This window comes from Aegilops tauschii, chromosome 4 (genome assembly GCF_002575655.3).
Source record: "Aegilops tauschii subsp. strangulata cultivar AL8/78 chromosome 4, Aet v6.0, whole genome shotgun sequence".
In the NCBI taxonomy this organism is placed as follows: Eukaryota; Viridiplantae; Streptophyta; class Magnoliopsida; order Poales; family Poaceae; genus Aegilops; species Aegilops tauschii.
Window position 1 is genome coordinate 264,557,862 of NC_053038.3, and position 72,089 is coordinate 264,629,950.

Consider the following 72,089-nt stretch of genomic DNA (forward strand, 5'->3'; position numbering starts at 1 on the left):
AAACGACTGGAATCTGAGAGATGGCATTCAATTCGCCCATCTCATTGAGAGAAAATAACCGAATGGTTTCATCACGAGCGGCATAAATAATCACATCCTCAGAAGAGTGTGTCAATTGAATTTCCCTGGCAGCACAATCAAGTTGAGCTTTGTGCTTAGAAAGCCAGTCCATCCCGAGAATAAGATCAATATCCGAGTCACCAAGAACCACTTGACAAGACAGAAATTTATAGTTTCCCATCTTGATGGAAACATCCGGAACCATGGAACTTGCATTCATGCATTTGCCCGGAGAGACAACTGCTAACGGTCTAGGCAATCCTTGGAAATGCAATTCATGCTTATATGCAAATGGTCTTGATATGAAAGAAAGCGATGCACCAGTATCAAAAAGAACTTTTGCAGGAATATCATTAACAGGAAGATTACCCATTATCACATCAGTAGATTCCTCTGCTTGAGCTGCATTCATCATGTTCACCTTAGCAAACTTTGGATTATGCTTGACCACTGCATTGCTGGAAGATCTAACAGGAGGAGGAGGCGGAAGGCGCCTTTGGTTGAAGCACTTGTTAGCATAGTGACCTTTCTGCTGACATTTGTTGCAAGTCACCTCTGAGAGTGGACGGTGATAAGGAGCATTGGACTTTGGAGCTTGATTCTGAGACTTGTTCTGATAGCCAGAGTTGGAAGAGTTGGAAGAACCATGGCCACCTTTGTTCTTCTGCTGGTAAGGCTGACGAAACGGAGGAGGAGGCAACCAGAACTTCTGTTGCTTAGCTGCCACAAGTGAGGAAGAAGAAGACTGAACTGCGTCTCTGACTCTTTTCTTAGAAGCCTCACACTTGAGCTGAGCAGCCTCTTGCTTCAGTGCCATATTATAGAATTGATCAAACTGAGTAGGCTCAACAAGAACGAGAGCTAACTGCAGATCCTCTCTAAGGCCACCTCTCAAGTGATAGATCATGCTCTTTTCATCAGGAACGTCTTGTTTAGCGAAGCGAGCAAGTTTCTGAAACTGGATGTTGAATTGATACACAGACATGTTGCCTTGCTTGAGATTGCGGAACTCCTCACGCTTGCTCTCAACAACACTGTGGAATGTGGTGCGCTTTGAAGTCCCGACAGAAGTCAGTCCAAGTGATCACACGACCTCCTCTGGAATCTTTGTATTGCTGAAACCAATCAGCAGCTTGGTCCTTGAGCTGAAAGGAAGCGAACTTGACATAGTCCTCAGGCCTGACATTGCTACATTCAAAATGCTTGTTGATGTCCACGAGCCAATCATCGGCATCCGTGGCCTCGGCACAGTAGCTGAAAGACTTGGGCCGATTTGCGAGAAACTGGTTGAGGGTAGCGAAGTGAGGCTGATTGTTGCCTTGACCTTGATTGCCTTGACCTTGGGTGCGTTCTTGCAAGAGTTGCAGAATCATCTGAGCATTGGCGTTGGTGGCTGCCATGATAGCTTGCCATGCCTCCGGAGGCGGAGGGTTCACCTGACTCCCTTCATTGCGATCCGGATTCTGACGCGTTGGCGGAGCCATCCTGAAGAGGGTGACATCCGTTAGCATCTTGATAGATAAATAGATAAGTAGAATCAACGGATAGAAATTGCAACATATAGTCTTCACAATAAACATTCGAACGAAGATGAACGAATGAATTCCATAGTAAATCATCACACTTCCATGAGTTGAGAAGCCACTTGAAAAAGATATGGAATCAACATTTGACTTCGAAGCAACTCGAATACCACAATACAAAACAAAACAAAGTATTGGCTTGCAGAATAAGCCGGAACAAACATATGATAGAGATTTCGTCCGAAGTTTTCGTGGTGGGGCCCACACGGGCTCAATCGTACAGCACCATCATGTACAAGGCTGTGCACATGACATACGAAGCGTCCCCGAGTCGGCATAGCCAAGGACTCTTTAAGACACTACGAGACCACTGTAAAACCAACCGTGTACAGGCGGACCACTAGACATCGAACCCCAATCTCATTCATGCGTCTGTCGGAAAGATATCCTAAGGCTACTTGAATTCCCACTTATAAACTCCCGAAACTTTCTGGTTATGCAATCTGGTGTTGGGGATACAGGGGACACAAAATATATCACCCAAACTAGCAATCCCTAGATCCAGCTGTATCCATCCGTCAACACATAACCAAGAAACCTTCGGAAATCGTTTACCTCAACCTTCGAAAAGCATCCGTTAAACAAGTTATGGCAATACTCCCGAACTCCCGCCCCAGTACTGGGTGGCGTCGAGGTGATCTCACCAACAACTGCATAAGAGAGATTTCGATGTCGGCGAAACTCAGGTATTCCAGAACTGCAACGATAAAATTGTGACGACAACACCTCGGAGCTCAACTCCCCGGGACACTGCCACAACCCCTAAATGACAGGAGGCACCAAGAACAATGTTCTCGTCACAAAACCATCGGAACGATTCCAAGATACCCGCGTGATCCTAAAAAATTTTTTAGTGAAATTTGAGGAGAGAAGAGTCAAAACTTCTACGTCAGGAGACCTCACCAGAGCGACGAAGGGACTGAGAAGTAAAAAGAATCCTACTCCCCGATATATATAATCCTAAGACTCAAAACATTTTTGTTCTAGACTCAACAATGCCAGCGATTCGATCAAGCAGGGGGCTCCTAAGTCGGGGAAGGCTCTGATTACCAACTTGTAACGCCCACGATGCGGCTATATCTCCCACGTGTCGAGGCACGACTTAGAGGCATAACCGCATAGTGGTTTTGTCGCAAGAAGGGTCATCTTCACACAATCCCATGTAATGAACAAGAATGGGATAAAGAGTTGGCTTACAATCGCCACTTCACACAATACATAAATATAATTCATACATCATCCAAAATACACACATAGACCGACTACGGCCAAGATCCAAATGAAAATAAGATAACCCCAAATGCTAGATCCCCGATCGTCCCAACTGGGCTCCACTACTGCTCATCAGGAAAAGACACATAGTAACGACCACGTTCCTCATCGAACTCCCACTTGAGATCGATCCCATCATCTGCACTGGCATCGTCGGCACCTGCAACTGTTTTGGTAGAATCTGTGAGTCACGAGGACTCAGCAATCTCACACCCGCGAGATCAAGACTATTTAAGCTTATAGGAAAGGATGGTGTAATGAGGTGGAGCTGCAGCGGCAATAAGCATATATGGTGGCTAACATACGCAAAAGAGAGCGAGAAGAGAAGCAACGGAACGGTCGTCATCTAGTAATGACCAAGAAGTGATCCTGAACTCCTACTTACGTCATTCATAACTCAAACCGTGTTCACTTCCCGGACTCCGCCGAGAAGAGACCATCACGGCTACACACACGGTTGATGTATTTTAAATTGGGTCAAGTGGCAAGTTCTCTACAACCGGACATTAACAAATTCCCATCTGCCTCATAACCGCAGGCACGGCTTTCGAAAGATAATACCCTGCAGGGGTGTCCCAACTTAGCCCATCATAAGCTCTCACGGTCAACGAAGGATAAACCTTCTCCCGGAAAGACCCGATCAGTCTCGGAATCCCGGTTTACAAGACATTTCGACAATGGTAAAACAAGACCAGCAAAGCCACCCGAATGTGCCGACAAATCCCGATAGGAGCTGCACATATCTCGTTCTCAGGGCACACCGGATTGTCCAAGCTTCCGATAGGCCAGACCAGAGTTGCCCCTGGTGGCCACCGGCGACTGACAGGTTGGACCAATACTCAGAGGAGCACTGGCCCGGGGGTTTAAATAAAGATGACCCTCGGGCTCTAGAAAACCCGGGGGAAAAAGGCTTAGGTCGCAAATGGTAAAACCAAGGTTGGGCCTTGCTGGAGGAGTTTTATTCAAGGCGAACTGTCAAGGGGGTCCCATAAATCACCCGACCGCGTAAGGAACGCAAACTCAAGGAACATAATACCGGTATGACAGAAACTAGGGCGGCAAGAGTGGAACAAAACACCAGGCATAAGGCCGAGCCTTCCACCCTTTACCAAAATATATAGATGCATTAATTAAATAAGAGATATTGTGATATCCCAACATATCCATGTTCCAACATGGAACAAACTTCAACTTCACCTGCAACTAGCAACGCTATAAGAAGGGCTGAGCAAAAGCGGTAACTTAGCCAAACAACGGTTTGCTAGGACAGGATGGTTAGAGGCTGACATGGCAATATGGGAGGCATGATATAGCAAGTGATAGGTAGCGCAGCATGGCAATAGAGCGAACAACTAGCAAAGCAAAGATAGAAGTGATTTCGAGGGGTGGTCATCTTGCCTGCAAGGTTCTCAGAGTTGTCGAAGGCTTGATCCTCGTAAGCGTACTCAACAGGTTCCTCGTTCACGAACTCTTCTCCCGGCTCTACCCAAGACAAGAACACAAACAAACGGAACCACAATCAACCACGAGAAATGCACAAGCAACATGATGCGAAACATGTATGATATGCAAGATATGATATGCGATGCATATGCGTGCTCCGGAAGAAAAATGATGAACAAGGCAGTAACTTGGCAAACCAAGCATGTCACTGGAAAGATGAGATGATTTCGGTCGAAATCGATATAAAGATCACCGGAAACGGATGCACGGTTTGCAAATGGCAAGCAAAACAAGAATGACACGAATCTGCGATTAACAGCATGATAGCACTTAAAATGCAACAAGTAACAACGCTACAGCACTCCAACATAGCGACAAAGCATATGAAAGTGATCTACAGGAGATGCCTGACAAACCATGAACACTGAGCTACGGCTATATCACAAGATATCAAGCTCAAACAAGCATGGCAAAAGTGCAAAAGATAACAGGTTCACAGACTTAGTGAAATTATTGGGCATGGCAGAAAACAGCATCAGGTAGCAATGTTCAGAGCACAAAATCAACATGCTACAAGAACTTAACATGGCAAAACAAGGCATGGCAGTATTCTACTAAATGCATATGACAAAATTCCCTTACTGACCATAAGCCAAAAAGGACCAGAAGATATGATGGAAACCATGTAAACGTAGCAAGTTTCGTTATCAGGTTTCAGACTTGGCAGAAAAACAGAGCATGGCAGAAACAATAATATGAAGGCATCTTGGTGAGCTTGATGCACTCACCACAAGGCAATGCATTTGACCCGATCCAGATCGAGGAAGAGCTCGAGCGAGAAGCTCCCATGCGGCGGCGCGGGCGGCTCGCCGGAGAGGACGGTGCGGTGGCCGGAGGGAGAGGCGAGGAGGAGCCCGGGCGCCGGAGGAGAGGCCGGAGGCGAGCACGGCGGCGGAGACGACGGCGGGTGGCGACGGCGACGGCGGCGGGGCACAGCGGCGGGGCACGACAGCGGCGGCGCTGGCGAGGCAGGCGGCGGCGCGCGCGGCAGCGGGGCACGGCGACGCGGGCAGGCGCGCGGGAGGCAGGCGACGGCGGGCGCGCGGGCCGGGGAGGGCCCCGAACGGGCCGGCGGGCCGCGGCGGCGCGGGGCGACTGGGCGCTGACGTGGCGTCCTGTGAGTGGGCGAGAGCGGCGGCGGGTTTGCGTCCGGCCGGTACGGACATGTCCGGCGGCACGGAGGGAAGTGGGTTAGGGTTTGCCTGCGAATGTTTTCGCGAGGGTCACATATAAATAGGTAGGGGGAGCTAGGAGGCTCCAAATGAGGTGCGGTTTTCGCCCACACGATCGTGATCGAACGACCTAGAGCATGGAAGAGAGTTTGGTGGGTTTTGGGCTGGTTTTGAGGGGGGTTTTTCTGCAACACACAAATGGACTTTGGGTTGCTCGGTTAACCGTTGGAGTACCAAACGACCTCCAAATGGAACGAAACTTGACCGGTAGTCTCCCGGTAGTATACCAAGGCCACTTGACAAGCCTCGGTCCATTCCGAGAACGTTTGACGCCCGCTCACGAAAGAAAACAAGAGGGGTGCACCGAAGGAGATAGGAGCGCCGGATTGCAAAACGGACAACGGGGAAAATGCTCGGATGCATGAGACGAACACGTATGCAAATGCAATGCACATGATGACATGATATGAAATGCATGACATGAACAAAATACAAAACGAAAAACAAAACCCGACCACGGAGAGAATATCATAACACATAGCCGAAAATGGCAAGAGTTGGAGTTACAAATATGGAAAGTTACATGCGGGGTGTTACAAATCGCCAGTGCTTGAAAGGAAAACTGAAGGGAAAACATAGGAATTGGAAATTTTCCTATGCTACTACTATTCATGCATTTGGTTCAAAGGAATTGAGCAAAGGAAAACTATAGGATTTGTTCCTTTAGTGTCTCCTTGAAAGAAAAACCGTAGGAATTTTAATATCCACTTTTCCTTCTTTTCAAATTCCTATTCATGAAGCACAGGACTAAGAGATAGTAGCATAATAGCATTATAACCGTACATTTTCTTGTGGTTTGACTTAATCTCACCATGCTTCTTTGCATCCTGTGATCTTCCAATTCTTGTGAACTAAACACCCAGATTTGTACAAATCCCGTGTTTTTAAATTCTCTGTTTTCCACGTGCATTCCCATCCTATTACTGTGTATTTCCTATCCCTGCGTTGTTAGAATCCTCCAATTCAAACGAGCCCTTACAGAATTACTTCTCTTACAGATAGTTGTCAAAGAAAACCTTGTGTGGTTTGTCCCGCTCCTGATGCGCCGTCGTCCACCCCAGCTCAGCTGCTCCAACAACAGAAGGGTCCAACACAGCAGGGATCCGGCCTCCAGACTATCTTTCGCCGCCTCAATTCTTCTTCCCCATCGCCGGCAGCCACGACAACTGCATTACCAACATCAACTGAGCAGATGAACTCGAGGACTACACGGGTCCGCAAGAGAGGTCGCACTCTTTCGTGTTTGCTTACGTTATGCATCGCTTAATATTACATGCTACTTTATCGTCCTGTTCACTGATTAGACTCCGAGTTAGCTCCAAACTAATGGTCAAACTTGAGTTTTTAAATGGTTGTGGGGTACATATCGGGGCCGCAATCAATAGTATCTATCTACTATCTGGTTAATCTCTGGTGTCTACTATGAGTTTCATGTTGGGTGGGAAACAAACAGTAAAGAAGCCATTATCTGTATTTTTTAACTGAAGCCATTATCTGCCTGCTATCATTGGTTTTGGGTCTATCCACAGATTGCTACCATCACTCTGGATTTCTACATGCACTGCTTACATATAATCTCACTATGTTTTATTTCTATGCATGTCAGTTATTGTACACAATGGAACTGAACATGTAGAGCAAAAGAGATGAGCCTTGCGTGGCAATAAAATTTCATGCAGACGTTGCTCCATGGTAGGCGCAAAGGCAGCCCCCCTCCACCCATTTCAGATTGTAATCAAGAGGAAGATAACTGTTCTGAGGGGGGGTTCAGAAGGTCAAGACCACTCCTATTTACCTCCTGAGGTCTTCGCTCTAACTTGGCATGTTGATGTTGGTTATATCATGCATATGGTGCTTTGCATTGCTTAATTTATACATCAAGTATGTCATCTGCTTAGTTTAGACATGCTTTGTGTGAATGCCATATGTTTAGTTTCTTCATCGTATATGTGAATTAGGCAACGCCATCTTGTTTAGCCAGGCATCATATATGTGAATTTTGCAATGCCATCCTGCTTAGCCAGTCATCTTATATGTGAATTATATCAGTCCATCCTTTTTTATTACGTATTACATTTGTCAACAATGTTAGTACATTTAACTACTCTTCGTGTGCATCAGCCATTTGACACGGTGATGGAAAATTCTGGAGTGAAAACAAGGTCTTCAGAGCAGACTATGCTACCAGACGAAGCGCATATCTCGCTGGTTATGGATAGCTCCTCAAAGGAGGATCCAGAGACAGATGACCAGTCCTATTCCCCCCCCCCCGAGGTGTATGCTCTAACTTGGCAGGGTTATGTTGCTCATATCGTGCGTATGGTGTCTTGCATTGCTATGTCATTTGATTAGTTTAGACATGCTTTGTGTGAATGCCACCTGTTTAGTGTCTAATTACCATATATGTGAATTATGCAATTCCATCTTGTTGCAAAACATTATATATGTGAATTATGCAATGCTATCTTGTTGCAAGGCATTATATATGTGAATTATGCAATGCCATGTTGTTTAACCAATCATCATGTATGTGAATTATATCATGCTATCCTTTTTTGTATTACATGTTCATTTGTCGACAACATTTGTATATTCAACTACTCTTGCTGTGCATCAGCCATTTGAAGCGGTGATGGAAGTATCTGGAGTGAAAACAAGGTATTCAGATCAGACAATGCTACCTGCTGAAGTAGACATCTTGCTAGTTACAGAGAGCTCCTCAGAGGAGGATTCAGAGACTGATGACCAGTCCTATTTCCCCCCTGAGGTCTATGCTCAAACTTGGCAGGGTTGTATTACTCATGTCATGCATGTTGTCTTGCATTGCTTAGTTTTTACATCATATATGTGATTGCCATCCGCTTACTTGCTTACTATATAAATCATATATTTGAATTATATCATGCAATCATGTTTACATACACAACATCTGTCTGAATTATGGCATGGCAACCCATTTAATAAAGACATCATGTAGTTATATCATCTCATCATGTTTAGTGTTTACAGTCATCATATTTTGAATTACGTCATTCTATCCATGAATTAGATCATGCTATCATGTTTCCATAGGCGGCATGTATGTGAATTATGGCATGCCAACCTATTTAATAAACACATTATATAGTTATATCATGTCATCCTCTTTACATAGTCATCATATTTTGAACTATGTCTTTCCATCTTTTTTAGTTAGCCATCATATATGCGAAATTGTGTCATGCTATCCTGTTTAGTTAGCCATCATCTCTACTCTTAAAAAAAACGAGTTGGTGATGATGGTGTGCCTGCCATCTTGTAATATAGACTGTCCGATCTATATCTGATGGATAGAAAGCAAACTATGACAATTTTACAAAAGATACCCGCACCTCTCTCATTTACAGATAAGGCCTTGCCTCGTTCATCCTTATCTCCCACAACTTCATTGCTGAGCAATTTAAAAAAGGAAGTCTCTAGAACAATCTAGCATGGTGGCCACTACCGCCTACCGGCGCCGTCCATCCCCATGCCTCCGCGCAGTCCGACCATCAGTCACCACCACGCCCCACTCCTCCTCACCTTATCTCTCATCTTTCATTTTTTCGATGAAATTCTTGAGTTACCATTTTTCCGATAAAATTCTCGAGATATCATTAGTTTTTACACATGGGATTACTCCTGCATGGGTCAATCACAACAGGTGTTTTGTAAAAAAATGCATCTTGATGTTCCGTGCAATGCACGGGCATCTTGCTAGTATATGTGAAATTGTGTCATGCTATCCTGTTTGGTTAGACAACATAAATTTGAATTATTTCATGCCCTCTTTTGATCCCCACTATCCATTTCACCTGTTGCTACCTCTTGAGCATTGCGTTGGTTTTCCCTTGAAGAGGAAAGGGTGATGCAGTAAAGTAGCGTAAGTATTTCCCTCAATTTTTGAGAACCAAGATATCGATCCAGTAGGAGACTACGCTCGAGTCCCACGCACCTACACAAACAAATAAGAACCTCGCAACCAACGCGATAAAGGGGTTGTCAATCCCTTCACGGTCACTTACGAGAGTGAGATCTGATAGATATGATAAGATAATATTTTTGGTATTTTTATGATAAAGAGTAAATAAAGATGCAAAATAAAATAAATGGCGCCAGAAATAGCTTGTTGTCAGGAGATTAATATGATAGAAAATAGACCTAGGGGCCATAGGTTTCACTAGTGGCTTCTCTCAAGATAGCATAAATATTACGGTGGGTAAACGAATTAATGTCGAGCAATTGATAGAATTGAGCATAGTTATGAGAATATCTAGGTATGATCATGTATACAGGCATCACGTCCGTGACAAGTAGACCGAAATGATTCTGCATCTAGTACTATTACTCCACACATCGATCGCTATCCAGCATGCATCTAGAGTATTAAGTTCATAAGAATAGAGTAACGCTTTAAGCAAGATGACATGATGTAGAGGGATAAACTCATGCAATATGATATAAACCCCATCTTTTTATCCTCGATGGCAACAATACAATACGTGCCTTGCTGCCCCTGCTGTCACTGGGAAAGGACACCGCAAGATTGAACCCAAAGCTAAGCACTTCTCCCATTGCAAGAAAGATCAATCTAGTAGGCCAAACCAAACTGATAATTCAAAGAGACTTGCAAAGATAACCAATCATACATAAAAGAATTCAGAGAAGATTCAAATATTGTTCATAGATAATCTTGATCATAAACCCACAATTCATCGGATCTCGACAAACACACCGCAAAAGAAGAGTTGCATCAAATAGATCTCCAAGAGAATCGAGGAGAACTTTGTATTGAGATCCAAAGAGAGAGAAGAAGCCATCTAGCTAATAACTATGGACCCGAAGGTCTGAGGTAAACTACTCACACATCATCGGAGAGGCTATGGTGTTGATGTAGAAGCCCTCCGTGATCAATGCCCCCTCCGGCAGGACGCCGGAAAAGGCCCCAAGATGGGATCTCACGGGTACAGAAGGTTGCGGCGGTGGAATTAGGTTTTCGTGGGCGCCTCTGATGGTTTGGGGGTACGTAGGTATATATAGGAGGAAGAAGTAGGTCGGTGGAGCCACGAGGGGCCCACGAGGGTGGAGGGCGCGCCCTGGGGGGTAGGCGCGCCCCCTACCTCGTGGCTTCCTCGTTTGTTGCTTGACGTCCACTCCAAGTCCTCTGGATCACGTTTGTTCCAAAAATCACGTTCCCGAAGGTTTCATTCCGTTTGGACTCCGTTTGATATTCCGTTTCTGCGAAACACTGAAATAGGCAAAAAAACAGCAATTTGGGCTGAGCCTCCGGTTAATAGGTTAGTCCCAAAAATAATATAAAAGTGTATAATAAAGCCCATTAAACATCCAAAACAGAATACATAATAGCATGGAACAATCGAAAATTATAGATACGTTGGAGACGTATCAAGCATCCCCAAGCTTAATTCATGCTCGTCCTCGAGTAGGTAAATGATAAAAACAGAATTTTTGATGTGGAATGCTACCTAGCATATTCCTTAATGTAATTCTCTTATTTGTGGTATGAATATTCAGATCCAAAAGATTCAAGATAAAAGTTTAATATTGACATAAAAGTAATAATACTTCAAGCATACTAACTAAGCAATCATGTCTTCTCAAAATAACATGGCCAAAGAAAGTTATCCCTACAAAATCATATAGTCTGGCTATGCTCTATCTTCATCACACAAAGTATTTAATCATGCACAGCCCCGATGACAAGCCAAGCAATTGTTTCATACTTTTGATGTTCTCAAACTTTTTCAATCTTCACGCAATACATGAGCGTGAGCCATGGACATAGCACTATATGTGGAATAGAATGGTGGTTGTGGAGAAGACAAAAAAAGAAGATAGTCTCACATCAACTAGGCATATCAACGGGCTATGGAGATGCCCATCAATAGATATCAATGTGAGTGAGTAGGGATTTCCATGCAACGGATGCACTAGAGCTATAAGTGTATGAAAGCTTAACAAAAGAAACTAAGTGGGTGTGCATCCAACTCGCTTGCTCACAGAGACCTAGGGCATTTTGAGGAAGCCCATCATTGGAATATACAAGCCAAGTTCTATAATGTAAAATTCCCACTAGTATATGAAAATGACAACATAGGAGACTCTCTATCATGAAGATCATGGTGCTACTTTTAAAGCACAAGTGTGGTAAAAGGATAGTAATATTGTCCCTTCTCTCTTTTTCTCTCTCTCTTTTTTTGGGCCTTTTCCCTTTTTTATGGCCTCTTTTTTTTCGTTCGGAGTCTCATCCCGACTTATGGGGGAATCATAGTCTCCATCATCCTTTCCTCACTTGGGACAATGCTCTAATAATGATAATCATCACACTTTTATTTACTTACAACTCAAGAACTACAGCTCAATACTTAGAACAAAAATATGACTCTATGTGAATGCCTCCGGCGGAGTACCGGGATATGCAATGAATCAAGAGTGACATGTATAAAAATTATGAACGGTGGCTTTGCCACAAATACGATGTCAACTACATGATCATGCAAAGCAATATGACAATGATGAAGCGTGTCATAGCAAACGGAACGGTGAAAAGTTGCATGGCAATATATCTTGGAATGGCTATGGAAATGCCATAATAGGTAGGTATGGTGGCTGTTTTGAGGAAGGTATATGGTGGGTGTATGATACCGGCGAAAAGTGTGCGGTATTAGAGAGGCTAGCAAGGGTGGAAGGGTGAGAGTGCGTATAATCCATGGACTCAACATTAGTCATAAAGAACTCATATACTTGTTGCAAAATCTATTAGTTATCGAAACAAAGTATTACGCGCATGCTCCTAGGGGGATAGATTGGTAGGAAAAGACCATCGCTCGTCCCCGACCGCCACTCATAAGGAAGACAATCAATAAATAAATCATGCTCCGACTTCATCACATAACGGTTCACCATACGTGCATGCTACGGGAATCACAAACTTTAACACAAGTATTTCTCAAATTCACAACTACTCAACTAGCATGACTCTAATATCACCATCTTCATATCTCAAAACAATTATCAAGCATCAAACTTCTCTTAATATTCATGCACTTATAAGAAAGTTTTTACTAATCTTGGATGCCTATCATATTAGACTACCTTCTCAATTTAAGCAAATTACCATGCTGTTTTTTAGGACTCTCAAAATAATATAAGTGAAGCATGAGAGAACAATAGTTTCTATAAAATAAGACCACTGCCGTGCTCTAAAAGATATAAGTGAAGCACTAGAGCAAAAACTATATAGCTCAAAAGATATAAGTGAAGCACATAGAGTATTCTAATAAATCATGTGTGTCTCTCTCAAAAGGTGTGTACAGTGAGGATGATTGTGGTAAACTAAAAGCAAAGACTCAAATCATACAAGACGCTCCAAGCAAAACACATACCATGTGGTGAATAAAAATATAGCTCCAAGTAAAGTTACCGATGGACGAAGACGAAAGAGGGGATGCCTTCCGGGGCATCCCCAAGCTCTGGCTTGTTGGTGTCCTTAGATTTACCTTGGCGTGCCTTGGGCATCCCCAAGCTTAGGCTCTTGCCACTCCTTGTTCCATAATCCATCAGATCTTTACCCAAAACTTGAAAACTTCACAACACAAAACTTAACAGAAAATCTCGCGAGCTCCGTTAGCGAAAGAAAACAAAACACCACTTCAACGTACTGTATTGAACTCATTATTTATTTATATTGGTGTTAAACCTACTGTATTCCAACTTCTCTATGGTTTATAAACTCTTTTACTAGCCATAGATTCATCAAAATAAGCAAACAACACATGAAAAACAGAATCCGTCAAAAACAGAACAGTCTGTAGTAATCTGTAACTATCGCAAACTTCTGGAACTCAGCAAAATCTACCAAAATAGGAAGACCTAGATAATTTGTTTATTGATATGCTGAAATTGGAATAAGCATTTTATCATGTTCTGGTGATTTTAAACAATTGTTTTCGTGAACAGAAAGTTTCTGGAATTTTCAGCAAGATCAAGTAACTATCATCCAAGAAGATCCTATAGGTTTCACTTGGCACAAACACTAATTAAAACATAAAAAAACATCTAACCAGAGGCTAGATCAAATATTTATTGAATAACAGCAAGGAAAAATATTGGGTTGTCTCCCAACAAGCGCTTTTCTTTAAAGCCTTTTAGTTAGGCATTGATTTTTCGATGATGCTCACATGAAAGACAAGAATTGAAGCGCAAAGAGAGCATCATGTAACACGTGACAAACACATCTAAGTCTAACATACTTCCTATGCATAGGCATCTTATAGGCAAACAAATTATCATAGCAAGCAAAAACTAGCATATGCAAGGAAGTGGAAAGAAACAATAGCAATCACAACATAACGAGAGGTAATTTTGTAACATGAAAATTTCTACCACCATATTTTCCTCTCTCATAATAATTACATGTAGGATCAAAAGAAAATTCAACAATATAGCTATCACATAACATATTATCTTCGTGATCCACATGCATGCAAAGTTGACACTCTTCCGAAATAGTGGGAATAACATTAACTAAAGTCATGACCTCTCCAAACCCACTTTTATCAAAAATTTCATAAGATTGAATATTCTCCAAATATGTGGGATCTAAAGTTGACACTCTTCCAAACCCACTTTCAATATTATTGCAAACACTACTATCAATCTCATATTCATCATGGGGCTTAAATAAATTTTTAAGATCATAAGAAGAATCACCCCAATCATGATCATTGCAACTAGTAGTAGACATAGCAAACTTAGCATCCCCAAGCTTAGGGTTTTGCATATCATTAACACAATTGACATTAATAGAATTTATAATAACATCATTGCAATCATGCTTTTTATTCAAAGATCTATTGTGAATCACTTCATAAAGCACTTCATCACAATTTTCAGATTCATGGATTTCAAGCAAAACCTTATAAAGATAATCTAGTGCACCCAAATCACAAGGAATTGGTTCATCATAATTGGATCTCTTATAAAGATTGGCAAGCGGATGAGGATCCATAGATCTTAGGCTCTCTGTTTAGCAATAAATACACAACTATTCCAACCAAACGAGCCAAGTAAGACATCAAAGTAAATGAAAAAGACGAACAGAAGAAGGGCGAATAAAACGGAAAGGGTGAAGTGGGGGAGAGGAAAACGAGAGGCAAATGGCAAATAATGTAATGCGGGGGATAAGAGTTTGTGATGGGTACTTGGTATGTCTTGACTTGTGCGTAGACTCCCCGGCAACGGCGCCAGAAATCCTTCTTGCTACCTCTTGAGCACTGCGTTGGTTTTCCCTTGAAGAGGAAAGGGTGATGTAGTAAAAGTAGCGTAAGTATTTCCCTCATTTTTTCAGAACCAAGGTATCAATCGAGTAGGAGACTACGCTCGAGTCCCACGCACCTACACAAACAAATAAGAACCTCGCAACCAACGCGATAAAGGGGTTGTCAATCCCTTCACGGTCACTTACGAGAGTGAGATCTGATAGATATGATAAGATAATATTTTTGGTATTTTTATGATAAAGAGTAAATAAAGATGCAAAATAAAATAAACGGCGCCAGAAATAGCTTGTTGTCAGGAGATTAATATGATAGAAAATAGACCCGGGGCCATACGTTTCACTAGTGGCTTCTCTCAAGATAGCATAAATATTACGGTGGGTAAAAGAATTACTGTCGAGCAATTGATAGAATTGAGCATAGTTATGAGAATATCTAGGTATGATCATGTATATAGGCATCACGTCCGTGACAAGTAGACCGAAACGATTCTGCATCTACTACTATTACTCCACACATCGACCGCTATCCAGCATGCATCTAGAGTATTAAGTTCATAAGAATAGAGTAACGCGTTAAGCAAGATGACATGATGTAGAGGGATAAACTCATGCGATATGATATAAACCCCATCTTTTTATCCTCGATGGCAACAATACAATACGTGCCTTGCTGCCCCTGCTGTCACTTGGAAAGGACACCGCAAGATTGAACCCAAAGCTAAGCACTTCTCCCATTGCAAGAAAGATCAATCTAGTAGGCCAAACCAAACTGATAATTCAAAGAGACTTGCAAAGATAACCAATCATACATAAAAGAATTCAGAGAAGATTCAAATATTGTTCATAGATAATCTTGATCATAAACCCACAATTCATCGGATCTCGACAAACACACCGCAAAATAAGAGTTACATCAAATAGATCTCCAAGAGAATCGATGGGAACTTTGTATTGAGATCCAAAGAGAGAGAAGAAGCCATCTAGCTAATAACTATGGACCCGAAGGTCTGAGGTAAACTACTCACACATCATCGGAGAGGCTATGGTGTTGATGTAGAAGCCCTCTGTGATCAATGCCCCCTCCGGCAGGACGCCGGAAAAGGCCCCAAGATGGGATCTCACGGGTACAGAAGATTGCGGCGGTGGAATTAGGTTTTCGTGGGCGCCTCTGATGGTTTGGGGGTACGTAGGTATATATAGGAGGAGGAAGTAGGTCGGTGGAGCCACGAGGGGCCCACGAGGGTGGAGGGCGCACCCTGGGGGGGTAGGCGCGCCCCCTACCTCGTGGCTTCCTCGTCTGTTGCTTGACGTCCACTCCAAGTCCTCTGGATCACGTTTTTTCCAAAAATCACGTTCCCGAAGGTTTCATTCCGTTTGGACTCCGTTTGATATTCCTTTTCCGTGAAACACTGAAATAGGCAAAAAAAATAGTAATTTGGGCTGGGCCTCCGGTTAATAGGTTAGTCCCAAAAATAATATAAAAGTGTATAATAAAGCCCATTAAACATCCAAAACAGAATATATAATAGCATGGAACAATCAAAAAATATAGATACGTTGGAGACGTATCACCTGTCTATCATACAATGTGTGTACATTCAATTACTTTTCTTGTTTATCAGCCATTTGAATTGGAGAGGGTGATGGCAGTATCTAAGGGAGTAACAACACGGTCTCCAGAAAAGATAGTGCTACCAGTTGATGCAGATAGAACCACAGTTGTACTTGCCCAAGAACCAGCCCCACCACACATAACCCAGACTCTCGCAGATTTTACCCCTACCCAGTTGGACAGAGAACTAGCTACACCCCTTCTAACCCCAACCCCAGTAGGTAGTAACCCAGTTCTAGTTGACACATCACTGTCTCCACCACAGTGCACCCAAACACGAGCAGTTAGTAAGGAAACTGCAGTGCCCAAAGCACGAGGACCACCACTCCAAATCCCAACTCAATGCTTAAAGCAGAATAAGAATTGTTCTCAGGTCAGGTTCTGTAGCTATGGTTCATACTCCTTTGCTCTTGCATCACTGTATTTACTCATACCAACTATTTTTAAATTTGAAGGATGGAATTGAAACTCCAATGGCGCAACAGGTATGTTTTAAACCTGTTTCTTTAACTGGTTTGCTGTTGTAACTTGCTCTATGTTGATTTCAGTTTCAATTGAATAAACAGTTATGTTCTCATGTCATGCACATTACAAGTGTTGTTATTGCTCTGTAGTTTCCCACACTTATATTCTGTCTATTCTACCTTATCTTGAACAAATATTATTTGAACTGTGTCTCTATCTTGATTTGGCAACAAAAACTAGAATATTATAGACCATAAAGTGACCATGATATATGTTTGTTTCATGTTGTTATCCTGTCCACTTTACTACTGAACTGATTTACCAAAATGAGTTTCATATACAACATGGTAAACCTGTGATGTGCCTGCTTGTTTCTCTTTTCGAATGGGGACAAAATATTGGAGAATAGTACCCCGTTATGCAATGGTAAAGGAAGTAATGCAGATAAGGTTCAAGATAGTGAGACATCCCTGTTGGTCTCCAAGAAAGTTGATAAAAACTATCTTGACGACAGTGAGAGAACCCAAGAGTCATGTCTTGATGTAGTGTTCGAGTTACTGGCCACTACTGCTAGCACAAGCTCTTCAAACTCGCTCCCTGAATCAGTTCGTCTTCTTGAGTGTCAACTTCAAGTTGAAAGACATCAATCAGATGTGCTGCGACAGGAAGCTGAAGGACTGAGCAAGTCCCTGCAGAATTCAGATGCATACTTTCTCGTGCAACAGCAAGCGCTGGAGGACTTAAGCACCAAACAAGAGAAAGTTAATAAGTTTGCTAAGCATCTTGCCAGCATTATGGGTACCCAGGATATTGTTTCTTGAGCTCTTCTGAAGTGGTTTCAGTTCTGGACTTGTTTTGCTGTGGCGTTTCTTTGCATTGGTCGCCAACTTTGACAACCAATGTATATGATATGTTGCTTTGTTCCCTATATTTGCACTGGTGGCAAACTTTGATGCCCAGTGGATGTAATATGTGTAATAGTCGTGATAGCCTAGCGTAAGTTGCTTGCTTATTTATTTCCTTGTTGTCTTGTTTATTTGTTTGCTTGTAGTCAGTGTAGTTCTTTTTCCGCGGTTTGCTAGTGGCCGCAATAACCTATTTTTTAAAACTAGGCCACAGTAACCATGGGCTACATATTTACTATAGTTACCATGGGCCTCCTACAGGTCGTAGAAACAATGGGCCTTCTAAGGGCCGTAGAAACAATGGGCCTTCTACGGGCCGTAGAATTAATGGGCCTTCTACGGGCCGTAGCATCAATGGGCCTTCTACGGGCCGTATGATCGATCGGCCAAACATGGGCCAATAACAGACCGCATTATGGGCCGTAAACGGGCTAGATTTGGAATCATCCGTTCATGGGACGACCATAACAGGCCGTCGTTAATCGGCCGTATTTGATGACGCTATGAAAACGGCCCAACATATTAACGGGCCACAAACTGGCCGATTGTAACCACGGGCTGAATTCGGCCCAGCAAAAAGGCCAGTAACGGGCCGTAAGTAACCGAATGTTGGAAATGACCCCAAGAATAAATGGGCCCGGAGAAGGCCGAAAGATAACACGGGTTGGAAACGGCCCAATGGAATAATGGGTCGTTAATGGGTATAAAGCCGTACACTGTTCATTACGGGCCAAATTCTCCACGGGCCTTTAATGGGCCAAGAGTTACAAAGGGCCTCATATGGGCCGAAAGACATCATGGCCCATACATGGGCCGGAAGTTACAATGGGCTAGAATCATATTGGACGGCCCAGATGAAGCTACTGGGCTTAATTCCGATAGGCCGTAACGGGCCATGAGTTAGCGGGCCGTAAATGGGCTATATATGGACAGGCCGTTAACAGGCTTTCCATGGGCTGGCCCGTTACCTTTGACCAAGTCAAACGGGCCGACCTTTTCATCGGAATGGGCCTCTGTTGGGCCGTGCCACGTGTCGACATATCATAGGCGCCTCCTGTCCAATGAATGGATGACATCTGTCCCAACAGTGAGCCAACACGTGTTTCCTCCGCGCAATGAGAATTTTACACATGGAAAATCCTCATTGGTCTGGGCTGTTAACGAGTTATCAGATCCAAAACCGGACCCGATAGCTTCACGGCGACCCGTTACGGTGGATGCCACGTGTCGGTTACCCTTGATGAAAACAATTCCATGACGCGCCATTTATCGTCATGGAAGTGGACACTTCCGTGATGATAATTTTGGTAATGTCATGGAACACTTCTACGACAGCACAAGTATGACTATCTTGATTCTGTCATAAAATCGTCATGGATGTACATGCATGACTGAAAATGTGACCTACTATGATAAACACGTATCATCACGGAAGTGTATTTTTTCATAGTGTTTGCACTAATCGGTCTCACCGAGATTTTCATGTCGGTGTCACCGAGTTGGGTCAAAGACTTGTAATCCTTGGATTTTTTGTGCTACCTATTTATACCCCTCCACCACCACATGCTCTCTAAGAGAGCCATCAAAACGAACCACAACTTCCACTACTCATTTTCTGAGAGAGAAAGACCTACTCATGTGTTGAGATCAAGAGATTCTAATCGAACCATTTGAACCTTGATTTCTAGTCTTTCCCAAGTTGCTTTCCATTCAATCCTCTCTTCCACCAAAGCCAAATAATTAAGAGAGTGTTTGAGTGTTGGGGAGACTATCATTTGAAGCACAAGAGCAAATTTCATCATCAACATCACTGTTTATTACCTTTTGGAGAGTGGTGTCTCCTAAATTAGTTCAGTGTCACTTGGGAGCCTCCAAGAGATTGTGGAGTTGAACCAAGAAGTTTGTAAGGGCAAGGAGATCGCCTACTTTGTGAAGATCTACCCGAGTGAGCCTAGTCCTTCATGGGCGTAAGCCATGATGGAATAGACAAGGTTGCTTCTTCGTGGACCCTTCATGGGTGGTGTGGACTCGCGCAACCGTTTCCCTCCGTCGGTTGAAGTCTCCATCAACGTGGATGTATGATAGCACCACCTATCGGAACCACGCCAAAAATCTTCGTGTCTTCATTGCGTTCGATCTTTCATCTCCAGCCTTTACTTTGCACACAATTGCATGCTTTACTATTTCCGCTGCCTTATCTCTAGATATGCATGTGTAGAAAGTCTTGGCAAAATCTTAACTACTGCCAAAATCTACCTAATTTTCAAGAGAACTAAAAACTGCACCTTTGGTTAGTTAAGAGCCTATTCACCCCTGATGAGGACATCAATACCATTGTTACATCCACAGCCCGTGCTACTATACATACTTGACCAATTACTAGAGCTCATGCACGCCAATTAAATTACCAGGTACTTTCATTTCTTGGTAATGATTCTAATGTTCATGAGAATATGATACTGCCTAAATTGGATATATTTGTTTTGCTTACAAATGAAGGGCCTAGCTTGGAGAAGGATGAACATTGGAGCAAGAACAAGCATGGAGATGATGGCATGCGCAAGGGAAACAAGAACGGAGTTTCAAGTGATGATTTCAGGACTTTGAAGCCACCGTAATGAGTGCATGAAGTCTTGGACGAAATATACAAGATGCCACTTCACAAATTTCATCCAGATGCTATTATAGGTGCTGCATCACCTTATTATTGGGCCAAGCCCATGTAATTTCGAAATACATAAGTATAGGATGTTTTTAGAGTCTGTATGTGTGGGGAAACAAGAGATAGGGTTGGTTTCGGATCCCTCCCCCAAGGGCCACGAAATTCCCCCCTCTTCCTCCATATATACAGCCCTTAGGGCATCATTTAGACTTTCGGTTTTGTTTAGATTAAAAGTTCGCCATAGCTGTAACTTCGCGTACTTCGTTTGTGTTCAACGACTAGACAAAGGCGTCACATAACCCCACCTTCATTAATAAAGCTTTCCTCTTATATTCGCATTATCCAGATTGCAATCTCAGTTTCTTGCTTGTTCTTTGTTTTCTCGCAAGAAATAGACCCTCGTGGTCAGGTTGATCGTGCTCCGGCGTGGTCAATAACCCCTCGGAAGTTGGATTAGCGATTGCTAAGGCGCGGCGTCTCGCACGTTCATAGTCGGATCATCAAGGTCGACTCCCGCAGAAAATGATAGTCACCATCTCATCAAAACTTCAGGACACCTTCGCCTCTATCAAGTGGTATCAGATTTCCAGGTTGCTCGGTGAGATTTTACAATTTTTCATAGTTTTGATCGAGTCTGTTATCATACCTATAGTCCATGAAAAAGCCACACAAAAATTTAGGGTTAGTTCATCATATCCGAACCAGTCTGAGCCATTGCATAGTCTTTTCAGTGTTTTGCTTTGTTGAATTTGCGGTTGTATCGTCGTGTCAAGTTGCTAGTCTTAGCGTCTAGTTTCCCTTAGAGTTTCGAGTTCTGTTCACAAGTTGTCACGCCGCCGCCGCACCATCGTCATCGCTCCTGCCATATACCACCACCACCAACATATTCCTTACCGCTGACATATACATCCACCTGTCCACCACCAATTTGAGTCCACATATACATCCACCTGTCCACCACCAATCCGAGTGCACATATACATCGGCCTGTCCACCACCAATTCGAGTCCACATATACATCCGCCTGTCCACCACCAATCCGAGTCTACATATACATCTGCATGTCCACCACCAATCCGAGTCCACATATACATCTGCTTGTCCACCACCAATCTGAGTTCATTTCATATTAGGTTTGTTTTTGAGATCCATCTATTTTCTTATTCTTGTTTCCTTGCCTGAGTAGGTTTCAAAAAAAAAGAGTCTGGAGATCTCCAGGCAGTTTTTAGGCCAAAATTTTGGCTGGTGAAAATACTTTTTCCCTATCCTATTTTTAGGCCTTTCTGAGTCTTTTGAGACACGTGCCATCATAGTGATTTTTTATTGCACTTTTTGGTCGTCGCTGCCCTGATTTCCAAAAAAAATAGTCAAAAAATATTCGTGCCTATCCTATTATTTTGAGTTGGAAAGAGTTTTGAGACACTCGCCATTATAGTGATTTTTCGCAAAAAAAAAGAGGAGCGCAAAAAAAAGAGTGAAAAAAAATCCAGAGTGTGCTTTTCCCTTGTTTACGTGTCGCGTCGTGATTTTGTTAGTGTTCTAGGCTCACGTTTCTAGTACGGTCTAGCCTAGGACCAGCACAGTACCGTCGTTGAGCGTTTATTCAACTTTGCATCTCTGAATCGATTATTGCTGACCCTTTTTGCTACCATATAATAAGCCTTCCCAGCTCCACATACATCTCCGTCGTGTGTTTGACACCACCTAGTAATCGCTCTATCCAAGCTTTGAGAGTTTTGACTACAATGGTTGCCGATCACCACCTGTTGCTGGGTAAGAACTGGTAAGGATTCAAGATTTTCTTGACGGATTTGTAACACCCCACCACCGTCGCTTCCTAGTAGTCTGTAGGATCATATTCTTGTGTGTTTCTATTGCTGCTAACCATGGTAGGATCACAAGCCGATGAGACTGATTGGGAGAACATGACGAACAAAGAGTTACATGATAAGTTTCAGCAAATGATGAGTGGACAGGTGGAAGATGTGCTAAACAGATTTGAAGATGCCATGGAGAAGATAGATGGCATTGAGAAGGTGTTCAAAACAAAGCTCGATAACAAGTTTAATGAATTGCTCGAGCGTCTTCCACAACCACCGCCTGCTGCACCTGTCGCACCTCTACAGCAACAAAAACAACATTGCCTTCCAAATCAAGTGGGACGAGCACTACGCGTTCCCCTTGAGCCTGGTCAAAATTCTAGCGCTGGTGTACCTACTGTTGATGCTTCTGTAGCTCCTGCTGCTACTGCAGAGGTGGAGGACCATTACGAGGATGAGGTTGATCAAAATCAGAACTACGTGCAACCACCAGCACCAACACCACCAGGTCATCCTCATGCATATCATCGCAACGGTAGGGCTGCACCACCACCTGAGGTACGAGATCATGACCATCTTCCTAAACTAAAATTGAATATTCCACCATTTGAGGGTAGATATGCTCTTGATATATATCTTACTTTGGGAGTTAGAAACTGAACACAGTTTTACGTGTTTACAATATCCTGAGGAGAGACGTGTTCCTGCTGCTGTTTGTGCTTTCACTAGTTTTGCATGTGTTTGGTGGTCTGAACATTGTAGATTATATCCTATTCCAGCTACTTGGGCTGCTTTGAAAACTGCTATGCGTACTCGTTGGGTTCCACCATATTATCAACGTGAATTACTTCAAAAATTGCAGTGTTTAAGACAAGGAAAAAATTCTGTAGAAGAATATTATCAGGAATTACAAACTGGAATGATTAGATGTGGTATTGTTGAGGATAATGAAGCTATGCTTGGACGTTTTATGGGTGGATTAAATAAAGAGATTCGGACCATTCTAGAGTATAAGGAGTATAATAATATCACTCGTTTATTCCATCTTGCTTGCAAAGCTGAACGTGAAGTGCAAGATCGACAGGCATTGGCGCGAACTAACTTTTCTGCAGGTCGACCTTCATCATGGACACCACGTGCGTCCTCTACTCCCGCACGTCCTACTGCAACACCACTGACTTTAGCCGCCAATTCCAACCGAGATACAAGAAAACAGACACCACCACCACCATCTGCCAGGAGTACACCTTCCAGTTCCGCACAGAGCTCTTCTTCATCCATGGCATCAACAGGGCAAACACATGATATTATTTGTCGTTGTTGCAAGGGTGTAGGTTATGCGAGAGAATGCCCATCTAAGCGTGTGATGATTGCTACTGAGGATGGTGGGTATGAGTCCGCTGGTGGCTATGATGAGGAGACTTTGGCTCTTATTACAAGTGAAGAACACGGTGCAGATGATTCTGATCATGAGATGCAATACATGGCTCCTAAAGACGCTGACACGTATGAATGTTTAGTTGCTCAACGTGTTTTGAGTGTGCAGGTCACACAAGCAGAGCAAAATCAGAGGCATAATTTGTTCCATACAAAGGAAGTTGTGAAGGAACGTTCTGTTCGCGTCATCATAGATGGAGGGAGTTGCAACAACTTGGCTAGCATGGAGATGGTGGAGAAGCTATCTCTCACCACAAGACAACATCCACATCCTTACTACATCCAATGGTTCAACAACAGCGGCAAGGTTAAGGTAGCTCGTACTGTTCGTGTGCATTTTAGTATCTCTACATTTGCTGATTATGTTGATTGTGATGTGGTACCTATGCAAGCAAGTTCCTTATTACTTGGTAGACCATGCCAATTTCATAAAAAATCTATACACCATGGTAGAAACAATCAGTATACTCTTGTTCATAAGGATAAAAATATTACTTTGCTTCCTATGACTCATGATTCCATTTTGAAAGATGATATTAATAGAGCTAATAAAGCAAAACAAGAGAAAAATAACAGTGAAAATCATATTGTAGCAAAAGAATTTGAGCAAGAAATGAAGCCTAATAATAAACCATCTAGTGTGGCTTCTGAAATTAAATTGAAAAGTGCATGTTTACTTGCCACCAAATCTGATATTGATGATCTAGATTTCAGCAAATCTGTTTGCTATGCTTTTGTGTGCAAAGATGCATTATTTTCTTTTGAAGATGTACCTTCCTCTTTTCCTCCTGCTGTCACTAACATTTTGCAGGAGTTCGCTGACGTCTTTCCACAAGACGTGCCACCGGGATTACCACCTATTCGAGGGATTGAGCATCAGATTGACTTAATTCCCGGTGCTTTGCTGCCAAACCATGCGCCATACTGTACCAATCCAGAGGAGACGAAGGAGATTATGCGTCAAGTACAGGAGGTGCTCGACAAAGGTTATATATGTGAATCTCTTAGTCCTTGTGATGTTCCTATTATACTAGTGACGAAAAAGGATGGTACGTCGCGTATGTGTGTTGATTGTAGAGGCATTAATAATAGGGATAATTAGATTTATGCCCCTAGTTGTGTCCCACTCGTCTGTTTTACCCCTAATCTCCAAAATTCACCGGTTCTGTCCAAGTCACTTTGCTCCTCTTATGTTTTTGCCCTTTGACCGTTTGACCATCAGTTTGAAAACTTCATAACTAATTCATACTAAATCAGAAAAATGCAAATAAGATACCAAAATGTTCAAAAAACATCACCTATATGTCAGTGTCATTTGCATTCATGAAAAAAGTGTTGCAAAATGCACATCCGAGTTTTAGCTCTTTTGAGACCACCATGAATAGTAAAATCTACAAAAATTCAAAAAACTTCAAAAAAAATATGGTGGGAAAGAACGACAAATGTTCTAAGTGCCTGCCAAGTTTCATCAGGGAACGACATTCGTGGAAGTCGTGGCAAAAAAATAATCTGTTTTGGAGTGCTGATTGTTTTTTTTGCTGGGGCACCCACGAATGTCATTCCTTGATGAAACTTGGAAAGCACTTAAAACATTTGTCATTCTTTGTCACCAAATTTTGTTTTGAATTTTATGAATTTTTTTAGATTTTACTATTCATGGTGGTAGCATAAGAGCTAAAACTCAGATGGGCACTTTCAAACACTTTTTTCATGAATGCAAATGACACTGACATATAGGTGATGTTTTTCCAAACATTTTGGTATCTTATTTGCATTTTTCTGATTTAGTATGAATTAGTTATGAAGTTTTCAAACTGATGGTCAAACGGTCAAAGGGCAAAAGCATAAGAGAAGTGAAGTGGCTTGGACAGAAGCAGTGACTTTTGGAAATTAGGGGTAAAACAGCCGAGTGGGACACAACTAGGGGCATAAATCTAATTATCCCTTAATAATATTACTATTCGTTATCGTCATCCTATTTCTAGACTAGATGACATGCTTGATGAATTGAGTGGCTCTACAATATTCTCCAAAGTTGATTTGCGTAGTGGATACCATCAAATTCGTATGAAATTGGGAGATGAATGGAAAACAACATTTAAAACTAAGTTTGGATTATATGAGTGGTTAGTCATGCCTTTTGGGTTAACTAATGCACCTAGTACTTTCATGAGATTAATGAATGAAGTTTTACGTACTTTCATTGGACGATTTGTGCTAGTCTACTTTGATGATATACTGATTTATAGCAGATCTTTGGAGGATCATTTGGAACATTTACATGTTGTTTTAATTGCTCTACGTGATGCACGTTTGTTTGGTAACCTTGGGAAGTGCACCTTTTGCACCGACCAAGTATCTTTTCTTGGCTATGTTGTTACTCCACAGGGAATTAAAGTTGATAAAGCCAAGATTGAAGCTATTGAGAGTTGGCCGCAGCCCAAAACGGTCACACAAGTGAGGATTTTTCTTGGCCTCGCTGGATTCTATATGCATTTTGTGAGAGATTTTAGCACCATTGTTGCACCTCTCAATGAGCTTACAAAGAAGGATGTGCCTTTTGTTTGGGGTACCGCACAGGAAGAAGCCTTCACGGTATTGAAAGATAAGTTGACACATGCTCCTTTACTCCAACTTCCTGACTTTAATAAGACTTTTGAGCTTGTATGTGATGCTAGTGGAATTGGATTACAAGATGGCAAACCTGTTGCATACTTTTCTGAAAAATTGAGTGGGCCTAGTCTGAATTATTCTACTTATGATAAAGAATTATATGCTCTTGTTCGTACATTAGAAACATGGCAACATTATTTATGGCCCAAAGAATTTGTTATACATTCTGATCATGAATCTTTGAAACATATTAAAAGTCAAGCTAAACTGAATCGTAGACATGCTAAATGGGTTGAATTCATTAAGACTTTCCCATATGTCATTAAACACAAGAAGGGTAAAGAAAATGTTATTGTTGATGCATTATCTCGTCGCTATACTATGCTTTCACAACTTGACTTCAAAATATTTGGTTTGGTGACCATCAAAGATCAATATGTGCTTGATGCTGATCAATTGTAAAGAAGGAAGAACGTGGAACAAGTTCGTCATTAATGATGGATTTGTGTTCCGTGCTAACAAGCTATGCATTCCAGCTAGCTCCGTTCGTATTTTGTTGTTGGAGGAGGCGCATGGAGGAGGATTAATGGGACACTTTGGCGTGAAGAAGACGGAGAATGTACTTGCTACACATTTCTTTTGGCAAAAGATGAGACGGGATGTTGAGCGTTTTGTTGCTCGCTGCACTACATGTCAAAAAGCTAAGTCACGACTCAATCCTCATGGTTTATATATGCCTTTGCCTGTACCTAGTGTTTCTTGGGAGGATATATCTATGGACTTTGTTTTAGGTTTACCTCGAACAAAGAAGGGGAGGGATAGCATATTTGCTGTCGTAGATAGATTCTCGAAAATGGCACACTTTATACCATGTCATAAAAGCGATGATGTTGTTGATTTGTTCTTTCGTGAAATTATTCGCTTGCATGGTGTGCCAAATACTATTGTTTCAGATTGTGATACTAAATTTCGTAGCCACTTTTGGAGATGTTTATGGGCTAAGTTGGGGACTAAACTGCTTTTTAGTACTACTTGTCACCCCCCAAACTGATGGAAAAACTGAAGTAGTCAATAGAGCATTGTCTACTATGCTTAGGGCTGATTTGAAGAATAATAAGAAAATGTGGGAAGAATGTGTGCCTCATATTGAATTTGCTTATAATCGTTCATTGCATTCTACTACTAAGATGTGCCCTTTTGAAATTGTTATGGTTTCCTACCTCATGCACCTATTGATTTGTTGCCTCTTCCATCTTCGGAGAAGGTTAATTTTGATGCTAAACAACGTGCTGAATTGATTTTAAAAATACATGAGTTAACTAAGGACAACATTGAGCGTATGAATGCTAAATATAAACGTGCTGGAGATAAGGGTAGAAAACATGTTGTGTTTGCACCTGGAGATCTTGTTTGGTTACATTTGCGTAAGGATAGATTTCCTGATTTGCGCAAATCAAAGTTAATGCCACATGCTGATGGTCCTTTTAAGGTGTTATAGAAAATAAATGATAATGCATATAAACTTGAGCTGCCTGCAGATTTTGGGGTTAGTCCAACTTTTAACATTGCAGATTTGAAGCCTTATTTGGGTGAGGAAGATGAGCTTCCGTCGAGGACGACTTCATTTCAAGAAGGGAAGGATGATGAGGACATCAATACCATTGTTACACCCATAGCCCCTGCTACTATACATACTGGACCAATTACTAGAGCTCGTGCACGCCAATTAAATTACCAGGTACTTCCGTTTCTTGGTAATGATTCTAATGTTCATGAGAATATGATGCTGCCTAAATTGGATACATTTGTTTTGCTTACAAATTAAGGGCCTAGCTTGGAGAAGGATGAACATTGGAGCAAGAACAAGCATGGAGATGATGGCATGCGCAAGGGAAACAAGAACGGAGTTTCAAGTGATGATTTCATGACTTTGAAGCCACTGTAATGAGTGCATGAAGTCTTGGACGAAATATACAAGATGCCACTTCACAAATTTCGTCCAGAGGCTATTATAGGTGCCGCTCACCTTATTATTGGGCCAGGCCCATGTAATTTCGAAATACATAAGTATATATTATTTTTAGAGTCCGTATGTGTGGGGAAACAAGAGATAGGGTTAGTTTCGGACCCCTCCCCAAGGTCCACGAAATTCCCCCCTCTTCCTCCATATATACAGCCCTTAGGGCATCGTTTAGACTTTGGGTTTTGTTTAGATTAAAAGTTCACCATAGCTGCAACTTCGCGTACTTTGTTTGTGTTCAACGACTAGACAAATGCGTCAGAGAACCCCACCTTCATTAATAAAGCTTTCCTCTTATATTCGCAATATCTAGATTGCAATCTCAGTTTCTTGCATGTCTTCATTTGCTCGCAGGAAACTGACCCTCGTGGTCAGGTTGATCGTTCTCCGGCATGTTCAATAACCCCTTGGAAGTTGGATTAGCGATTGCTAAGGCGCGACGTCTCGCACGTTCATAGTCGGATCATCAAGGTCGACTCCCACAGAAAACGATAGTCACCATCTCATCGAAACATTGGGACACCTTCACCTCTATCAACCCCTCTCTAGACCTATCTTCTCCGATCCTACAGCCTCCTCTCCCCTCTCCAACCTATATATACTAGAGGATTTGGTCCTTTTGGTGATACAAGTTTTGGAGCCTCCTCTAGTTCTTCTAGTTCCAGTTCTAGTTGGTCCTAATTGACTAATCAGAGCTAGACTAATCATCTAATCATCATAATTAAAGCCCCATGTGGTTCTAATCTCCTCCCTCTAATTCTCCGACAACGACTAGCTCTAGACGGTGAAGCGCTGCCGAATCATGAAGGTTGCACGGTTGCAACCAAGTAGAGAGGTCGTGTTTTCGGTCTTCGGTTCGAGGGACTGTTCATGGACGGTTCACGGGATCGTCCATCGACGGTTTGAGGGATTCCAAGTACAATCTACACCGACACGTTCTTCTTCCACTACAACTCGGTGACGGTAACGATTGTGATCCCAACCCGTTATGCATCTTCATATTGATCTTGGGTGTGCGTATGCGTGAAGATTTTTGTTTTCTACTATGTTTCCCAACAATTGCTCCTTTAGACACTTGCTAAAAAATGTCACTAAACACCATTATTGTCAGCTCAAAGCCCATTTACCATGTTATATGACCAAAATACCAATGGACCCACTTGTCAGTTCTCCCTACTACGATAAAAGTGTGGATGTCACTTGATCCCCAATGACATTCTTATTTTTCTCTCAAATTATTGGCTTGCTTGCTCCTGATAAGTGGGCCTTACACTTACCAATGTGAGATAGAGAGAGCTGACATGTGGGTCTAGGGATATTTTGGTTATATAACATGGTCAATGGGTTTGACCTAACAATAACATTGTCTGATGGCATTTTTGAGCAAAAATCTAACAAAACAATGACATTTATGAGGTATCTAATGGCATTTTTAGCATGCATCTAACTAAACGATGGCAAATTTTAGCACTTGTAACTTCTAATGGCAAAACCAAGTAGCGAGACACAACAAGTGGCATAAATGATAAAAACCCAATCTCCCTAAGTTGATTAAAATTATAAAGAAAAATATCGATATCTACAATACCAAATCAATATATCATGTACCAGTATAATTTCAATGTGTTAAACCAATACAAGATGGCCTTGGCTTTTTGCACGATATTAATACTCCCTCCATCCCAAAATATAAGACCTTATTACATCGAACCTCCTAAGAGATCAAATCTCCTGGGTAATCTGAACCAGAGAAACAATAAACCAAGCTCACAAATCAGAGCTCGAAAAGAAAGGATATGTCGACGATCCAAGCAAGAACCAAGATAACCGAGGAAGCTCGAAATAACTCACACGGATTTGTGTATTAGGGATCTTAGCAGGGACACAAGGTAGATAGGGACAATTCCGAATTTGGGGATTGGGAAGTCCATGATTTCTTGAAGAATTGCTTGGAGTTTTGAGGTGAAATCAATAAGGGTTAGGAGGTGCATATTCTTGATAATTTCTCCTGATCGTTAATTAAGTGAAAAGATTGTTCTTTGAGACGGATGGTCGTGGTCGCCCGGAATTCCCACGTAGAGGTTCCATCATTTCATGGTTTGATGATCCGTGCCGCGCAAAAGCTCCCAGATTGTGGGACGGAGCTCCAATCTCCTAAAATATAAGACCTTATTAAATCCATTATAATAAGGTTGGATGTAATAAGGTCTTATATTTTGGGAGGAGGGAGTAGCTGCCAAATACGGTAGGACGGTGCAAATTAAGGAAAAAACCGTAGCATCAATACACAAAGGGTAAAAATAAGAGAAAATGACCAATCCAATCCAAGAAGTAATATAGGGCAACACTAAGCATCTACTAATGATTTCTACCTATTAGACTAGTGGGAGGCCGTTGGATTCAATCTAGATGAGTGGTTGATTATGCATGGTCGCATGCAACCCACAAAACGTGGAAGGTTCCAAATTTAAAACCAACCACTGTATATGTGGGGTTTGGCCGATTGATTGCCTCCGGTAATTACTCGCAATTACTGATTTCTTGGAACTAATTATAACATATTTTAGGGAAATAAATTAATTATTTTATCACAATTATTTTCACTATATGTGGTTTCTGGTATTTGTCGATGCTGCTTCCAATGCAACGAAAGTTTGCTTCTATCCAAAGCACCATTAATTAATTTTGCTTCCAGTATATTCACAAACTTTCTTTAATCCTGTTGCTTTCATATATATGATTTCCACTATGGCTCCCTAAATCATGTGCTTCCTTCCATCTTAAGATAAACATGCTTCCGACACTACAAACCATACTTCATAATTTCTGCTATCAAGCGTGTGTGGTTGTATTTCGAAGCACAAATTTATGATGGTTGAAACATGTCACATGAGATATTGATGCATTTTATGTGTTTGTGAGCCATTGGAAACATAGTTTGATAATTCTTGAAGGGTGAACCAAGTACTATTGATGCATTCCCCTTGGTTGTGTAGAAGAACGAATCAATCACATATATACATGGAAACATATTATATATAAGTTGAAAACATATTATATATAAGTTGGAAACATATTATATATAAGTTGGAAACATGCCACATATGATGAAATGATGTCGACAAAAATTGGGACGACTTCAAGTAGGTGGCGGTCGTTGACGACGCTATGGAGAGAATGATGCCGTGCTGGAGATCGATATTATGAGATGATCGATCTCACATGGCCGCTCACTGAGCCAAGGGATTGACCATCAAACTCTCACTCACGGTCGTCGGGGCCAAGGGATTGACCATCAAACTCTCACTCACGGTCATCGGGGCATGTGTGCACTTTTGTTGTTGTTGATCTTGGAGGATCAAGATCACGGCGGCGTCGATAATCACCGTCTCCATAGATCACGGCCATAACGTCGTAGAAAATTAGCCGGATCTCCTCATCTACGGGGAGACGCTTCCCGTCAATGTACTCGCCAATGAGATGATCCCCATGGCGGCGGCGGTGGCGGAGGCAACAGTGATGGGTGTGAATCTTTCGGGATGGCGGATGTTGCGGTTACCCTTGCTAGGACGTGGTAATGTGGGGGTTCATAGGATTATGAACCTTGCTATACGTACGATAAATTCGTGCCGAACACTCCATACAATTAAAGATAGCCATAGATGATTCAGTTTGTGGGCCCTAGTATTTAGAGATGATCTCAGTCTGATCGTACTGTTGTCCGACAAAAAGACATCGTACGTAGACTAGTTTCGTAGGATTATATAGCTTGCTTCCAAGGTGTTGGATCTTTTTCCAAAATCCATCGGAGGGACAGAGGTCTGACACGAGGCGTGGGATCATACTACTGATATAAAGCGTTTCCCTAATATAAATAAGTAAGTGGCGACGTCATCAGGATACACAATCCTATGCCGGTGAAGGGTGGAATTATCCCTTCTCCGGCATCATTTAATCCTGGGATATACTCTCCCACGCCCGCTCGAATTTCTTCCAACGAACCTTCCTAATCAGCCATCCCTAATACACAAATCCGTGTGAGTTCTGTCGAGCCTCCTCGGTTATCTTGGTTCTTGCTTGGATCGTGGACAGATCCTTTCTTTTCGAGCTCTGATTTGTGAGCTTGGTTTGTTGTTTCTCTGGTTCAGATTACCCAGGAGATTTGATCTCTTCAGGGTGTTCTTATACGTCGAATCTGGGGCGAAATCAGAGGTATTATTGGGCGGTGTCGCTTCCGATCCTGCCAAGGTGGTTTGTTTATTTTATCCCGCGGCATTAGCTTGTTGGATTGTCGTAAAGTTCGGATTCTCAGCAGGGACACAAGTTAGATAGGGACAATCCCGAATTTGGGGATTGGGAAGTTCCCGATTTCTTGAAGAATTGGTTGGAGTTTTGAGGTGAAATCAATAAAGGTTAGGAGGTGCATATTCTTGATAATTTCTCCTGATTGTTAATTGAGTGAAAAGATTGTTCTTTGAGATGGATGGTCGTGGTCGCCCGGAATTCTCATGCTAGAGGTTCCAGTGTTTCATGGTCTGATGATCTGTGCCGCGCAAAAGCTCCCAGATTGTGGGCAAAATGTATGCCGTCGGAAAGGTCTTGTACAGTGTCGCCGGTCCATTCCACCCATTTGGCGGTGCGGTCGACATAGTTGTTGTGCAGCAGCAGGACGGCAGCTTCAAGAGCTCGCCGTGGTATGTGCGATTTGGCAAGTTCCAGGGGGTTCTCAAGACAAGGGAGAAGGTGGTAAACATTGCTGTGAATGGTGTCGAAGCCGGGTTTCACATGTACTTGGATAGCAATGGTGAGGCTCACTTTCTCAGGGATGCAGACTCAATTACTGCAGAAGGGGATTTTGTTGTGTCCACTTCATCTTTGGGGGATGAACGGGAGGTGCTGATGCAGGATGCACAGTTAAGGAAATCCAAGAGCACTTCTTGTGATATCTCAACCATGGAGGCCAGTGCTGGGGATGGGAAGATGCCTGCGAGGACAGTCTCAAGACAGAGCACCATACTTGAGCGGATGTTTGGACGGAAACCAAATAAGGACAATGCCCCTGCTGTGGATAGTGTGTGCTCATTAGAGCGTGCGGAGATTGCAGCCGAACTCCTTGATGCAAAGTGGTCGACAAATCTCTCGCATGGTTCGGAAGCTCCTAGTTCTGATCATGAACCTTCCAGTAGTCATCTGAGAGATGCTGGCAATGGTAATCAAGGGGAAACCGCAAAAATGGTATTGCCAGATTGTAGCTTGGATCATGACAAAGCAATGGGCTCTAATTGTGACAATGTGAACAGCACTGTTGGTAGCCCACATGGAGGAAGCAGGAGTTCAGGAGATGAAAAGGCGCACTGTATACAAACCACTAGTGTCGAGGAGGAGATTGTTGCCATTTATGCACATAAGACTGATGGGATCATGTCAACTATAGACTGGCCAGGACCAGAATATATGTCAAATGATTTGGATACAGGTAAAAGTATCAATGAGTCTGTTGATACTCAAGGTGAGTTGCAGCGTAATCTTGAAGATGTTACAGTAAGGGAAATGCATACGGAGGTTTTTTCCAATGGTATTTTTGAAATTCATGCAATTGAAACAGGCATTACTGATTGTAAAAGTGAAGTGGTTTCACAGTTGGTTGCTGTTGATTCCGACAAGTTCAACCAAAATTTTACTGAAGCAAATTCACCAACTTTTAGCACAATCACATATTTATCAAGTGAAACGCATGATGGTTCATCGATTGCTTGTGGTCATAAGGCATGCCAAGAGAAAGTGGTCATTATAAGTACCTCGGAGACTCTGGAGAGCTCATATGATGTGTCCAATATTTTGGCTGATGAAGTTCATTATGCTGAAGGTAACTCATTGGCTGATGGTCTACAGTTTGAAGAGTGTTCCAGAGTCTCCAGTGGAAAATTGGAACAGGAAGATGTCAAGGAAAGGTCACTGTCAAATCATAGTTCTAGCAATAAAGAAGACTTGTATAACTTGGGTGTTCCAGAAGTTTCTGTTTTTGATGACTCTAGTTCTCAAACCTTCCAAGCTAATCTTCCTGATAAGGATATTTCTGTCAGTACTCTTGTCAATGATCACATGGATATTTCTGTGAACACTGTTGCAAATGATCATAATACCAGCTCATCTCATGATTTAGCTTGTCAGCATGGTCTAATATTTCCTGATGCTTCTCCTGGTGGTATAGATATATTGAGTTATGTGCATGAAAATGATTCTGACGATGTAGCAAAGGATTCCACGGTGAATACTAAAACATGCTATGGGGAACATGATGTTTCTTTCAATCAGCCACCAAAAATTCAAAGTGTGGCCGGAGAGTGCATTGCCCAAACACATGATGTCCCTAATAAAGTGGAAGGTGAAGTTTCATCAATTATTTTTGATTTTTCCAGTTTGAGCAAAGTCGACACAGAAAATATCAAGCTAGAATATGATGAGAACCGATCTGGTTCTGCAAGTGGAGTTGACATTGAGCTTGTGCCTGACAGGCCCGGAGAGTGCATTGCCCAAACACCTTATTTCCTTAATAAAGTGGAAGGTGAAGTTTCATCAATTGTTTTTGATTTTTCCAGTTTGAGCAAAATTGACACAGAAAATATCAAGCTAGAATATGATGAGAACCGATCTGGTTCTACAAGTGGAGTTGACATTGAGCTTGTGCCTGACGAGCCCGGAGAGTGCATTGTCCAAACACCTGATTTCCCTAATAAAGTGGAAGGTGAAGTTTCATCAATTGTTTTTGATTTTTCCAGTTTGAGCAAAGTCGACACAGAAAATATTAAGCTAGAATATGATGAGAACCGATCTGGTTCTGCAAGTGGAGTTGACATTGAGCTTGTGCCTGACGAGCCAAGGGACGAAGCAGAAGCACTTATGTCTTTATCTGCTTGCCGTAATAAATTAGAAGATGAATCTTCACCAATTATTTCTGATTTTTCCAATTTGAGCACAGTCGAAGCAAAAAATGCCAACTTGGAAGATAATGAGAACAGACCTAGTTCCACAAGGGGAGTTGAATTAGTGCCTGTGCCTGAGGACCCAAGGGATAAAGCAGAAACAATTGTGCCGCCCTGTAAGTTTGTAGATGAAATTCAGTTTCAATTTAGTGACACTACAAGTTTTTCTGGCAGAAAGACTATGGATGGTATAGTAGCTAATAAAGCAGCAATTGAACGAGTGCATAATGCAGCTGATGGTGATGCAGGTGAAGGAGTAAACGACATTGATCTCGAAAATAAATCAGAAAACAATCCTGATTTTTCAAGGCCCGAGATTATCCTTGTTCCTATTCCTGGAAGTGGGTTGCATCCATCTGATAATAATCTGGAGGCCAAATCTGCACCAAATATCCGTTCTCACATACACGATCTTGAAAGATCTGATAATTTTCGAGTAAGTCAGTCACTGTACAATGGTAAGAATAGCGAGGTTGATCCAGTCAAGAGTAAAAACTCTGGCTTTCCAGAGCAGGAACTAGAAGGCACTAGTCAGTCAAAAGAAAATAGTGCCCCAACGGATAAAGCAGAAACAATCGTGCCGTCCTGTGAGTTTGTAGATGAAATTCAGTTTCAATTTAGTGGCACTACAAGTTTTGCTGATAGAAAAACCCTGGATGATATAATAGCTAATAAAACAGCATGTGAAGGAGTGCATGATGAAGCTGATGGTGATGCAGATGAAGAGGGAGGGAATGACACTGATCTCGGAAATGAATCAAAAAAACATTCTGATTTGTCAAGGCCTAAGATTATCCTTATTCCTAATCCTGGAAGTGAGTTGCATCTATGTGATAGTAATCTGGAGGCCAAATCTGCACCAAATCTCTGTTCTCACATAAACGATCTTGAAAGCTCTGATGGTTTTCAAGTAAGTCGCTCACTGTACAATGGTGAGAATAGTGGGGTTGATCAAGTCGAGAGTAAGAACTCTGGCTTTTCAGAGCAGGAACTAGAAGGCACTAGTGAGTCAAAAGAAAATAGTGGCCTGTGTGAGCTCATCAACAGTCCAGTGCCTGATAACAAGCACTCTGATGACCTGAAAGACGATTCGTTCAACCCTTTTGTGGGTGAGTTTGTTTTACTATATGAGCTAATACGTCTGTGCGCTATAGTAGGCGTTAATGATATTTATTTTGTTCTGCAGATTAAATGTGATGCTTATCTCTTACTCTTAGTAATAATTCTGTTCTGCGGCATGTGCAGTGAATTTTGTAGATATACTCATATTCATCAATTTCAGGGGACTGGATTCAGTTTCATTTTTTACTTTTGCCTGCAATATTGTATGTGTCAGTGTAATAATCGCTAGCTGTGTCATTTTTGTAGAATTATCCCTATGCAGGCACTTGTTATCTGAAGGCATGGGAGCAGATGCTGCGTGCAAAACCTTTGATGCTGAGAAGATAACCTTAGAGAAGTTCCGTGCCATGGAGCAGTCATTGATAAGAAATGGCAAGCTAGTTGTTAGGATTTCTGGCCGTTACTTTCCCTGGGATGTAGCTGCACCTGTCGTACGGGGGATGGTTTCTTTTAGAGAGGAACAGCTCTTTGAACACCAAGGTATGATAAAGGTGGAGCGAGTTGAGCCAAGCACAACACAAGGTGGCAGCTGGAGAATTTGGCCATTTAGTTTCAAAAGAACGAGGACTATTAACAGCATCCAGCCAGTTTGTGAGAGCACAGTCGCGAGTACTTTGTCCATTCCTGTTAGAGAGTCGGATGGAGAAAGAAATAAAGCCAGTGCAAAGATGATGGAGAGGAAGGTGCGATCGCTCACTCCAACATCTGAGGAGCTTGCGTCTCTTCATCTCAGAGAGGGCAGGAACATTGTGACATTTACCTTCTCCACTGCTATGCTTGGGACGCAGCAGGTTAGTTGCCATTCTTTCATCATCACACTTGATTTGCCCATGCAGTTTCTCATCCTCCCCGCCTTTTCGACAGGTAGATGCTCACATATATTTATGGGAATGGAATGCACACATTGTCATATCAGATGTTGATGGAACTATCACCAAGTGAGTTGGGCAAATCCAGTTGGCATTTTTTTTGAATCCGTCTCCTGAATGCCAGGAACATAATGATTTATAAATACTCCATTTGATTTGATTAACTTCTTATTACCTTTTCAGTTTTAAAACGACATTTTGTGTTAAATAAAAAGTGGTAATATATAAGTAAAAGAGTTTGGAAAAATAACGTCCTGTTTTTTGGTTGATGGAACTTATCCTATCTGCTTACAAGAGGGAGGGAAGAACATGAACGTTTTTTTTCTTATTCCAAACATTCAAATATGTATTTTGTTCACTGCAAAATAGGGGCATTTTGTTCTTATTCCATACATTCAAATATTTATAACTGTAACTATAAATGCAGGTCTGATGTTCTAGGTCAGTTCATGCCAATGGTTGGTGTTGATTGGTCTCAAAATGGAGTTGCTCATTTATTTTCTGCAATAAAGGTATGCAGCAAGACAGAAGTATTATATTTCATTCCCAGATATAGCTCAAGACAGTCGCAATTGATCCATTATATATCATCTTTTCTCCAACTACAGAAGATTTTCCAAATGCCTGACGAATTGCATATGTTTGTTTTTCTGTGTGAATTTTTGCAGCAAGCTGCCTCTAAAATGTTTTTAATTGTGTTTGTTCTTATGGCCTTCCACAGGAAAATGGATATCACCTGCTTTTTCTAAGTGCGCGCTCAATTTCACAGGCCCACCTAACAAGGCAGTTTCTTTTCAACCTAAAGCAGGTATTAAAAATTTCTCCCACCCTTTGTTCATCTGTCTGTGCCCGAAAGTCACAAGTGGTGATAATACTTTATATGTTGAATACCCAATTATCTAATAAAGAGTGCCAAGTGTTGATCTATCTCATTCTACCCACATGTCAATATGGATTTCAGGACGGAAAAGCACTTCCTGACGGCCCTGTCGTGATATCTCCTGATGGCCTCTTTCCATCTTTGTACAGAGAAGGTGAGCACTAGCCTTTTATACTAGGGACAGACATTAAAAAACTAGTATAGCACAGTTTTTTCTTTAGTGCCAAGTTTGAGTTTCTGAAGTGATGAGGACAGTGCTGAGGAATCTGGAGGCTGCTGAATTTAGTTTGATCTGTGCCAAGTGAATGTGTATTGAAACCACCGTTGTTTGACATTGTTTTGCAGTTATCAGAAGAGCTCCTCATGAATTCAAGATCTCATGCCTAGCGGTGAGTAACTGACTAGTCCCTAAGACATAAAAATCGAGAAGAAAAGACAACTATTGTTAGAGTACGTAATGAGCCTAATGGACCTGGGATGGCGGTATAGCCCGTTAGTCTTAGGGTTAATTAGAGATAAGGGTCGCTTGCTTAGGGGTCAAATAAGCCTTGCTTGAGAGTCAAGTAAACTTCTCTATATAAAAAGAGGAGATGTATCAATCTAATCAAGCAAGAATTAAGAAGGAAATCCCTTCCCTCTTACCCGGCCGTGGGCAAAAGGCCCCCGGCCGGCCCTCTCGCGCCCTCCTTCTAGCAGCGCCATACCAATTTGGTATCAGATAGCTTCGGTGCGATCATGTCCTCGTCGCCGCTCACCCCGACCCTCCCGCTGCCGACCGCGACGACCGCCCTGATGGCCACCACGGCCAGCGCCCCACTCTTGCCGGTGTCGGTCACCTCCGCCGCGCCCGTACCCGTCGTCTTCACCCCGGAGGAGATGACGGCTGCCATCCGGGATCTCACCCAGGCGGTCGCGGGCATCTACACGTTCCTCGCGAGATCCTATGGGCTGCAGCCGCCTGTGCCCTTCACAACCGCCCCGCCGCCGCAGCAGCAGCCGCCGTGGCAGCCGCCATCCTCGGCGACCCCCGTCGCCGCTGCCATGCAGCAGCTGCCATGCAGCAGCTGCCGTGGCAGCCGCTACCAGCAACAAACCCCGGCGCCTCCGCCATGCAGCAGCTGCCGTGGCAGCCGCCACCAGCGACGAATCCCGGTGCCTCCACCATGCAGCAGGGGTAATAGCTGCACCCGCCGCCACCGGCGACCGCGACCCTGGGCATCCCGACGACGGTCCCGGGGGGTGCCCATCCACCAGGTCCGGTTTTCTCCGTCGCTGTCTCCGTTACCGGCCTGGCTCGCTGGGTCCCTTGAGCCGGTATACACGACGGCCTCGGTCGGGCCGTACGTGCTGGCCCCTCTGGCGACGCACCCGGCCATGCAGTTTGGCGGGTCATCGGGCTATGCCGAGCCCTTCACCAGCGTCGACGGGCCCCTGTTCCAGGGCGGCACCCTGATGCCCGCCTACTCGGCCCCGTCATCCTCGCTGCTCCGTGCTGACGCGGCGCACCCGCCCGTCGTCCACGTCCAGACGCCACCAAGATTCTCCAAGTTGGGAGTTCGCGACCCATGATGGCACCATCGACCCCTTGAATTGGCTCAACCAATGCGACCAATTTTTCAGGGGACAGCGCACGCTCGCGTCCGACCGCACCTGGATCGCTTCATATCATCTCCGAGGAGCCGTGCAGACGTGGTACTACGCTCTCAAACAGGACGAGGGCGGCATGCCACCATGGGAGCGCTTCCGCGATTTGTGCCTCTTGCGCTTCAGTCCGCCTATACGCGGGAGCCGCCTGGCGGAGCTTGTGCGCCTTCCGTTCCTCACCACAGTGCAAGACTTCGCCGACCGCTTCCAGGCACTGGCGTGCCACGCCCCCGGCGTTTCGGCTCGGCAGCGGGCTGAGCTCTTCGTCGGCGGCCTACCGGACCACATCCGCGTGGACGTGGAGATGCGCGGGCCACAGGACCTCCAGACGGCCATGTACTACACCGCGCGTTCGAGCGTCGCGCGGTGGTCACCCAGCAGGCGCCACCGCCCCGGGCCGCTGGGCCGCCACCCTGGCTGGAAGTTCCCGCGCAGGGTCGGCCTGCCCAGGCTTCCGCGGCACCCCTCGCCGCGGCTGTGGCACGCTCGTTCCGCCGGCTCACCCCGTCCGAGCAACTCGAGCGTCGCCGCCAAGGGTGTGCTTCAACTGCGATGAGCCCTACGTACCGGGCCACATCTGCCCGCGACTCTTCTACCTGGAGGCTGCAGACTACGTTGAGGAGGACCCCGCCGCCACCGGGCTCAGCAACCAGCCCGCCCCAGTTGACGCGGAGGTGTTTGGCGACCGTTGATCTTCCCCACTTTCCAGCTCGAGGACGAGCTGTTTGTGCAGGCGGGGAGAAATGTTATGACCGGCATATTAGGGGCTTAGCCCAGTTAGTTGTGGCCCAGTTTATCTTATCGTTATTAGGGGCTTACCGCTTAGCCCAATTATCTTATTAGGAGGATTATATAAACTCGTGTAAGGACCCGTTTTGGGATTAAGCAAGAAGCAATCATATTTGCTCGGCTTCCTTAGGGAGCCGGGAGACCTGACCCTAGCCGCCGCCCCTGCTCTCTCTCTCTCTCGCGCGCGCACACGCAACAACGGCGCCCCAGCGCCGGTGACCATGCCTTCCTCCACGCAATCCCTCCTTCCACCCCTACAACCTAAGACCACGCCCTGGTAGGGATCCGGTTCCTACCAATTTGGTAGTGTTAGAGTACTTAATGCGTCTAATGGGCCTGGGCTAGCGGTATAGCCCGTTAGTCTTAGGGTTAATTAGAGATAAGGGTCGCTTGCTTAGGGGTCAAGTAAGCCTTGCTTGGGAGTCAAGTAAACCTCTTTATATAAAGAGAGGAGATGTCAAGTAAGCCTTGCTTGGGAGTCAAGTAAACCTCTTTATATAAAGAGAGGAGATGTATCAATCTAATCAAGCAAGAATTAAGAAGGAAATCCCTTCCCTCTTGCGCCGCAGCGGGCAAAAGGCCCCCGTCCGGCCCTCTCGCTCCCTCCTTCTAGCAGCGCCATAACAATTTGGTATCAGCTAGCTTTGGTTCGATCATGTCTTCACCGCCGCCCAACCCGTCTCTTCCGCTGCTGGGATTCTCCATCGCGCCCGCCCCCGCCGTCCTCACCCCGGAGGAGGTGTCCGGGGCGCTGCGGGACATAACCCAGGCGGTCCAGGAGATCCGCCTGTTCTTGGCCGGGTCCTACGGGCTGCACCCGGCTGCGCCGCCCATCGCCGCCACCGCGCCGTCGTGGCTGCTGTGGCAGCCGCTGCACCAAGCGGCCTCCGCCGCGCTCGCTGGGCCGCTGTCATCCACCGCCCCGCCCTGGCTGCAGTGGCAGCCGCCGCTCCTGGCGGCCTCCGCCGCGCTCGGCGCTCCGCCGCAGCAGCCGCTGCCGCTGCCCCAGGGCGTCCCCGCCACGTTCGCCGGGCCGCTGCAGCAGCCGTTGTAGCTGCCATCCACCGCCACCACCGCCCCGCCCTGGCTACAGTGGCAGCCGCCGCTCCTGGCGGCCTCCGCCGCGCCCGGCGCTCCGCTGCAGCAGCCACCGCCGGTCAGCTCCGGCTCCGCATCGACCGCGCCGGCGGGAGTCCCGATCCATCAGATCAAGTTCCCGCCGTCGCCATTACCGCTTCCCCAGGGCGTCCCCATCCAGCAGATCAAGTTCCCGCCGCCGCCGTCACCGCTTCCGGCTTGGATCACTACCCGCCACGTGTCGGCGGCGGTGAGGCTGCAGGCTGCTGTGCGCGGCCTCCTAGTGCGTCGGCGTGTGCGGGGGATGCATGGTCTGTAGCTGCCGCTCCTCCCAGCTGCGCTTCGCTGCGCAAAGGACCTCGATCTCGTCCGCTGCGTCGGGGATCTTGGGCATGCGGTTTCCCCCACGGGCAGTGGGCATGCCGTTTTCCCCGCGGGCAGCGACCTAAAAGTCTGCGACATCGGCAGTTGGGGGGGCGCACCCCTCTTCGTCATTCTCCATCGCAAGCCCTCCACTTATCTCTGTGCGGTGCAGACCAACAACCGTCCGGCGGGGAGAAGGCATGGTGTCACCGACAGGAGCGCACCGCGTAGCACCACTGCATTCCGCCGCCGGTCGCTGCGAGGGCGGCTTTGCTGGTCGCTCTTGCGACCACTTCTAGGTGGCCATACACATGCACTCCTTTTGTCTAGATGGTGTCCATGGGATCCAGGTGGCTGTACACGTGCACGTTCGACGTGCGGATGGTGTCCACTTTTTTTAAGGGGTCCAAAATAAAGTGTCCCAGTCCATTTCAGGTTGAGAGTAATAAAACAAGCCGAGATGTAAAAGGCTTGTTTTTAGGTGTTAGGTTTGTGTCGCGTCGAGTCATGGTTATAAGTTGGTTAGGCTGCAGCTCGAGGACAAGCTGCATGTCCAGGTGGGGTGTAGTGTTAGAGTATGTATGGGCCTGGGCTGACGGTATAGCCTGTTAGTTTTAGGGTTAATTAGAGATAAGGGTCGCTTGCTTAGGGATCAAGTAAGCCTTGCTTGAAAGTCAAGTAAACCTCCCTATATAAAGAGAGGAGACGTATCAATCTAATCAAGCAAGAATTAAGAAGGAAATCCCTTCCCTCTTGCCCGGCCGTGGGCAAAAGGCCCCTGGCCGGTCCTCTCGCGCCCTCCTTCTAGCAGCGCCATAACAACTATGTAGTAATAAAGTGTTGCATACATACAGGATATCAAAGCACTATTTCCTCCTGACTCGCATCCTTTCTATGCGGGATTTGGGAATAGAGATACTGATGAGCTTAGTTACCTCAAGGTTGGGATTCCCATGGGCAAGATCTTCATAATTAATCCCAAGGTAAGAAATGAAAAACATGTGCATTTGCATAGTGTGAATAAAGTCCAGTAAGTGAAGGCATTTGTTTGTTTATATTTGTGGTTTGGTGCAGGGTGAAGTTGCTGTGAATCGCCGGGTGAATACCAAATCATACATGTCCCTGCATGCTCTTGTGAATCGGGTGTTCCCTCCTCTATCGTCACCACCGGAGCAGGTCTGTCTGTCGTGTTTTCTGATTCTTGACTTGAATTTCATCAGTGTGTTTTGTACCTTGACCTGATGGTGGTGACTCCAGGAGGACTACAACACCTGGAATTACTGGAAGATGCCAGTCGCTGATATTTGAGGTGCAGTCTGGGCACAATGCTCTATGGCGCACAGCAATGTCCATAAGAAGGCGAAGGCAGAGGGGTAGTGCAGCGAGGTATCGTTGTCATAACCTGTTGTGTTCCCTGCCTGCTACGGAGTAGTAGTAGTTTCTTGCAGGAGGTCAATCCTCACATATACATTGTCTTGTGTTTCCACAGGCCAATGAATGGTTGGCGAATGCTCCTAATGCAAGATGAAGGTGTGTATAATACGGAGTAGGCAACAACATAGTCTGTACGAGCGATGCCATCATATTGCAGCTTGGTTGAAAATGGGAGGTCCCTTGAGTTGGTTTCTTCTTCCTTGCTGTACTATCGTAGTAGTACTAATTTTGTACTAGAACAACAAAACAAGAATTCAAATATCATCAAGCCTGTAGGATTGGATGCTGGTGATGACGTTGCGTTTTGCACATGTCAATCTTGTTATTTTAATTTTGTCTGCCTCTGCCCGTGGACAATTTATTTGCAAAATAAATATAGCGTCAATATTGATCGTTCCCTCCTGTTCCTGTTCCAGTCAGTTTGCTAGGTTCTCCTGCTATTTGCTTCGTTTTTTTTCCTTCTGTTTATAGGAAATTGGTTCTGGCTTTAATAATTCGGATTTGCTATGTCACATGTACTCCGTTTGCTAGTTAAAACGGAGTAGATGTGAAGTAGTTATCTCACATCCAACTTTCTAACCACATGATTTAGAAATCAATATTCGTGTCTTTAGGTCCTTTTCTGTTTGTTCAAAGTGCTTGAGGGCGTCATGCACCTACTCTATCGTTTGTTCCGATCGGACTCAACGATCGACTCGACGACACGAGCATGTATTTTGTTCGCTTCAGCGTTGACCCATTTAAGCACTGATGGACGCCGTGTTGCTTTTGTTGTGCTCCTGTGTGTTTGCAGGTGCATGCGTAGGTCGTGGAGCTGGCTCACGACTGTCTCAGTATAGCCGGTCCTAAGCCCGGGTAAAGAAGGAAGATTGTGATAGGCTTGGGGAGTCACCGTAAAAACTCAGCCATTCTTATAGGGATGAAACCCAAAAGATTTTCGTTGGGGCGTAACCCTCTCAGCGACACACCACATTGGAACCCGGGCGTGATGCAAAATGGGCAAGGGCCTTGCCGTCACCCCCCAGATGGCGCGCCGTATCATGATCCGGATACGGTGGCAAGTGAGCGAGGATCGGGTCATTGCATCCTTAGTGGCGCGCTACATCGGCGCCCGGATGTAGTGGAAAATGAGCAAGGGTCTTCGCATTCGACTCAACGAGTGCGAAGAAATGAAGCTAGCCGAGCCTAGGAGGATTCGCTTAGGTAGCTGGAACGTAGGGTCTCTGACAGGGAAGCTTCGGGAGCTAGTTGATGCAGCGGTGAGGAGAGGTGTTGATATCCTTTGCGTCCAAGAAACCAAATGAAGATGACAGAAGGCGAAGGAGGTGGAGGATACCGGCTTCAAGCTGTGGTACACGGGGACGGCTCCAAACAGAAATGACGTAGGCATCTTAATCAACAAGAGCCTCAAGTATGGAGTGGTAGACGTCAAGAGATGTGGGGACCGGATTATCCTGGTCAAGCTGGTAGTTGAGGACTTGGTTCTCAATGTTATCAGCGCGTATGACCCGCAAGTAGGCCACAATAAGAACACCAACAGGGAGTTCTGGGAAGGCCTGGAAGACATGGTTAGGAGTGTACCGATTGGTGAGAAGCTCTTCATAGGAGGAGACCTCAATGGCCACGTGGGTACATCTAACACAGGTTTTGAAGGGGCGCATGGGGGCTTTGGCTATGGCATCAGGAATCAAGAAGGAGAAGATGTCTTAAGCTTTGCTCTAGCCTACAACATGATTGTAGCTAACACCCTCTTTAGAAAGAGAGAATCACATCTGGTGACTTTTAGTAGTGGCCAACACTAGCCAGATTGATTTCATCCTCTCGGGAAGAGAAGATAGGCGTGCGTGCCTAGACTGTAAGGTGATACATGGAGAGAGTGTTGTACCCCAGCATAAGCTGGTGGTTGCTGACTTCCGCTTTCGGATTCGTGTCCAGCGGGATAAGCATGCCAAAGTCGCTAGAACGAAGTGGTGGAAGCTCAAGGGAGAGGTAGCTCAGGCGTTCAAGGAGAGGGTCATTAAGGAGGGCCCTTGGGAGGAAGGAGGGGATGTGGACAATGTGTGGATGAAGATGGCGACTTGCATTCATAAGGTGGCCTCGGAGGAGTTTGGAGTGTTCAGGGGAAGGAGAAGCGAAGATAAGGATACCTGGTGGTGGAATGATGATGTCCAGAAGGCGATTAAAGAGAAAAAAGATTGCTTCAGACGCCTATACCTGGATAGGAGTGCAGACAACATAGAGAAGTACAAGATGGCGAAGAAGGCTGCAAAGCAAGCTGTTGGTGAAGCAAGGGGTCGGGCATATGAGGACCTCTACCAACGGTTAGGCACGTAGGAAGGCGAAAGGGACATCTATAAGATGGTCAAGATCCGAGAGAGGAAGATGAGGGATATGGGCCAAGTCAAATGCATCAAGGATGGAGCAGGCCAACTCTTGGTGAAGGACGAGGAGATTAAGTATAGATGGCGGGAGTACTTCGACAAGCTGTTCAATGGGGAGAATGAGAGTTCTACCATCGAACTGGACAACTCCTTTGATGAGACCAACATGCGTTTTGTGCGGCGAATTCAGGAGTCTGAGGTCAAGGAGGCTTTAAAAAGGATGAAAGGAGGCAAGGCGATGGGCCCTGATTGTATCCCCATTGAGGTGTGTAAAGGTCTCGGGGACATAGTGATAATATGACTAACCAAGCTTCTCAACCTCATTTTTCGGGCAAACAAGATGCCAGAAGAATGGAGACGGAGTATATTAGTACCAATCTTCAAAAACAAGGGGGATGTTCAGAGTTGTACTAATTACCGTGGAATAAAGCTGATGATCCATACAATGAAGCTATGGGAGAGAGTCATTGAGCACTGCTTAAGAAGAATGACAAGAGTGACCAAAAATTAGTTTGATTTCATGCCTCGGAGGTCGACCATGAAAGCCATTTTCTTGGTACGATAATTTATGGAGAGATATAGGGAACAAAAGAAGGACTTGCATATGGTGTTCATTGACTTGGAGAGTCCTATGATACGATACCGTGGAATGTCATGTGGTGGGCCTTGGAGAAACACAAAGTCCCAGCAAAGTACATTACCCTCATGAAGAACATGTACGATAATGTTGTGACAAGTGTTCGAACAAGTGATGTCGACACTGATGACTTCCTAATTAAGATATGACTACATTAGGGGTCAGCTTTGAGCCCTTATCTTTGTGCATTGGTGATGGATGAGGTCACAAGGGATATACAAGGAGATATCACATGGTGTATGCTCTTTGTGGATGATGTGGTGCTAGTTGACGATAGTCGGACGAGGGTAAATATAAAGTTAGAGTTATGGAGACAAACCTTGGAATCGAAAGGGTTTAGGCTTAGTAGAACTAAAACCGAGTACATGATGTGCGGTTTCAGTACTACTAGGTGCGAGAAGGAGGAGGTTAGCCTTGATGGCCAGGTGGTACCCCAGAAGGACACCTTTCGGTATTTGAGGTCAATGCTGCAGGAGGATGGGGGTATTGATGAAGATGTGAACCATCGAATCAAAGCCGGATGGATGAAGTGGCGCCAAGCTTCTGGCGTTCTCTGCGACAAGAGTGCCACAAAAGCTAAAAGGCAAGTTCTACAGGACGTTGGTTCGACCCGCAGTGTTATATGGCGCTGAGTGTTGGCCGACTAAAAGGCGACATGTTCAACAGTTAGGTGTGGCGGAGATGCGTATGTTGAGATGGATGTGTGGCCACACGAGTAAGGATCGAGTCCAGAATGATGATATACGAGATAGAGTTGGGGTAGCACCAATTGAAGAGAAGCTTGTACAACATCATCTGAGATGGTTTGGGCATATTCAGCGCAGGCCTCCAGAAGCTCCAGTGCATAGCGGACGACTAAAGCGTGCGGAGAATGTCAAGAGAGGGCGGGGTAGACCGAATTTTACATGGGAGGAGTCCGTTAAGAGAGACATGAAGGATTGGAGTATCACCAAAGAGCTAGCTATGGACAGGGACGCGTGGAAGCTTGCTATCCATGTGCCAGAGTCATGAGTTGGTTGCAAGATCTTATGGGTTTCACCTCTAGCCTACCCCAACTTGTTTGGGACTAAAAGCTTTGTTGTTGTTGTTGTTGTTGTTGTTTCTTTTTCCTCCTTTTTCTTCTTTTTTCTTTTGTCTGTTTTAAATTTGTAAACTTTTTAATTCATGATTTTTTAAATTTATAATTTTTTTCCATGGTTGTTACACTAGTGCAGAGACGTGCTATACAAATGGTTTTTACCCCCTTTCCGTGACAGAGTTTTAAACAGTCATCTTGCCTCTGTGTGCGATAGGGGATCCTTCCCACATGACGCAGAACCCGTCGCGATAGGTCCTTCGGTCACACACGCGAGGCAAAATGAGCTCGTGTGCGATCGGATGAGACATCGGAGACAATTATATAGGCTCAATTGTTTCCGTTCGTATGTACATCCTACAGAGTAAATCCCAGAAAAGCGTTTCCGTTCATATGTATATCACACATATTTTTTTACATGGAAACATTTGTCCAAGGTGGTCTAACGCAAACAGTTCTCTGGCGGAAGTCGTGTGTGATTGTTCATTGATCCAGCATGCCTACTTTCTAGAAACCGTGTAGGTTGTTAGAGTTCATCGCCCACAATGTTGTGTGAGAAACTGTCTGCAATAGAAAACCCCAATAAGCAGGCTAATTGGCCTATTTAATCTCTTTAGTAATCAAATTGACATTTCTTATAAAACACATCATATATTTCATATCTGTATTACGGTAACCAGGATTTCATAGTTGAATTACATCAGATAGCTTCAGCACTCAGTTACACCATATAAACATATAGCTGACGCCATTACACAACAGCACCAAGTTTCACATGCAACATCAGAAACCTTTGGAAAGTAGCATCATACACTGCAAATAGACAGATGAATCTCATCTAGGAAACTGCAGAAGCAGAAGGGGAGTATTGATCCTTCAGTGATGTTTGAATGTCCTTGCAACTTTAGGCCAGTGGCTATGGATAATTGCCCGCCCAACCTTCATCCTCTTGAGGAAGACTTCAATGTACCGTGGGTGTTGAATGAATAACTTCCTCGCCTCTTGACCATGCAAGTGGTTTGAGAGGTAATCATCGGTTAACTGCTTTGGAAAGGACTAAAAACAAAGATATGCGTAAATAGCTGTTCTAAATTTTAAAATGGCACAAGGGAAAAAAACAAGGTAAAAGAGTTAATACCATCCTATAGTTGACCGATGTCTTCTTCATTGTGCAAACAAAGATCTTGCAGTTATTTGTCGCAAGTTTCTTTATCCTAACAATCTTTCTGAATTTCTTGACTTGACTGATATTTATGGACATCTCATTTCTCCATATGCAAATTAGGTCGAACAGTGGGTCTACACCTCTAACAGCAGGACCTACATGTGCAAGACCAAATTGTTAAAAACCTAAATATTAGAATGATTCCTGCAATTGCACAATAATGTGCTATTAGCGAAAGTATCATGCATGTGCCAACCTCGATGGTAAACCTCAATGCCTCCCATTGTTTCCCTGCAACACATATAAGGCAGATCTTGATCAGGTTAACTGAGAGTTGGCATACTATCAGTAGAACATGTTAATGAAAAATAAACAAATTGCAGATCTAATAGATTATCTCGAGACACATGAAAAAGCCAGTTAACCAAACCAGGCATTCTAAACAACTTGGAAATAGAGCAATTGTATCTGTTTTCTCGTGTATTTAGTACATACAAATTTGATTTATTTCTCCCATGCATAACAATACAAAACTATACCAACAACAATTGAACATCAAATTGCAGAATTGAACCAAATAGTTAACTGGAAAGCAGAACAAATGAACCAAACAGTTAACTGAGCACCACATTGCAGAATAGAACATATACTAGAAGATAAGACAATTAACCAAACCAAGAATGCTTGAGAACTACTAGGAAATGTAGCAATTGCTGGACCAAACTATTAACTGAACATTACATTTTAGAAGATCAGATTGCATATTAACATTAAAGAGGACAATCCACTAGAAGGCACCGATGATGGCCTCGAGAAAACACCATAAACTTTATTTTAAAGTATCCAACCACGTGGCGGCATCGACGGTGGCCTCGAACGCGAGGTGCTCCTCCAAGATCTAGTGGTAGGCACGGATGGTAGCCATCGCGACCTCATCCGCGCGTGCGGCCACGATTTGCTTCTCCGCCGCTAGATGCTCCCGAAGTCCTGGCTATACTGCGTGCAAAATGGCTGTGGATGGCGCTTATTTGTAGGATGGGGAAGTTATTTGGGAGGAAGGTGTCGCGCCGTCAGTCGGGGCATGTGGGATGGAGGAGGATGATAGGAGTGGGGTGTGGATTACCTAACTATATCGACAAGGCCGTGCAGCAAGAAGAAGGGTCGCCGGCGAGGAGGAGGCCCTGCAAGTAAGTAGTGAAGGTTTGAACTTGGAAAGGAAGGAGGAACAATGGAAATGTGGCTTTTGGTCGGGGAGGGGGGTGGGGAGCTAGATATTTCCATGGTTGCTAAATTCTTTTGCTCGGTGCCGCGAGAAACTGGCACGCAAGTGTGGTTGAAGCACGAGCGGTAGACTATAAACGACGAAGCTTCCGGTGTAAGCAATACAAGAGGGTGCGCCAAGATATTTTATATCGCATCACACATGATTCTTGCTAGTAAACTGTTTGTGGTGTACCTGATTTTTTTCATTCTGATTTGAAAGATAAGATAGTGTTACGGAGGAAAGGACGATGTTTGAATTGCTAGAATTTATCAGCAGTGAACATGCAACTATATGAGTTTCATGTTAAATTTGGAATTATTCAGGGTTCACTTGGCCTTTTTTATACATTAACTGAGTTTCTAGGAATTTAATGTGCATAATTCAAATTTGAACTACAAGCACATGCTCCAATGCACCGAAATGAGTTGAAAATTCATATATGTGTCCTTGGGTGAATGTTTAGGTCCCATGCAAGAAATGGAAATGAATTTCAAACACCTCGGCATCGTGGCTCGGCCGGAAACATTGAGATACTTGGTTTCTAAATTCCTGTAAATCCAAAAATTGCCTGAAAATCACGAAACTTGACATGGTATCATGAAATGGCACCAACATGCCATGGTTAAAATTTTGTCCGATCTGGGACAAGTTTTGGTATAAGCTTCTTACAAACCGGAGATTCTCTCAAGAAGCCTCATGGTTCTGAGAGAGGACATGTCACCTCTGTGTGCGAAACGACATACACTGCCCCTTCCCGCCTTGATTTTTGTACAGAGGCAACATAGACCAGTAGGAGTATCGTGCTATATTTTGGAATTGATCCGGACTCATCTGGCCTTTTTTATACATTAATTGAGTTCTAGGCATTTAATGTGCTTAATTCAAATTTGAACTACAGGCACATGCTCCAGTGCACCAAAGTTGGTTGACAAATCATATGTGTGTCCTGAATGAATGTTTAAGTCCCATGCAAGAAATGAGAATGAATTTCAGACATCTGGTCGTCGTGGCTCGACCGGAAACATTGGGAAACTTGGTTTTTAAATTCCGGTAAATCCAAAAGTCGCTTGAAAATCATGAAACTTGGCATGGTGTCATGACATGGAACCAACATGCTGTGGTAAAATTTGTCCGATTTAGGACAAGTTTTGGTATAAGCTTCTTGCAAACCGGAGCTTCTCTCAAGAAGGCTCGTGGTTCCGAGAGGGAACCTGTCACCTCTGTGTGCAGAAACGACATACGCTGCCTCTTCCTGCCTTGATTTTTTTGCAGAGGCAACATAGGTCAATAGGAGTTTCGTGCTGAATTTTGGAATTACTTAGGGCTTTTTATACATTATTTGAGTTTTCTAGGCATTTAATGTGCATACTTCAAATTTGAACTACACGCACATGCTCCAGTGTGCCAAAATGGGTAGAAAAATCATATATGTGTCCTTGGGTGAATGTTTACATCCCATGCAAGAAATGAGAATGAATTTCAAATATCCGGGCGTCGTGGTCAGCCAGAAACATTGAGAAACTTGATTTTTAAATTCCTGTAAATCCAAAACTCGCCCGAAAATCATGAAACTCAGCATGTTGCCTTCACATGGCACTAATATGCTATGGTAAATTTTTGTCCAATTTGCGAATGCACACACATTAACAACCAACAAAGTCATTTTGGAACAAGAGCTGCCACATTGCAATCGGAAACAAAAGTATTATTGAAACCGTTGGCGTTCTACTAACCATTTACCTGCCCCCACGCGTCCCCTTTTTTATTGGCTAGGAGGCGCTGTGTGGGGTAGCTATTTGAGTACGGGAGGCGTGCGAGCAGACCCCTGCGCATGCTTATCGGGAGGCGAGCCCTTTGACCTCCATCTGCCACCCACCTTTCTCTCAACTTCTCCATTAATGGCGCCCGAGCCCCTGTTTTATTGGCGCTTAATGGTATGGCTATGTCTCACTCGACTCGGATTTAAGAGAGAAAAACAAAATCTAAAAAGAAAATTTTGCACGGATCTTGATGTAAGATCTAACGGACATATATAGCATCGACTGAGATTTAGCAAGACTGATATAAATATAATGATGATGGCAATGGATAATAATTATCTTACATATTTAGTAAGATAATTAAAAATGCCACATGCGGCAACGTTCAAAAGATCTGGGTCGCTGCTCTCTACTTTCTTGATGCATTGCTGCAGGGCGCAGAGTTCCTCCAACACCTTTCTTCATTGCCTCCACGACTAGTTCTGGCGGCGAGTGGCGACGATCTCTTTCATGTCCTCAATACGTTGTTTGGCAACAACCACGGATTCCTCCACCAGCCTTTCGGGCTCGATGCAGAGCATGGCATTCTCGTCCATAAGTTTCTTAACGATGACACCTGTCTTCTTCAACAAGGCATTGGTCTCCTTGTGCTGCTTCGACCTTCCGGCGATTTTCACCCTCAGCAGGTCACGCTCGGTGCGGAGCTTCGCCTTGTCATCCCTTAGTCTCCGAATGACACCGGTAGAATTATGAAACAAGGCATTTATCTCCTCCTGCAGCTTCGCCCAGCCAGAGTTCCAATCCATCAGGTTATTGAGCATAGCGCGCATGCGCCTGTGAGAGTCCTTGCCTGCCTGCGAGAGATCTTTCCAGGCCGTGCGGTGTGGGAGGACCTCTTTGCTGCATCCCGGCATCGCGGGACATCCACGCTACTTCTGCGCCACGGCCAGACCAGTCTGCTGCTTCGACAGTGCGGCGGGACCTCTGTGCTGCTTCAGCGATACGACGGGACCTCTGTGTTGCTTCAGCAGCGTGGCGGGACATCTCGGCTGCTTTCGTGGCGAGGCGGGACATCTCTCGTGCTTCCGCTTCCATTCTCGCCTCTCCCTGGTAATTTCTCAACCCAGAACTCCTACGGGCCATGGTAGACGCAAGGAACAATGAATAAATACTTGTTTGTTTGTTGATGAGGAATTGAGGAGGAATGTGCAGTCATCTTGGAATATGTAGTATTTGTAACCTAGTAATATCGCTGCTAAGTGGGAAACCGTTTAGGTTCTGATCGGTGTGAACAGGTTTGCAATTAAATATAGCATGGTAATTTGGAATGTGATGGAAGCAAGCTTAAAATTTATTGACGGTTCTAGTTTTGAAGTGCAACATGATTCCCAAATGGCGTAACATGGGCACACGTTCTCGGATGCGTACGTGGAATTTGCAACCATAGGATGCACTGAATCGGTGATACCAGCACACGACTTGTTCCATCAACCATGCACGCTCGTTATTACCATCGCGCACACTTCTTTTAATTAGAATGTGTGCACGTCTAGCGCACACACCTTGATCTGCCTGACCGTTTCTTTTTGTTGTGGCTAATTGCAAATAGTTCATCCGTGTGAAGTGTATGCCATCTATCGCACACACCTTGATTTGGCTGACTGTTTCTGTTGTTTTCGCTCATCGCGAACAGTTCATTCGAGTGAACTGTATGCCTTCTATCGCATACATGTTGACCTGGCCGACCGCTTCTGCTATGTTGCCTAATAAAAAACAATTCATCTGATTGAAATGTATGCCGTCTATCACACCCACCTTCATATGGATGACCGTTTCTGTTTTCTGTCTCATAGCAAACAGTTCTTATGGGTCAACTGTATGCCACGTATCGCACACACAATTCTAATCTGAATCGTGCTTGATGTCACCGCCATCGCACACAGTTCATATTATTGGCGATGATTTTATTATAACACCATTTGCAATTATCGCATCGCACACAGTTTCGTCGAAGGGTCTCTGGTCCATGTGTCGCGATTGGACCATCCTGCAGTAGTGTTAATTGACTATCCGCCATCAAACATGGCTACCTTCGATACGACCAAAAATGTTGCATACATGCATATTTGTGAGATGTTTTCTTATAATAATTATGCAATAATTTATTTATGTTATTCAGAACAAAAATACTTCACCTATCTTTATTTCATGCCTAAATGCAGAATTGTTGAACACTTGTATGAACTACGTGTGAAGACAAGGAAAAGGAAATTATTAGCTGTTGTTCAAGAAGTCGTCTCACGTCAAAGGAAATGACTTTGTGTTGTTCAGTAAGTCCCCTCATGTCACTTTTGTCCCAAGAGAAGATAGAGTCCAAGTCCCCCATGTTTTGGACTCAGAATCAGACTGCATAGACATAGCTGACTCAAACACCGAGCTCTTTCATCTGGACTCCGAATTGGATGGTTCTTTTTTGTTGGAAAGTTATTTTGTGCACTTTACAAACCAATTGGATTCACCTTCAAATTCATCCAGAGCATTGAGATATTGATGAAACAATCTAACGCTACAGCAGGATCCGAGTCAAACTACATGTCCAAAGGTGTTGCATCACCTCCACTTGGGCCCATGAGCCTTGTACTAGCTAGGGGTAGTTTTAGGCTGCCTTGGGACATCTCCCACCTCCTTGGCTGCCACCCCTTGATCCTATATAAGTAGATCAATCTAGTAGCTTTTTCCTTGGGTTTTGTTTAGATTAAAGTTCACCATGCAACTCGCGTACTTTGATTGTGTTCAACGACCAGACGAAAACGTCAGAGAACCCCACTTGATTAATAAAGCTTTCCTCTTATATTCGCAATATCCAGATTGCAGTTTCGGTTTCTTGCTTGTTCTTCATTCGCTCGCAAGAAATAGACCCTTTTGGTCAGGTTGGTCGTGCTCCGGCGTGGTCAATAACCCTCGGAAGTTGGTTTAGCGATTGCTAAGGCGCGACGTCTCACATGTTCGTAGTCAGATCGTCAAAGTCGACTCCCACAGAAAACATCGGGACACCTTCACCTCTATCAAGTGGTATTAGTTTTTAGGTTGCTCGGTGAGAATTTGCAGTTATCCCTAGATTAGATTTATTTTCTTACCAACTATCCAAGAAAAAGCCATAAAAAAGTTAGATCTATTCATCCCTTGTCCAATCCAGCCTGAGCCTTTGCAATTTTCTTTTCATTGCTTGCATAGTTGAATTATCGGTTGCATCGTCGTGTCAAGTCGCTAGTCTTAGTGTCTAGTTCCTTTAGAGTTTTGAGTTCTATTCACATTAGTCACGCGGCCGCTGCATCATTATCCCTGTTGGGGAACGTAGTAATAATTCAAAAAAATTCCTACGTGTCACCAAGATCAATCTAGGAGAAGCTAGCAATGAGAGAGAGGGAGTGCATCTTCATACCCTTGAAGATCGCTAAGCGGAAGCATTACAAGAACGCGGTTGATGGAGTCGTACTCGCGGCGATTCAAATCGCGGAAGATCCGATCCAAGCATCGAACGGATGGCGCCTCCGTGTTCAACACACGTATAGCCCGGGGACGTCTTCTCCTTCTTCATCCAGCAAGGTGAGAGGAGAAGTTGAGGGAGAACTCCGGCAGCCCTATGGCGTGGTGGTGGAGCTCGTGGTTCTCCGGCAGAGCTTCGCTACGCTCAACGGAGGAGGAGGAGTTGGAGGGGGAGGGTTGCGCTAGGGGCAAGGGGTGCAGCTCCCATGCACCTCCCCACTATATATAAGGGTGGAGGGGGCTGGTTTCTTGCCCTCCAAGTCCATTGGGGCATTGGCAAAGGTGGGAGGAAAGAAATCCCATCATTTCCCTTCCCCACCGATTGTTATCCCCCTTTTTAGGGATCTTGATCTTATCCCTTCGGGATATGATCTTATTCCTTCTAAGGGGGGATCTTGGTGCACCTTGACCAGGGGTGTGGGGCCTTTCCCCCACTACCCACGTTCATGTGGGTCCCCCATGCAGATGGACCCCACTCCAGAACCTTCTAGAACCTTCCTAGTAGAATACTGAAAAATCCCGAACATTTCCGATGGCTAAAATAGGACTTCCCATATATAAATCTTTACCCCCGGACCATTCTAGAACTCCTCGTGATGTCCGGGATCTCATCCGAGACTTCGAAGAACTTTCGGTAACCACATACAATTCCCATTACAACTGTAGCGTCACCGAACCTTAAGTGTGCAGACCCTATGAGTTCGGGAACCATGCAAACATGACCGAGATGCCTCTCCGATCAATAACCAATAGCGGGATCTGGATACCCATATTGGCTCCCACATGTTCCACAATGATCTCATCGGATGAACCACGATGTCGAGGATTCAATCAATCCCGTATACAATTCCCTTTGTCCATCGGTATGTTACTTGCCCGAGATTCGATCATCGGTATCCCTATACCTTGTTCAATCTTGTTACCGGCAAGTCTCTTTACTCATTCCGTAACGCATGATCCTGTGGCTAACTCCTTAGTCACATTGAGCTCATTATGATGATGCATTACCGAGTGGGCCCAGAGATACCTTTCCATCATACGGAGTGACAAATCCCAGTCTCGATTCATGCCAACCCAACAGATACTTTCGGAGATACCTGTAGTGCACCTTTATAGTCACCCAGTTACGTTGTGACGTTTGATACACTCAAAGCATTCCTACGATATCCGGGAGTTGCACAATCTCATGGTCTAAGGAAATGATACTTGACATTAGAAAAGCTGTAGCAAACGTACTACACGATCTTGTGCTTTGCTTAGGATTGGGTCTTGTCCATCACATCATTCTCCTAATGATGTGATCCCGTTATCAATGACATCCAATGTCCATGGTCAGGAAACCATAACCATCTATTGATCAATGAGCTAATCAAACAGAGGCTCACTAGGGACATGTTGTGGTTTATGTATTCACATATGTATTACGGTTTGCGGTTAATACAATTATAGCATGAACAATAGACAATTATCATGACCAAGGAAATATAATAATAAGCATTTTTATTGCCTCTAGGGCATATTTCCAACAGTCTCCCACTTGCACTAGAGTCAATAATCTAGTTACATTGTGATGAATCGAACACCCATAGAGTTCTGGTGCTGATCATGTTTTGCTCGTGGAAGAGGTTTAGTCAACGGATCTGCGACATTCAGATCCGTATGTACTTTACAAATATCTATGTCTCCATCTTGAATGTATTCATGAATGGAGTTGAAGCGGCGCTTGATGCGCTTGGTCTTCTTGTGAAACCTGGGCTCCTTAGCAATGGCAATAGCTCTAGTGTTGCTACAGAAGAGAGTCATCAGGCCCGACGCATTAGGAATCACTCCTAGGTCGGTGATAAACTCCTTCATCCAGACTCCTTCCTGCGCTGCTTCCGAAGCAGCTATGTACTCCGCTTCACATGTAGATCCCGCCACGACGCTTTGCTTGCAACTGCACCAGCTGACTGCCCCACCATTCAAAATATACACGTATCCGGTTTGTGACTTGGAGTTATCCAGATCTGTGTCAAAGCTAGCATCGACGTAACCCTTTACGACAAGCTCTTCGGCACCTCCATAAACGAGAAACATATCCTTAGTCCTTTTCAGGTACTTCAGGATATTCTTGACTGCTGTCCAGTGTTCCATACTGGGATCACTTTGGTACCTCCCTACCAAACTTATGGCAAGGTTCACATCAGGTCTGGTACACAGCATGGCATACATAATAGAGCCTATGGCAGATGCATAGGGGATGACACTCATCTTTTCTCTTTCTTCTGCTGAGGTCAGGCGTTGAGCTACGCTCAATCTCACACCTTGCAATACAGGCAAGAACCCCTTCTTGGACTGATCCATAACTTCTTCAATATCTTGTCAAGGTATGTGCTTTGCGGAAGACCAATGAGGCGTCTCGATCTATCTCTATAGATCTTGATGCCTAATATGTAAGCAGCTTCTCCAAGGCCCTTCACTGAAAAACACTTATTCAAGTAGGCCTTCATGCTTTCCAAAAGTTCTATATCATTTCCCATCAACAGTATGTCATCCACATATAATATGATAAATGCTACAGAGCTCCCACTCACTTTCTTGTAAATACAGGCTTCTCCATAAATCTGTATGAACCCAAACGCTTTGATCATTTCATCAAAGCGAATGTTCCAACTTCGAGATGCTTGCACCAGCCCATAGATGGAGCGCTGGAGCTTGCATACCTTGTTAGCATTCTTAGGATCGACAAAACCTTCCGACTGCATCATATACAATTCTTCCTTAAGGAAACCGTTAAGGAATGCCGTTTTGACGTCCATTTGCCATATCTCATAATTATAGAATGCGGCAATTGCTAACATGATTCAGACGGACTTCAGCTTCGCTACAGGTGAGAAGGTCTCATCGTAGTCAACTCCATGAACTTGTCGATAACCCTTAGAAACAAGCCAAGCCTTATAGACGGTCACATTACCATCCGCGCCAGTCTTCTTCTTAAAGATCCACTTATTCTCTATGGCTTGCCGATCATCGGGCAAGTCCGTCAAAGTCCATACTTTGTTTTCATACATGGATCCTATCTCGGATTTCATGGCTTCAAGCCATTTGTTGGAATCTGGGCCCGCCATCGCTTCTTCATAGTTCGAAGGTTCACCGTTGTCTAACAACATGATTTCCAGGATAGGGTTGCCGTACCACTCTGGTGCGGAACGTGTCCTCGTGGACCTACGAAGTTCAGTAGCAACTTGACCCGAAGTTTCATGATCATCATCATTAACTTCCTCTCTAGTCGATGCAGGCACCACAGACATCTTCCTGAGCTGCGCTACTCTCCTGTTCAAGAGGGGCTACCTCATCAAGTTCTACTTTCCTCCCACTTACTTCTTTCGAGATAAACTCTTTCTGCAGAAAGGATCCATTCTTAGCAACAAAGATCTTGCCTTCGGATCTGAAGTAGAAGGTATACCCAATAGTTTACTTAGGGTATCCTATGAAGACGCATTTTTTTGATTTGGGTTCGAGCTTTTCAGGTTGAAGTTTCTTGACATAAGGTTCGCATCCCCAAACTTTCAGAAAGGACTGCTTAGGTTTCTTCTCAAACCATAATTCATGCGGTGTCATCTCAACGGATTTAGACGGTGCCCTATTTAAAGTGAATGCGGCAGTCTCTAAAGCATAACCCCAAAATGATAGCGGTAGATCGGTAAGAGACATCATAGATCGCACCATATCCAATAGAGTGCGATTACGACGTTCAGACACACCATTACGCTTAGGTGTTCCAGGCGGCATGAGTTGTGAAACAATTCCACATTTCCTTAAGTGCGTGCCAAACTCGTGACTCAAATATTCTCCTCCATGATCTGATTGTAAGAACTTTATTTTCCTGTCACGTTGATTCTCTACCTCACTCTGAAATTCCTTGAACTTTTCAAAGGTCTCAAACTTGTGTTTCATTAAGTAGACATACCCATATCTACTTAAGTCATCAGTGAGGGTGAGAACATAACGATAGCCACCGCGAGCCTCAACGCTCATTGGACCGCATACAATAGTATGTATTATTTCCAACAAGTTGGTTGCTCGCTCCATTGTTTCGGAGAACAAAGTCTTGGTCATTTTGCCCATGAGGCATGGTTCTCACGTGTCAAATGATTCATAATCAAGAGACTCCAAAGGTCCATCTGCGTGGAGTTTCTTCATGCATTTGACACCAATATGACCAAGGCAGCAGTGCCACTAGTATGTGGGACTATCATTATCAACCTTACATCTTTTGGCATTCACACTATGAATATGTGTAACATCACGTTCGAGATTCAATAAAAATAAACCATTGACCAGCAGGGCATGACCATAAAACATATCTCTCATATAAATAGAACAACCATTATTGTCGGATTTAAATGAGTAGCCATCTCGCATTAAACGAGATCCAGATACAATGTTCATGCTCAAAGCTGGCACTAAATAACAATTATTGAGGTTTACAACTAATCCCAAAGGTAAATGTAGAAGTAGCGTGCCAACGACGATCACATCGACCTTGGAACCATTCCCGACGCGCATCGTCACCTCCTCCTTCGCCAGTCTCCGCTTATTCCGCAGCTCCTATTTTGAGTTACAAATGTGAGCAACCGCACCGGTATCAAATACCCAGGAGCTACTACGAGCGCTGGTAAGGTACACATCAATAACATGTATATCATATATACCTTTGGCGTTGCCGGCCTTCTTATCCGCTAAATATTTGCGGCAGTTCTGCTTCCAGTGACCATTTCCCTTGCAATAAAAGCACTCAGTCTCAGGCTTGGGTCCATTCTTTGGCTTCTTCTTCCCAGCAACTGACTTACCGGGCGCGAAAACTCCCTTGCCGTCCTTCTTGAAGTTCTTCTTACCCTTGCCTTTCTTGAAACTAGTGGTCTTATTCACCATCAACACTTGATGTTCCTTTTTGATTTCCACCTCCGCTGATTTCAGCATTGAATATAACTCATGAATGGACTTCTCCATCCCTTGCATATTGTAGTTCACCACAAAGCTCTTGTAGCTAGGTGGAAGCGACTGGAGGATTCTGTCAATGACCGAGTCATCTGGAAGATTAACTCCCAGCTAAGACAAGCGGTTTTGCAACCCAGACATTTTGAGTATATGCTCGCTGACAGAACTATTTTCCTCCATCTTACAATTGTAGTACTTGTCAGAGACTTCATATCTCTCGACCCGGACATGAGCCTGAAAATCATTTTCAGCTCTTGGAACATCTCATATGCTCCGTGTTGCTCAAAACGCTTTTGGAGCCCCGGTTCTAAGCTGTAGAGCATGCCGCACTGAACCAGGGAGTAATCATCACTACGTGACTGCCAGGCGTTCATAATGTCTTGAGTTGCTAGGAAAATGGGTGCGTCACCTAGCGGTCCTTCAAGGACATATGCTTTCTTGGCAGCTATGAGGATGATCCTCAAGTTATGGACCCAATCCGTATAGTTGCGACCATCGTCTTTCAGCTTGGTTTTCTCTAGGAACGTGTTGAAGTTGAGGGCAACATTAGCGTGGGCCATTGGATCTATAGGATAGATTGTAAAGACAATTTTAGACTAAGTTCATGATAATTAAGTTCATCTAATCAAATTATTTAATGAACTCCCACTCAGATAGACATCCCTTTAGTCATCTAAGTGATACATGATCCGGATCGACTAGGCCGTGTCCGATCATCACGTGAGACGGAGTAGTCATCAATGGTGAACATCTCCATGTTGATCGCATCTACTATACGACTCATGTTTGACCTTTCGGTCTCTCGTGTTCCAAGGCCATGTCTGTACATGCTAGGCTCGTCAAGTCAACCTAAGTGTTTCGCATGTGTAAATCTTGCTTACACCCGTTGTATGCGAACATTAGAATCTATCACACCCGATCATCACGTGGTGCTTCGAAACAACTAACCTTCGCAACGGTTCACACTTTAGGGGAACACATTTCTTGATATTTTAGTGAGGGATCATCTTATTTATGCTACCGTCGTTCTAAGCAAATAAGATGTAAACATGATAAACATCACATGCAAATCATAAAGTGACATGATATGGCCAATATCATCTTGCGCTTTTGATCTCCATCTTCGAGGCGCGACATGGTCACCATCGTCACCGGCATGACACCATGATCTCCATCATCGTGTCTTCATGAAGTTGTTCACCAACTATTACTTCTACTACTATGGCTAACGGTTAGCAATAAAGTAAAGTAATTACATGGCGTTTATATTGACTCGCAGGTCATACAATAAATTAAGACAACTCCTATGGCTCCTACGGTTGCCATACTCATCGACGTGCAAGTCGTGATTCCTATTACAAGAACATGATCAATCTCATACATCACATATATAATTCATCACATCCTTTTGGCCATATCACATCACATAGCATACCCTGCAAAAACAAGTTAGACGTCCTCTAATTGTTGTTGCATGTTTTACGTGGCTGCTATGGGTTTCTAGCAAGAACATTTCTTACCTACGCAAAAGCCACAACAGTGATATGCCAATTGCTATTTACCCTTCATAAGGACCCTCTTCATCGAATCCGATCCGACTAAAGTGGGAGAGACAGACACCTGCTAGCCACCTTATGCTACAAGTGCATGTCAGTCGGTGGAACCTGTCTCACGTAAGCGTACGTGTAAGGTCGGTCCGGGCCGCTTCATCCCACAATGCCTTCGAATGAAGATAGGACTAGTAACAGTAAGCAAATTGAACAAATCATCGCCCACAACTACTTGTGTTCTACTCATGCATAGAATCTATGCATACACCTAGCTCATGATGCCACTGTTGGGGAACATAGTAATAATTCAAAAAATTTCCTACGTGTCACCAAGATCAATCTAGGAGAAGCTAGTAATGAGAGAGAGGGAGTGCATCTTCATACCCTTGAAGATCGCTAAGCGGAAGCGTTACAAGAACGCGGTTGATGGAGTCGTACCCGCGGCGATTCAAATCGCGGAAGATCCGATCCAAGCGCCAAACGGACGGCGCCTCCGCGTTCAACACACGTACAGCCCGAGGACATCTCCTCCTTCTTGATCCAGCAAGGGGAGAGGGGAATTTGAGGGAGAACTCCGGCAGCACGACGGCGTGGTGGTGGAGCTCGTGGTTCTCCGGCAGAGCTTCTCTATGCTCAACAGAGGAGGAGGAGTTGGAGGGGGAGGGCTGCGCCAGGGGCAAGGGGTGCAGCTCCCATGCACCTCCCCACTATATATAGGGGTGGAGGGGGCTGGTTTCTTGCCCTCCAAGTCCATTGGGGTGTTGGCAAAGGTGGGAGGAAAGAAATCCCATCCTTTCCCTTCCCCACCGATTGTTATCCCCCCTTTTTAGGGATCTTGATCTTATCCCTTCGGGATATGATCTTATTCCTTCTAAGGGGGATCTTGGTGCGCCTTGACCAGGGGTGTGGGGCCTTTCCCCCACTACCCACGTTCATGCGCGTCCCCCCATGCAGGTGGGCCCCACTCTGGAACCTTCTCGCTACAATACCGAAAAATCCCGAACATTTTCCGGTGGCCAAAATAGGACTTCCCATATATAAATCTTTACCTCCGGACCATTCCAGAACTCCTCATGACGTCCGGGATCTCATCCGAGACTCCGAACAACTTTTGGTAACCACATACAATTCCCATTACAACTCTAGCGTCACCGAACCTTAAGTGTGTAGACCCTACGGGTTCGGGAACCATGCAGACATGACCGAGATGCCTCTCCGGCCAATAACCAATAGCGGGATATGGATACCCATACTGGCTCCCACATGTTCCACGATGATGTCATCAGATGAACCACGATGTCGGGGATTCAATCAATCCCGTATACTTCCCTTTGTCCATCGGTATGTTACTTGCCTGAGATTCGATCGTCGGTATCCCTATACCTTGTTCAATCTCGTTACCGGCAAGTCTCTTTACTCGTTCCATAACGCATGATCCCGTGGCTAACTCCTTAGTCACATTGAGCTCATTATGATGATGCATTACCGAGTGGGCTTAGAGATACCTCTCCGTCATATGGAGTGACAAATCCCAGTCTCGATTCGTGCCAACCCAACAGTTACTTTCGGAGATACCTGTAGTGCACCTTTATAGTCACCCAGTTACATTGTGACGTTTGATACACCCAAAGCATTCCTACGGTATCCAGGAGTTGCACAATCTCATGGTCTAAGGATATGATACTTGACATTAGAAAAGCTGTAGCAAACGAACTACACGATCTTGTGCTTTGCTTAGGATTGGGTCTTGTCCATCACATCATTCTCCTAATGATGTGATCCCGTTATCAATGACATCCAATGTCCATGGTCAGGAAATCATAACCATCTATTGATCAACGAGCTAGTCAAATAGAGGCTCACTAGGGACATGTTGTGGTCTATGTATTCACACATGTATTACGGTTTCCGGTTAATACAATTATAGCATGAACAATAGACAATTATCATGAACAAGGAAATATAATAATAACCATCTTATTATTGCCTATAGGGCATATTTCCAACAATCCCTTCCGCTGTCCACCACCCCGTCCATCAATTTCCACCATGTACTGCCCATCGTTCATTGTCATAATCATACTTGAGGTCGTTCGCATCTTCGCTTGATCCAATCTGCATCTTATCTAGTTTGTTTTGGAAAGAGAGAAAAAACGACAAAGAAAAAAAGTTAAAAAGTTAGAAAAATAGAGAAAAGAAAGAAAAAAGGTGAGAACAAAAAAGTTCAGATCTATCTAGACTCAATATCGTACCTGAATTCGGATTGGAATCTGTTTTGCGCGGTGTTCAGTAAACATGCATATCTTTTTCATACGAAGTCCATTTTGGCTTCACAAGTACTCAAATTAAAGCTAGCAATGAGCTGCATCTAAATAGTTTCAAAAGCAAGCTTAGTATTTGGCACCTCAATATCGGCTTCTAAATAGGTCTTTTTGCCCTCCGAAGTTCGCGAACACAGCTTGTTCTAGTTTTTCAAGCCAGATTTAGAATTTTTTGACTCCTCATATCAACTTGGAATTGAGTGATTATTTTTGCATTGGAAAGCTTGAGTTAGCATTCTGTAGAAAAATTATCACAAAATTGGCACAAACTTTTCGAGAGGAAAGTTGGAGATAGAGTTTCTGGTATATGCTGCTTGGCAGTTGTTTCTCATCATTATCTTTACTTCCATTGTGATCTTCACATATATCTGACTGTCTAGAGCTACTTCATATCCTTTATTGCTGCTAGTAGTGCTACACCATGACCTCATTACTATGCTAGGCTTGCGTCTCTAGTCCAATCTAGCCTAGGACCAGCACAGTACCATCGTTGAGCGTTTATTCAGCTTTGGATCTCTGATTTGATTATTGCTAATCTTTTGCTACCATATATTTAAACCTTCCAAGCTCCACATATTTCTACATCGTGTACACATACATTCACCTGGTAATCACTTTACTCAATCTTCAAAGTTATTCGACACAGCCGGTTGCCGGTCACCGCCTGCTGCGTGGTAAGAACTTGTAAGACATTGATATTTGCTTTACTATGAGTGTTTTACCACCACATCCTAGTACGTCATAGGAAAATTATTCTAGAAATTTTTTCTTATTTCTACTAAACATGACAAGATCCAGAGTTATCAGTTCATGGGCTTCGTCGATCGTAGGGGATGTGCCACCACCTAAGAAAATACAACAACCGTCACGAGAGGAGCAAAGACATCAGAATGCACATAATCAGGCTAATGTTTCAATGCGACATTTTAATGGTCATTTTAGGCCTTATTTATATATTGAATGGGAGTACGAAATGAATGATATATTTGCATCTCATAATTTTGATGAGCGTGCCGAAGTTAAAGCTGCGGTTAGTACTTTTAGTAGCTTTACTTTAGTTTGGTGGAGCGAACATTGTTAGTTATGCCCTGATTTTATACCTACTACTTTGGATGATTTAAAACTTGTCATGAGAGATAGATTTGTTGATACTTATTATACTCATGGCATGATTAAAAAACTACAACATTTAAAACAAGGTAATGACACTGTAACAAAATATTATGATGATTTACAAACTACCTTGTTGCACTCCTTTTTAGAAGAAAGTGAAGAAGATTTTATGGATAGATCTTGGGGAGGATTAAATAGTGATATTTAGGAGATACTAATTCATGTAGAGTGTTATCCTATGGACCATTTGTTTCGTCTTGCCTGCAAATGTGAAGAGGAAATAAAATGGCGTGTGGCCCACAAGGAGAACAAGCTCAAGGTGCACATACCAAGTGTTGATATGGTTGTTCCTTCAACTACTAGGCGTACTATGACAACTACGTCTATTGTTGTGAGGCCTACATCATCTCCACCATGTGACACCTCACCACCGAGAGTGCCAACATCATCTGAGTTGATCATAAGAGGTAATGACGAAGGTACTGATTTTCCATCTCCACATGAGAATGATGAATGCCTTGTCAATTTAAATGCACCATGTGATGAGCCACCCACTACTTTGATCACACTACTCATTTTAGAGGACTATGTTGATGATTTGACTTTGTCATGTGATCAAACAACTGCAATATCAACAATGTCGGGTGCACCAATTGAATTAACCGCGAAAGAACCATGTGAATCAGGGATTAACTAAGATTTGGATCAAATATGTTTGAAAATAATTGTGCCAATGCTTAATCATTTTGATATGACCTCTAATCTTGGTGATGATTCTGTGTCAAATGACTTTTGCATGTTTTCTTATTTAAGCATGTTGTAGCATGTAAATTTGATGCAAGTAAAGTTTATTCACCAATGTTGGGATGGTTTAATGATGAACATTGTCAATCTTTTGATATGAATAAGAGCTTCACTTATATGTGCAAATCGAGTTGCAATATTTTCATGCCTTCTACTTCTTGTGATAATTTTTTGGCTTTATATTTTATGAACTATGGAAGTTACTCATGTATACATGTGTCATATGTGCAAAAACCAAGGGAAGTAAAAATGGACGACATATACATACACAACATGTACATCTTGTCTCTTTTGTTAGCCACATTTCAGATTAAGCAACGCCGAGGACGACTTTGTTTTCAAGAACGGGAGGATGATGAGGATGTGGCTACCTTGGATACGACCAAAAATGTTGCATACATGCATATTTGTGAGGTGTTTTCTTATAATAATTATGCAGTAATTTATTTATGTTATTCGGAACAAAAATACTTCACCTATTTTCATTTCATGCCTAAATGCAGAATTGCTGAACACTTGTACGAACTATGTGTGAAGACAAAGTAAAAGGAAATGATTAGCTGTTGTTCAAGAATTCGTCCTCATGTCAAAGGAAATGATTTTGTGCTATTCAAAAAGTCCCCCCAACTCACTTTTGGTCCGAGCGAAGATAGAGTCCAAGTCCCCCACGTTTTGGACTCAGATTCGGACTGCACAGACATACCTGACTCAAAACGCCAAGAACTCTTTCATCCGGACTCGGAATTGGGTGATTCTTTTTTTGTTGGAAAGTTTATTTCGTGTACTTCCCAACCCAATTGTATGCACCTTAAATTTCGTCTGGAGCATTGAGATATTGACGAAACAATCTGATGCTGCAACAGGATCTGAGTCAAACTACAAGTCGAAAGGTGTTCCATCACCTCCACTTGGGCCCATGGGCCTTGTATAACCTAGGGGTAGTTTTAGGCCGACTTGAGACATACTACCACCTTCTTGTCTGCCACCCCTTGCTCCTATATAAGTAGATCAACCTAATAGCTTTTTTCTTGGGTTTTGTTTAGATTAAAGTTCGGCATAGCTGCAACTCGCGTACTTCCTTTGTGTTCAAAGACCAGAACAAGACGTCAAAGAGCCCCACTTGATTAATAAAACTTTCCTCTTATATTCGCAATATCCAGATTGCAGTTTCCGTTTGTTGCTTGTTTTTCGTTTGCTCGCAGGAACGTGGTCAGGTTGATCATGCTTCGGCGTGGCAATAACCCTCGGAAGTTGGTTTAGCGATTGCTAAGGCGTGACGTCTCACAAATTCGTAGTCGGATCATCAAAGTCGAATCCCACAGAAAACCATATCTATTCCATCGAAACATCAATACACCTTCGCCTCTATCATTTCATGCACTAGACAACACAACCAAGAGTCCAAACGGATGGAAAGGGTTAGGCAACCCACATATACACTACGTGAATAGAGTCAAAAGATATGGGGTTAGACAATCCACATATACACTTCAACATCCCCTGGCACATGTGACACAGAAGTCAACACGTGAATAGACTCAAACATATGGCTTAAGAGGCCTATACATGGACAAAGGGGGGCAACATCCATTTTTTGGATAAATTGTGAAAGCGAGGACTTGAACTCAAGATCTTGGGCTCTGATATCATGTTAAGCTTCATACACTAGCCGACGCAACTAAAAGTCTGAACTGATGGAAAGGGCTAGGCAATCCACATATACACTTCAACATAAACAAAGGGGCTGCCTTTTTTCTTGATCCAGTTGAAAAAGTCCACCCTCAACTTGTAACTGGAGCCCGATCTTCTTTTGTCCTAGTTGAAATCACATCCTTGAATCGCAACTGGGCCTCAACATTTTTTTTGTTTCAGTTGCAAGCTCACCCTCAAGTCGCAACTGAGGTTCGAACTTTTTTTGTCCCAATTGCAAGTCCACCCTCCACTGGTACATCGAGCTGCTATACAAACGTTTTTTAATCCCTTTCCGCGACGATATTTTTGAACCGTCGCCCAGTGAGTGTGGGCGATAGGGGGTCCTTCCCACATGACCAGAAACCATCAGGGACAGGCCCTCCGGTCATACACGTTGGGCAAAATGAGATCATGTGCGACGGGCGAGCGATCAAATACAATTATATAGGCACAATCAGTTTCGGTTGTAAGTACATCCCACACAGCCAGTCCCAGACAAATGTTTCCGTTTGTATGTACATTCCACACAGTCAATCCAAGGAATATGTTTCCGTTCGTATGTACATCCCACACAGTCAATGCAAGAAGTACATTTCCGTTCATATGTACATCCCACACAGTCAATCCAGGGAAAACGTTTCCGTTCGTATATACATCCCACACAGTTTTATGTATATCCTCGTGTGTGATAGGTGTAATGATCACACAGGCTCTGCCTCCGTTAATAGTTGCTTTTATTCAACTACATCACACACGATTTGATGAATAAAACGGTACGGCATTGGGCTATCCATCACAACCGCTTTTACTGCTAGAACTGTTTGCAAAGTTCCATGGCCCATTTAGCAGGTTTATTAGTTTAAAATTAATAATTCCAGTATTATGCAAATTCACATTTCATATCGAACAGATGTTTGCCAGTTTCATATGATAGCTACCTGAAATATTCACATTTCATTTCCTGAAAGTGTTGTCAATGTTGAAGAATATTCCAATTTCATATATTTTTACATTACAGTACGATAGCTACCTGAAAACAGCACATTACAACATATAGCTAGTTCACCTTCATAAGAACAATATTAGAAAAATATATTCATTTCCCTAATCAACTGATGCATGATCAACCAGGTTCGTCTTCTCCACCTCTGCTTTCAGTTCAGTAAGAACCTATTTTGCACTGACCAACTAGGAAAGTGCCTCCTCCTTCGCCAACACCATCTTAGCAAAGTCTAATATATAAAATCCGAGCTCATTCTCCATCTTCCTCTTTTTTCCCCGCATCTTGAAATATTCTTCAGCATTGACAACACTTTCTCTAAGCCTATCTCTGTTCTCTTCCTCATACATGCTCTAGAGCTTTGCTAGGCACATCTTCAAAGACTGTGGCCACTCTTGATCAACCCACTCCAGGTAAACACTCCCGTTCATCGAATAATATTTAAAACTAAATCAGCAACAATTGTAGGGGAAAGGGTTTCTAGCAACATAGAAAAATCACCAAATACATATTTTGAAAAACTGAAGAAACATGTTAATTATGACATATCTTCTCAAAAAGATCAATGTGCAAATGAATTAATTGCTACTAAGACAACAACCAAATTCTAAAACATCAAAAGCCATAATTAATTGCAAGAACTCTACAAGTTCTTAGTCATGTACTATAAAAAACAAATTGAACATTTTATGAGGAAGCTAAATAACAGCAACAACATAGCGACAGTGTTTGGATGACATCCAATTGATACTAACAGGTGTGTACATGCACAAATTTAGTAACATAGAACTAATAGTACTAAGGCCGTCCACTATGTATGCCAAAACCATTGTCAAGAAATTTTTTGCTACATTTGGCATCGGTGCCCTGCACTGGCGAGCCGATGTAGAGGAAAAAATCAGGGAACTGGACTCCGGAGCACCTAGTTGCTCTGATGCCCAGTTCCTTCGTGCAATAAGGATTTAGTATTTTATTGCTTGGCTTCTCAGATGTGTGGACCAAAGTTGGCTGCACAAAGTGCTTAAGCGGTGCCAAATAATTTTCTAATGGCACTGCTGATGAGATGGCAACATTTTTTGATACTAGGTAGAAACTGTGACACTGTCGTAATCACATCCAGAATAACATAGCACAGTGACAGTGTCTGAATCACATCTAACAAATGATTTCTAACAATGAAAGTGGGGATAACCTTCTCTGCACATGCCAAAAACTTCCTCCCACTGTTCACAGATTCAAACGCAACTAACTTCATGCATGGAGATTGATGGTGACAACAAGCAGGCAGATCTTCAGCCACCCCGCTCCATTCGTTGAAACTGATGGTCCTAGGGAGCTACAAGAGGAAGAAATGACTCAAATCGACCACCGGGTTAAAATTGTTCATTTAAATCATAACCCGAGAGGGAAGAGAGGCATACCCAGGTTGTGAAAGAGTCATCGTCGGAGGAGGAACCGCTGGAGAGGTCATTGAAGAAGACCATGGCGACCGCGACGGTCGGATGCGAGACGGTGAGAGCGAGGAAGCAAGCGAGAAAGCGGCTATAGCTTCAGAAGGAAGGAAGGAGGAAGCATGGGAAATGTGACTTGTGGTCAGGGAGAAAAGGGGTGGGGAGGGGGGGTAGATATTTCGGCAATAGGCCAATTTTTTTAAAGGTGGAGGGATACTTTGCGTGCTGTGCCGCCGGACACCATTCACTTTGAACGAATGTGTGCATCGTAAATGATTCTTCTGCTTTACGCGCATGGGATGAGTTTGATCATTCAAATTTTGGTTGAAATCTCCCTGGGTACTATCCTCATCCACGCCATTGCATAATTTAACACTGCTTGCTAATTTGAGCACACTGATAACCCACAAGTATAGGGGATCAATTGTAGCCTCTTTCGATAAGTAAGAGTGTCGAACCCAACGAGGAGCTAAAGGTAGAACGAATATCCCCTCAAGTTCTATCGACCACCAATACAACTCTACGCACGCTTAACGTTCGCTTTACCTAGAACAAGTATGAAACTGGAAGTACTTTGTAGGTGTTGTTGGATAGGTTTGCAAGATAATAAAGAGTGCGTAAATAAAAACTAGGGGCTGTTTAGATAAAGAAGCAATAAAGTTAGTATAGCGAGTGTGGAGAAGTGGTGGTAGGAGTTGCGAAATTGTCCCTAAGCAATTGACTACTTTACTAGACCGATAGCAAGTTTTATGTGGGAGAGGCCACTACTAGCATGTCATCCCTGACTTGGAATTCTATGCACTTATGATTGGAACTATTAGCAAGCATCCGCAACTACTAACGTTCATGAAGGTAAAACCCAACCATAGCATTAAGATATATTGGTCCCCCTTCAATCCCGTATGCATCAATTTCTATGCTAGGTTGAAGCTTCTGTCACTCTTGCCCTCCAATACATAGTCCTATCAACATACAACTAACCCTATGGTGTGATCCACGCGCGCGCTCATATGATGGGCACCAAAGGACAACAACATAACCACAAGCAAATTAAACCAATCATAGCAATTCACCAATTACCGATAGGACAACAAAAATCTACTCAGACATCATAGGATGTCAACACATCATTGGATAATAATATGAAGCATAAAGCACCATGTTCAAGTAGAGGGTACAGCGGGTTGCGGGAGAGTGGACCACTGTAGATAGATGGGGGAAGGTGATGGAGATGTTGGTGAAGATGACGGAGGTGTTGGTGTAGATTGCGGTGATGATGATGTCCCCGACGGGGTTCCGGCGCCACCGGGAGAGAGGGGGAGAGGGCCCCCTCTTCTTCTTCTCCTTCCTTGACCTTCTCCCTAGATGGGAGAAGGGTTTCCCCGCTGGTCCTTGGCTTCCATGGCATGGGAGGGGCGAGAGCCCCTCCGAGATTGGATCTGTCTCTCTGTCTCTCTCTGTTTCTGTGTTCCCTGATTCTGCCCTTTCACCGTTTCTTATATTCCCGGAGATCCGTAACTCCGATTGGGCTGAAATTTGGACATGATTTTTATCCGGATATTGGCTTTCTTGCGGCAAAAGAAGGGCACCAACCGCCTTATGGAGTGGCCACGAGGGCCTAGGGCGCGCCTGACCCCCTGGGGCGCCCCCTCACCCTCGTGGGCCCTCGGGCATCGTTTCACGTTG

General features: G+C 43.9%; 1 protein-coding gene across 3 annotated transcripts; it reads left to right on the forward strand.

The window, feature by feature from the left end:
• The first annotated feature begins 32,357 nt into the window (after positions 1–32,357).
• LOC109763026 (uncharacterized) lies at positions 32,358–44,061 on the forward strand. 3 transcript variants are annotated; one of them, XM_073496534.1, is made up of 12 exons: positions 32,358–32,540; positions 32,652–36,595; positions 36,855–37,399; positions 37,473–37,546; positions 37,905–37,989; positions 38,199–38,285; positions 38,439–38,511; positions 38,703–38,746; positions 43,085–43,213; positions 43,305–43,406; positions 43,488–43,616; positions 43,720–44,061. In XM_073496534.1, the coding sequence occupies exons 2-11, from the start codon at positions 33,082–33,084 to the stop codon at positions 43,536–43,538; spliced, it is 4,704 nt and encodes a 1,567-aa protein (XP_073352635.1). In that variant the 5' UTR covers positions 32,358–32,540; positions 32,652–33,081; the 3' UTR covers positions 43,539–43,616; positions 43,720–44,061. The 3 variants fall into 3 exon arrangements, with proteins under 3 accessions (XP_073352635.1, XP_073352634.1, XP_073352636.1); XM_073496535.1 differs by having other exon boundaries at positions 32,401–35,602; positions 35,735–36,595; XM_073496533.1 differs by having other exon boundaries at positions 32,384–36,595.
• The last annotated feature ends 28,028 nt before the right edge of the window (positions 44,062–72,089 follow it).

Coding starts and splice junctions, on each gene's coding strand:
- LOC109763026 (XM_073496534.1), top strand. CDS start 33,082: ATGTATGCCGTCGGAAAGGTCTTGTACAGTGTCGCCGGTCCATTCCAC. Junction 38,512..38,702: donor TCCATCTTTGTACAGAGAAG/GTGAGCACTAGC, acceptor ATTGTTTTGCAG/TTATCAGAAGAGCTCCTCAT. Junction 38,747..43,084: donor TCAAGATCTCATGCCTAGCG/GTGAGTAACTGA, acceptor GCATACATACAG/GATATCAAAGCACTATTTCC.